We start from the raw sequence: 72,089 nt of genomic DNA, 5'->3' as shown, positions 1-72,089 counted from the left end.
AAGGCATATTCACTGGGACAGGGGTGTCGAAAATGTTAGGCACCTCGCTCCTTCTTTTTTAAGGAGATAGAACCAGCTATATTGATAGGCAGTATTTCTCAAGAACTACAAGGCATAGAAATCCAATTGTAACATATGTGCATTGTCTATAATTCCTTTATAAAGTCTGTACAGCTTCAACTTTTACTCAAGGTCTCCCCTTTACAGTAGAGTTAAATGGTAAAGTAAATAAGGAAAATGTCCAGATGCTCCTGTGCAAATAAAGGGCAGGGCCCCGTCTATTGCTGTCTAACATCTGGGACTCTTGTCACTAGTTATTCCAATTCCTCCACTTCTATCAACCAATGCATGGAAATGGTGATTCACAATGGTGATTCCTCCTCCTCTTCTGATTCTACTGTAAAACCTTGTGTCCAACAAACTCTAATCAGGCCATGGTGTGTCACAGCTCCCGTAGCTACAGCAATGTATGTAGAAAATGAAAATGAAATAAAAATAATAAATGAGAACTGCATATATGTGAACACGGAAAGAAAAATATAATTGGCTGATCGGAGAGAAAGCAGGACAGTCATAAATAAACTGCTCACTTAGCAATGATGTTCTGTGCTGAAATATGGGAGTAACGTGCATATAATGCACAAATTTAGCAAACGTTAATGTTGTCCTGCAAGGCTCACATTGATGTGCTATGGGAAGTGCTATCAGTGTCGGACTGGGTTAGCCGGGCTCAATGGAAAATCGGAGTAAAGGGCCCATCTCTAGTGCACCTCCCCACCACCTCCGTACAGGACAGCTGCCTGCCCAGTAATGCTGCTGTGCTCCAGTGGTTTCCATCTGCTGCAATACAAGTCCTCTCACACAACAGTTCCGGGTCCCACCGGGTTTTCTCCTGGTGTCCCTGCGGACCACTGAGTGCTATTGCCTTGTAATAGAATTTTCTTTCTGTACAAATGCATTCATGACCTTTGTAGAGTTGTGAGATTTGAGGGCCTGTTTGAGAAAGGGAGAAATAGAACTAAATTCCAGAATCTATGAAGTACTGTATAAGGGCAGTGGCAGATGGGGAGATTTGTCGCATGCGAATGTGGGTGACAAATCTCCTGATAATGCCCCTCCATTTGAAATAATTGAAATCGCTGATGCTATAATCTACATATCACTAGGTGCCGAAGTTTCCTCCAGAGGCAATTTTCGGGCGACTTAACGATATGTTGGTCAAAGCAACATCTTATTGGGAAAGGAATGCATGAACATGCCTGCCCGATAGGCATCTGACCTATATCTGTCCCTTTATATTGCCAGCAGTACTAGGAGACCCTCAGACTGGCGACTGGAAGGTAGTTAACCCTCTGTATTCCCCAGCAGCCCCCAATGAGACCTGCTATACCAGAATAGTGAAAATGTTACTGTATATGAAATACTAAATGGCTCAATGTTTAAAAAAATGTTTAAAAAGGGTTTAAGGGAAATGAAACACATGAAATGCCTATACATAATGTGATGCATTTTCCCATTGGAATCTGTATGTGTAAATGTGCCAGCAAGTTCCCAGGCTGGGCGGGTCACTGGTTTCACTGTTCATACAAAATTGTCTTTTGTTTCAGTTCCTGGACATCTGCAGACTGGTGAAAGATGATGCCTTGAAGGTTGCTTCTGCCTTTAACATCCCCCACAATATAATCCAAGCCACTATTGCTGGCATCAGAAACCCCAGAGCAAAATGGGCATACTACCCCCAGCAAGATGAAAACGGAGAGAGCAAGAGGGCAGCCAACATCAATGCCAAACTCTAAACCTGTTCTGGCTGCACATCAACCAAAGGAACCAGGGAGAAGAAATCCAGCTGAGTTTTAAAGGAGGAGAACATGAACCAACATTACAAATCAACTGACTCGTACAGTTCATACACTAGGGGGCACATTTACTATGGGTCGAATATCGAGGGTTAATTAACCCTTGATATTCGACCATCGAAGTTAAATCCTTCAACCTCGAATATCGAAGTCGAAGGATTTACCGCAATTCGTTCGATCGAACGATTGAAGGAAAAATCGTTTGATCGCACGATTAAATCCATAGATCGAACGATTTTCCGAATTGCTAGGAAAGCCTATGGGGACCTTCCCCATAGGCTAACATTGGTGCTCGGTAGGTTTTAGGTGGCGAAGTAGGTGGTCAAAGTTTTTTTTAAAGAGACAGTACTTCGACTATCGAATGGTCGAATAGTCGAACGATTTTTAGTTTGAATCGTTCGATTCGAAGTCGTAGTCGAAGGTCGAAGTAGCCAAAAAAATACTTCAAAATTCGAAATATTTTTCATTCTAATCCTTCACTCGAGCTAAGTAAATGTGCCCCTAGGTCCAACCACAAACATGTCTAAGAAATTTAGGCTGATTGTAAACGATATTTTTCTAATGTTGCATATAGTTATACATATTAGGTTACTGTATGTTTTTTAATATGCCAGTAATTCATGGGATCAAAAGCCTAACAAAGGACAACATGGTACAATATAGAAATCAGCAAACAATTTTCTGTAATTTTACTTTAACTTAGGTAATGAACTGCTCTAATAGTTCTTTTTACTAGCTTTAAATAGTGTGGGGGCATAAATGCAACAGAAAATTCATGTTATGAAAAAACTTAGGCAACACATGGCTAAGCTCTGTCACCCACACCAACCAATCAGATGTTTGTGTTAGTTGTTAGGACAATAGATCAGCAAAATCTTTCTGCTGATTGGTTGCTTTGGGGCTAGGATACACAATGCCCCTGTTTTTGAATAACCCTGACCAAAGTTGAAGGAGATACTGCATTATATTCATTAGGAGGAAACAATCCATATCTGCATATTATTTGTTTATATTTGTTTATACGTAATTTATATTTTTGCCCCATATAAATGATGGTTCTGATAAAACAAGTGAGTAAGAAGATGTTCAGGTTAAATTGTGTCTCATACAGGGTTGCATTCCATACAACCCCTTTATGTAATTGTCTGTCTCGTGTTCTCATTGGTTATGCTTCAAAAGCATGTGCCCTCCTGTGATTGTCATTATACCCTGTATGTGGCACACCTAAAAGATTTTGCATATCTTCACGATTTAAGGTGAGGCAAGAGGAGACATCTAAGAAGCAACTGTGCGTACTGTCTGCGGCCCAGTGGTTGGGGACCCCTGATCTACAGTTATACACTCAGAAATTATATGGAGAATATTGTACAGAAGTTAGAAGTCCCCAAGGAGTTCCATAACTGTATAAAGTACAAGGCCAAAGGCCAAGTGCTTTTATACAGGTTATTGAACGTCAAGGTTATTTTTATATAATATACACGTTTCAGTGAATCAAGTGACACAAATTACATTTCTAATAACTGATTATAATTGATAACTTCATTCTGCTCTGTTTATATAGTGAATAAAGTACCCCCCTGTTGTAAAATATAAGGATATCATAGTCACCGCTTTTATACAGGTCAGGGAACTCTGAGGTTACTTATAATATCCTTATATTTTCCAACAAGGGGTACTTTACTTATTATAATACACAAGTTTTAGTGAGTCATGTAACAAAAATGACATCACTACTCACCATTTATAAGTATATAATTTACAGGATATTCATGGCTTCTGTGTATTATAAGGCCATAATTTACAGGATACAGCACTTCCCCTTTAACAAACCCCCCATATTTTCAATGGCATCTTATTGTAAATAAGAGTTATAAAACATCCCACAATCATTATTTCTTAGCCTACCCTTTTACTGCTGAAGTGAGGGTTTTGCCAACAGTTGAGTCATCATAATGTTGGTATGTATACAAGTACAAGTGCTTCTACAAACTAAAAGATTGTGTATCGTGGAGTAGCAAAATCTTAAGACTGTCCAGCCAGGAGTTTAGCTCTTACGCCACTATGAAGAACTGGTTGTTGTCATCTGTAAGATAGAGCCATGCTGGGTTAAGATTCTTCCTTTATAATACTTTGCTATTTGTCACTGGACTAACGTGGAATAGTCTGTTTAAAAAGAGATTCTAGTATCTTTAGTACCCCATTGGGCCCTCTATGGTCTTGATGGTCTACCTGGTGGGTGTATTCTCTGAGACGTTTCTACAGAAAAATTGGATGTTTTTGTTTTGCTGACTCAAGAACTGTTATAATGTTGGTGTAAAGCAGGGGTGTAACTACAGAGGAAGTAGACCCTGTGGCTGCAGGGGGGCACAGGAGGTATAGGGGGCCCCATGAGGCCCTAATTAATGAGCAATTTAAGAATATATTGGTAAAATAGGACAATCTCTGGATATGTTGGGGGCCCTACAATTTAACTGTTGGGCCCAGTAACATCTAGTTATCACTATTGTAAACCTTTCAGTCTAGAAACCCCACAAAGTACATACTGATTTACAGCTGCTGCTTGTTGGCTTTTTTCTGACTTCTGATAAGATTTTATAGAGATCCTTACTATGTCAGATAGAGGGCAACTCCTACAGTTTCTGAACATCATGTTTATTGTCTTTATGGACACGTCAAGCTCAATTTCTTCATTCTCATCATGTGTTAATGAGATTGGTTCCACCCGGGCAAGGGCTATGAAGAACAGCAAAAGCTTAATTAAGTGAAGTATGAAGAGCAGGCCCAGAGTTATAAATAGGGCGCCCCTAAGCCAGGACCACTCATCTCTCCCCTATTCCCCCTTCCCACCATCCATCTTGAAATTCATGGGCATGCATGTGCAGGTCTTATTTCATGGGGTCCGGAGCACGAGGATTGGTGCACAGTAGATTTAAAGTCCTATCAAGTCTGTGCATATCCCCATTGCGTCTGAACCTATTGCGATGTGGCTGGGTAGCATGGCACCCCTGAAATTCTGCAATCAGAAAAAATTAATGAACGAACGATGATCAAACATTTTCACATTGTGAAGTGTTCAGAGCACCATGGAATAAATTTTGGAAAATCCCCGTTTGCAGCAGACAAGGTATTGGCGTTCATTTTTTTCTGATTGCATAATTTCTGGAGGGTGGCTAGGCCAGTGCCTTTACCTAATCCTCTTAATTGGACAGTTAACCCCTAAAATTCTGCCACCCTAGGCCCGGGCCTTTGTGGCCTTCCCACCAATCCGAGTCTGAGAAAGAGTTCCTGGTGCTTCTCTGCTCAGTTCTATCATTTCTGTCACATTGAGAGAGAACTAAAGTGTCATTGAATGATGCCATAAGCCTTATCCGCATGTTGCCCAGGACCCATGGATGGAGGAAGAAGCAGCATTGTCGAGTGCCTTAAAGCAAAGCAGCCTATGGGCATGCTACATAAATGGCAATGTTCGCAGCAAAAATCTTAAATAACCCTTACAAAGTGTATTTTTTATTTTTTAACTCTTTTCTCACTGTTATTATATTGAAGAGTTTGAAAGATTATTTTCTGTATTTCTCATTCAGGCAAAATCATGTGGCACTCCTGTGGTATTAGGTTTCACCTCTGAAGGCTTGAAACAAAGAGAAAATGCATTCGAATGAAAGTGAGCAGTATTAGAAAAACCACAAGAGCATATCTGTAAAGCTCAACAAATACTTTTGAAAGAGCTAACCAAAGGTAAAGGACAAGGAAAGCCCAAAATGTTGGAAGATTAAATTGCAGCGTCTTCCTTTTCCATCTTTCCCTAATAATTGTAATATAGTGATTAATATAGTGAGTAATATAGTGAGTAATATAGTGATTAATATAGTCAGTAACAAAGTCCTCCTGCTAATATACTGCTGCTCTTGCCAGAACTGGAAGATATTTGATTCTATGCTGGGGTTACATATCTATACCACTATTAAAATCAAAAGAATGTAGACCGCATCTCTATTAAAAACATATTCCTTTATTGTTGACTATTGGAAAAAATACAAAAGAACATGTAGACGCATCATTGCTTGACACATTTCGGACTCAATTAGTCCTTAGTCATAGGCTCGCCTATACCACTATTAACACTTCATTTTTCAATTAAAAAAAAACAATCAAATATTCAATATTCACTGAACACCAATTTTAAGTGATGACATACAGTAGTGAAAAAGAAAGTACATCCCATGTAGTTTTCATGTGATGTATCAATATGTGATCTTAATTTGAACAGTATATAAAGATAAAGGTGATGTATGAACAAAAACAAGTAAAATGCACATTACAATCATTTATTCAACAAAAAATGAACAGATATTGCATTTCCTTCTATGGAAAATTTAAGTACCCCCTTAGCTCTAATACCTAGTATTGACCTGTTTGTTAGAAACAACAACAACCAAAAGTAAGTGTTCCTTATAACTTTCTACCACTGACATTGGCTGGGAGAATTTTTTCCCACGCTTCCATGCAGCTCTGCAATGTTTGAAAGGGTCCTGGAAATTGAAAGTAAAGTGACATTCTATTTATGGTTCTTACGAGCACAATCAGAACAAATCAGCAGTCTACAGAGAAGCTGTATGTATATTGAGATGCTGGTTAGCTGAAAGTCTAACAAAGGCTGTTTCTAGGGGAAGTGAGTGGGTTGTTTATAAAAAGGCCTTCTCTGTAGATGGCTGGTTTGTTTTGACTCTGCTCCTAAGGACAGGAAGTATAATGTGACATCTAGAATACTAGAGAGTCACAATTCTAACAATATCAGGAAATATTAGCCAATGTTAAGCAGAGCAGAGACAGAACAACGCACCAGGCAATAAATATTCTTTCTAAGGGTTATAGGAAAAAAATCCAGTAGCACACTGTGATTAATAACTCTTCTCCGTTATTACAGTCACATGATGTTTTGGTTCCCTTATCTGCCCAGAACTCTTGCCTTGGTTCTCTCACTTTAAAGCAGACTTGTCACCTACACATAAAAAGCTGTATAATAAAAGTCCTTTGCAAATTAAACATGGGACCCATGCATTAAACATCCACACAAAGGTGTTTAAATATCTGAGCTGTCAATCAAATATGATCTGACCCGCCTCTATGCCTGAGGCAGTGAATTACTTTCACTTTCCATTTGGCAATTCCTACGTGTCACTGCACTTCTCACATTGCCCCTTCCCTCCTCAGGCTCTATAATTATGTTGGGCACTGCACATGGGCATTAGGTTCCCCATTCTGGTACATACTGTACATTTTGGGGTGATACACAATTTGTCTTAATAATTGTGTAATTCTAAAAGACTAAAGGAAATGAAATGTAAATAAATAGAGTGTAAGTAAATTTTTTTGATCAATTAACATGATAGAAAAGAATTTGGAATTATTTATTAAGATGACAGCTCCCCTTTAAGACCTGGTGGGTGAAGAGCTCCTCCTGACGAGAACGGCGGCTGCTTTAGGCAGAAACGTGAGCCGTGGCCAGAACCTTGGTATTTGTTTTGAGTTTTGGGATACCAATGTGACAGCACATTTTGTTGTTTGCACCTTCAACTTAGGTAACAAAATGCCCCAAGTTACATTCTTACATTTCTACCAGGGTTGAGACAGTCCCCTGTCAGGGCTGCCATCAGGGGGGCACAAGGGTGACTATCGTCCAGGCGGCCGGCAGATCTCTGGCTGTCAGGGTGCCTGGCCGTGCTGCTGAAGACGCTGCTATGGAAAAGAACGAAGAAGCAATCTCGGAAAAAAAGAATGAAGAAGCCGCGTCAGAAAAGAACGAAGAAGCCGCAATGGAAAAGAACGAAGAAGCCGCGACGGAAAAGAACGAAGAAGCCGCAATGGAAAAGAACGAAGAAGCCGCAATGGAAAAGAACAAAGAAGCCCGCTATGGAAATGAACAAAGAAGCCGCAATGGAAAAGAACGAAGAAGCCCGCTATAGAAAAGAACGAAGAAACCCGCTATGGAAAAGAATGAAGAAGAACAAATGCTTTTTTTTACTTGCAGGGGGCACTGGCACCAATGTTTTTTTAACTTGTCGGAGACCCTGGCACCAAATTTTTAGCCTGGCACCAATATTTTTTTTTAACGTTTAAGCCAAAATTAGCATATAATTAAATCATTGCAGTGAAAAAAGTTTTTGTCCATAAAGACCAATAGAAATTAGTCATATTCAGCCCATGGTCACATATCCCTTGTGATAAATTTGTGTAGTGAGGTAAATTTGAAATTTGAAACAAAGTACCTAAGGAAGAAAATAAAAAGAACAAAATACCAAAAAACAAATTGGCAACAAACATAACAATCTTAATAGATGAGTGGTAAAAAAGTATCAAGTACTTAGAGATATGATAACGTTTGGTACGTAGGGGCAGGTTTACTAAAGGGCGAAGTGACTAAAGTTAGCGAAAATTCACCAGCATGACGTCATTTCGTTACTTCGTCGATTTACTAACGGGGGGCAGGCGTAACTTCGCTAGCAAAGGAGATATACTCTAGCAGTAATTTGCTCCCTTATGCCTGGCGAAGTTGCGCTCTGGGAATGGTTGTAACTACGCAAATTCACTAGGATGCGGATTTTACTGAACGTTACCTCTTGCGCCAGACTTGCCTTCACCACCTCAGACCAGGCAGGCTTCAGGCGGGTGCGGGGCGAGAAAAATCTGACCCACAGATCACTACCATACACAGATCAGCTACTGAGATTAGTTTAGCAGAGATGCTTTCTTTAAGATGCTTTCTCTTGAGGCGACTTCGGAAAACAAAGCTAACCGACGGGAAGGCATTTCAGGGAAATTACCCTACCGAAGACAAGGAGATTTGTCGCTGCCTGACTAATCTCCCTGGAATGCTACGTGTGCCACCACCCTTATGTGTAGGGCAATCCCCAACCCAGTTGTTCAATGTATTGAAGTTTGCCAGGCTTGCAGGGGAAGCAGGGATCCTTGTCCCTTTGCCACCTGAAGCAGCTTGCTACTGACACCCCTCCCGCTCCCCCACTTTTTGCACCAGAGGGGGTTGGGCGGGGTTCCACGATGTCAGGGTCCAGTATGCATTTGCACTCTCTGCGCTAGAAAAGATTATGGATGTTTGTACCTCTTTAAAGAGGTAGTGACATGTTCAGATTTTAACAGGAACATGTCGCTATTTCTCTATAAACCAAGATATTGATAGCTTTTCCTAGTACAGGTGCCCCTCTGCTGCCCACAGCACTTTTGCTCAATAGTTCACTCTCCGACATGGAGCAGCTTCCTGAATGATAACAAGTCTGGTGCTTTGTTTTGATAGGGCACTGTTCTCTTTTGTTCTTCCAACTTTTATTATATTAACCTTACAGTATGGGGCCCATTTACTTAGCTCGAGTGAAGGAATAGAAGAAAAAAATACTTCGAATTTCGAATGGTCGAATATGGCTATTTCGACCATCGAATAGGCTACTTCGAATCGAACGATTCAACCTAAAAATCGTTCGACTATTCGACCATTCGATAGTCGAAGTACTGTCTCTTTAAAAAAAACTTCGACCACCTACTTCGCCACCTAAAACCTACCGAGCACCAATGTTAGCCTATCGGGAAGGTCCCCATAGGCTTTCCTAGCAATTTCTGATCGAAGTAAAATCGTTCGATCGATGGATTAAAATCCTTCGAATCGTTCGATCGAACGATTTTTCCTTCGATCGAACGAATTGCGGTAATTCCTTTGACTTCGATATTCGAAGTCGAACGATTTAACTTCGATGTTCGAATATCGAGGGTTAATTAACCATCGATATTCGACCCATAGTAAATGTGCCCCTATGTGTATATGCATGCAAGTGGGCTCTTTTGCTTTTTATGTCAGGCCCTGAATAGAGGGGATTTTCAGTTATATTTATGACCCCAGTTTGAAAGCAGGAAAGAATCTGAAGAAGGCAAATAATTTTAAAAAACTATAGAAAATAAATAATGAAGACCAATTGAAAAGTTGCTTAGTATTGGACATTCTACATCATAATAAAAGTCAACCACCCTTTTAAAGGAACACAGTCAAATAATTTCTCTCTGTCTCTGTATCATAAATCTTCTTCCTACCGCTACCAAAACCAATTATACTAATTAACGAATACGCCTGATACTACTACGATCACTATTCAGAGGTTAGTGACGGTAAGTAGACAAAGGTCTGAAAAATAATCCTCCGTACTCCATAATTCTCCCACCAAATGTTGAGCTAAATAATAATGAAGTTAAACCACCAAAAGTGAACCAAGACGCGTGTTTGACTATTATAACGAAGTGATTTATATAGATAAGTTCTCTAATTATCTCATTTTCCTATTTTGTTATACAATTAAATAAGCAATTGTATTCTTATAAGAGGGTAACTATGGCAAAAAAAGCAATATTTTACCTGCTTAGTTCGTTGCTTGGATGCGCGCACAGTCCATTTTAGAATAGAACGAATTATTCGCGTTCTTCTAACGTAAATAAAATCTTGTTTTAATCTTCGCTCGAGCAAACTTTCTTTTCACGCGATATTTCTTGCAACTGAGTAAGAGTAAATATATAGATGTAAATACAGTCTTACAAACAAACGTTCTAAATATACGAATAATGAATTTAACAGCAGAAAATAGACGTTTAAAAAGAAAAAAAAAGACACTGGGGAACGAATTAGTTGGCACACACAAAAAGAACATTTTTCTTCTAACGAAATCATTTAAATAGTCATTCCTAAGAAGGAATAAAAACTATGTATCCGGGCGCGCCCAGCTGAATTTGTTACAGACAACGAGATCTTTGTTCTTCAGTCACTTTACACCGAACAAGTCACTTATGAAACTTGCTTTCTTTCAAATGAGACGGTGGAATATTTATTATTTTAAAAAAAATTACACAGTAATACATCCTGTAGGGTGTACTGATATATTGTTCTGAAGTATTTGCAAATGCGCGCATTGATATGTGCAATCCAATCCAATCACTTTGGGTGATGTCTGCTGCCATGGATTCATTCCAAGGGCACCCTGGGTGCAGAGTAAGTAGCAATGTGGCTCTATTTATAAATAGTATCAGGGAAAGGACTAAAGTAGTGAGGTTCCTGAAGAGACTGAGTAGCTAATCACTGCCATCTGATAGACTCCTAGCAACCTAAAATTGAAGAGCTGCTGAAAAAAAATGTTGAAAAAAAAAAAATCTAAATTGCTCAAAAACCGCAAATAATAAAATATGAAAACCAATTGCAAATTGTCTCAGAATAGCACTCTCTCCCTAGTACTAAAAGTCAATGTAAAAGTGAGAATTCCCTGTGTGTTGATGTCCCACTACTGCACCTCCTGCCTGTACCTAAAAGGGATCTAAATCGTGTGGGTAAATGCTGAACTGAGACGGTTATTTTAGTAAGGGGCACATGTATCTTTATTCGACACTGAGATATACAGAAAGAGTTTAGGGAAATGCGGAGTTACTGGGTATAGTGAGAAAATAGATGTACAGTATAAATTCTCTATACTGAGGAGTGTACAATAGGAGGGAGGGAAATGTAGAACTAAGAGACAACGATTAATTGGCCTCATATATGTTTATTCTAGTCAATAAAAAATTTATATCAAAAGATATATGTCCCAAGGCTTTTCATTAGTTAAAACAAATTATTTATTTGAGTTGCATTAAAAATACGATACGTTTTGTCCCAAGGCTTTTCATTAGTTAAAACAAATTATTTATTTGAGTACGATACGTACTGAGCCCATATGGTCCACCTTACGCGTTTCGTACCCTCCGGCACTTAGTCATAGGTGTCTCCCATAGGATTCCCACCCAAATATTGATATTCTAGTGAATCTAGTCTATAGTCATGGACATAAAGATCGGGTTTAGATAAACACAGAACTGAAAAGCAGCTTTTTAGGCACGTGGCACAGCTGAAATGCCATTCACAATGATGTCAACTTAATCAAAGTTCTTTGAGTAAGTTGTTTACATAAACTACTTATATCAAGCGTTTGGCTCAAATGAGAATCAGCAACACTAGGGTTAATCTACAATAGTGGATGTGCATAGAAAGTGTACAGACAGTTAGGCTCAAAATGTTGGCACTCTGACCTTCAAAGAGAGCTGTTGAATTGAAAGCCTGATATTAGCAGCAGTCCAGAAATATAAGAAACTGCTAATATCAAACCACTTAAATTGCAAAAATGCTCAAAGTTTCACTCAAAAGTTTCAGTAATTCATTTTTGTGGGTTTGGATCCTTTTTAGATACAGGCAGGAGGTGCAGTATCAGCACACACACACACATCGAAGGGGTTGTTCACCTTTAAATTAGCTTTTAGTATGATATAGAGAGGGATATTCTGAGACAATCTGCAATTGGTTTTCATTTTTTACTATTTTTTTTTTACTAAATTTTTTACTATTTGTTTTTTTAGTTATTTAGCTTTTTATTCAGTAGCCTGTAGCAGTAGTTTGCGATTTTATCAATCTCGTTGCTAGGGTCTGAATTACTCTAGCAGACATTCATTGCTTTGAATAAGAGACTGGAGAATCTTGAACAGAAAGATGAGCAATAATAAGTAGCAATAACAATAAATCTGAAGCCTACAGAGCATTTGTTTTTAGAGGGGGTCAGTGACCCCTATTAGGAAGCTGGAAAGAGTCAGAGGAAGAAGGAAAATATTAATAACCTAAATAAAAGAAAAAGAATTAAGGCAAATTGAAATGTTGCTTAGAATTAGCCATTTCTGTCCGCTGTAATTACTGCATTAATACAACTGCAATTTAAAATGACCACAGCAAAGCATCTGTTTACTTCTTACATTGCAAACATATATATGAATTGCATATTTAATAATTTGCACATACATATATGTGTGTGAGTGAATATGTGCGCTTATTACTGCGTTACTTTAATTAATTTACATTAAATGTACTATAATCCGAATGCCTGGTCTGACCTACTGTTATTTAGCATATTAGCATTTAATATTAATGTCTTTAGATATAAATATTAATATTATCTTCAACTAGATGAATAAAATGCTAAAAACATGTTGGCAATAATGATGCATATTGCTGGTGTTATTAGCACAAGTGGTAATATCAATCAATATTTTTATCAAATACAGTTTTATTAGACTTAGTAAAACGTATCACTGTTTAGTGAATGTGGAGTAAATGAATTTCAGTTGGGTACTGAATATCTGGAGCAAGACCCTATATATGCTCAGGAAATATATCCTGGATCATCTGGATTCCATTGATTAAATGTTTAGTATGTAATAAAATGGTTAATTCTAAGCAACTTTTCCATTGGTTTTCATTATTTATTTTTTATAGTTTTAGAATTATTTGTCTTTTTCTTCTGACTCTTTCCAACTTTCAGATGGGCCCGCCGACTCCATCTAAAAGCAAATGCTCTGTAAAGCTACACACTTATTATCACTGCTACTTTTATTGCTCATCTTCCTAGTAAGTTCCTCTCCTATTCATATACCAGTCTCTTAATCAAATCAATGCATGGTTGCTAGAGTATTTGGGACCCTAGTTACTAGATTGTTTATAATGCAAATTGAAGAGCTGCTGAATAAAAAGATAAATAACTCAAAAACCTTAAATAATAAAAAAAGAAACCCAATTGCAAATTGTCTCAGAATATTACTCTACATCATACTAAACGTTAACTCAAAGGTAAACAACCCCTTTAACAGACAATATGCATTTGATAGGTAAATATGTAAGGTTAGTAAAATGCAAATAGTTCGTTCTCGAGGGAGAACGAGGTTTGGTGGCTTTGTGTACAGAATATATTGTATAATGTGATACAAGCAGTTCAAGGTTTAAAGAGGCGGATAATTACATGCCCAATAATAATAATAATAATAATAATAGTAATGTCAGTATATAGACTATTAGAAATAGAAACATATGCCTGAAACAGAAATGCAATATTGTTAAAGTATCATAACTGCTTTGTGATGTCATGAACCCAACAACCAAACAAATACAAGTTGAACATATTTGGATAATTAATTTAATTTGAGGACATTCATTGAATGGGGAGGAAGGCAGAATTAAATTAGAACTGACTAGTAGCCGGGAGATTATCCCATCTGGAACTACTGAGTCAATGTGCCTCACTCATAGGGCTCGTGGCAATGGAACAAATGTTACCAGCTCCCAGTACAAAGCTTCTGGCTCTGCTGACTCGTTTCATGCTCAGGTTTGTACAGAGAGAGCAAAGGGAAATGTAGAAGTGAGACAGCTATTTAGTAGGGGCACATCTTTATTCCATAGTGAGATATACACAAGCCGTCTACTGGGTATAGTGAGAATATCTATGTACAGTATATACAATGTATACTGGGGGATGTACAGAAGGGGGAGGGAAATGGAGAACTAAGAGAATTATTGATGGGGCTCATATATATATATGTGTGTTCTATATATAAGGAGGATCGGGTTGAGATAAAGGCAGAACGGAGAGAGAACTATTTGGGGCTCGTTTAGGTTTATTCTATGCTCAGGGATATAAGGATTGAATTCCGGGAAGCACAGAAGTGACAGACAATTATGGGTTGATGGGGATAAAGGGATTTCCCAGGGCTGCTTTCTGAGAATATATCCAGCCACTGCCACTCAAATCAGTCCGCCAAGTAAGCAAAAAAAAAAAAAAAATCCTGAAGCATTGAGTACAAAAGAAAATGGGGAGAACTCGTTTTCCGATTTTACAATTAAATGGCCGTGGAACCCATAGTTGGAAGTCGGGAGACTCGGTTCCCCACAAGCCACGCTCCGTTGGTTTCCAGCCGCCCCCCGCAGCAGTGGTACAGGCCAATATGACCCACCACCCACAATGGGCTCAAGCGTTCTGTAACCCCGAGGCACTTCAAGCCATCCAGCAATTGAATAACACTCTGAATGTGTCTGAGAGAAAGTGTGTGTGTGTGTGAGAGAGTGTGAGAAAGAGAGGGGGAAAGTGTGTGTGTGAGAGAGTGTGTGTGTATATATGTGTGTGAGAGAGAGAGAGAGAGAGAGACTGTGTGTGTGTATCTGTGTAAGAGAGAGAGGGGGAGAGGGAGTGTGTGTGTATGTGTGAGAGAGAGGGAGTGTGTGTGTATATATATTTGAGAGAGAGTATGTGTGTGATACAGAGGGTGTGTGTGTGTGTGTGTGTGTGTGTGTGTGAGAGAGAGAGGGGGGGTTGTGTGTGTCATAAACCACTGTATGTAAAGCTTTCCTGTCATTTCCTAGAAAACTGATTGCTTTGTGGGTAAGTGGTTAAATAGCGGCCACTGATGAACAGAGAAGAGACAAAAACAAGAACGCTATGGCTGGAGGGACAAACAAGCAGAGTGTAGAGTCTAATGTAGCGCTTTCATTTCCCCATCAACTTGTAGACGTGTTTAATGTACAACAAGAAAAGCGAAGTTTGCCTGTTTTAATTAGTTACACCGCGATTACATTCTGGCTCCCCCGCACCCCTGTGACTGGGCTCAGTTGTACCACTCACACTCACTCACTCACACTCACTCACACTCACTCACTCACACGCAAACACCAGGAGGAGGATTATAGACTTAGGCCAATTGGCTGAACACCTCGGTGAGGCTGTCCCGTACCTACTGTCCCACTAGTGACTGCACATGACGTCACACAAGGTCAAGTACATGATGCGCCAGTCAGGGGTGGAAGCGACAGACCGTGCTCGTCCCTCCCCGTCCTGATTTAGTGGATGAGCCGCCCGGAAAGCTACACCCCCACCCACCCATCCACGCCTCCGTCCACATTAATAGCAGGGACCTGCCCTCCTCCCTTTCATTTCTCGCAGCTGCAAATTGGTCTCCGGTCCAGCGAGTCCGTACAGTTTCTGTTCACTGCGCAGTGATTGTCGTTTATAGTGAGAAGAGAATGGCCATCATGTGGCGGGGTAAGTGCCTTCTCCCTCTGGGTCCCCCGGGCTACGCCATTACAGATGCTGCACATGGGCAAGTGAGAGCCATTTACCAGTACAGCAGACACACTATCTTGTCAAGGATGGGGTCGCGTGCGACAGTAGGGGGAATCGCGCAGGTGTGTGAGTCGGGCTGGGGGTGACATTTGCTTCCACTGCCAGTACGGAAGCTCCAATAGAAACTCGCTTATTGGCAGGAGAGAGACCTGGCAGTCATGGCAGCAAGTTATCTGCACGTCACGTGTCAGCGTAGCGGCCAGTTAAGCGCCCAGGCAACTGACACTTTGTGAGCGCACTACTCCCACCCCATCTCACGTGGGATTACAGGGGGTCACCATCTTGTACCTTTGTTAAATATCTTTGCAAGACTAAGACTGTGCACATGCTCAGTGTGGTCTGGGCTGCTTAGGGATCGTCATAAACAAAGCTGCTTCAGTTCTGTATGGTTGGGAAGTAAGGTGGGGGCTCCCCCTGCTGTTCATAAGAAAGATTGTTTCCCTGCTCAGCAGTTAGGGACCATCTGACAATTCCTATCCACAGCAGTAAATGAAGGGAGAATTTCACTGCATACAGTCAGGTTTCTTATAAAAACGGTACACATTTTTTAATTAAAGTATATTGGAGATGGGATTTTATTTTTTTGCCTTTACATGCCCTTTAATAACCTCCAGAATCATGTATCAAGGAATGTAGCACATTCTAATAGATTACTGAAACTGCTGTCCTGGTTTACTGAGCTGGTGCTGGGAACATGGAAAAGGAAAAGTAAACCGTTATACAGTATTTTAGAAAAAAAATAACATAACAGAAAGCAACAGAAAAACTAATTATTTGTGCTGTGCTATTTAAAAACATGAAGGTGAAATGCCCCTACTCCATTCTCCATACTATAGAAATTTTTATTCTGGTTGTTATATTGTGAGTTTAGTTCAGTGAGTGGTGACAAGACAACTACCACTTCTACTACCACACACAATTATCAGTTATCTGTGATTTCAAATTCCCTACATCTTATTGCATCTTTTGCATCCAAAATCAGTCTGTTCACAATGCTTTAGCAATAGTAATTTTACAATCATGCCATGTCATCGTGGGATTTAATACTTAAACAATTTTTTGAATTTACGAAAACACTTCCCACATGTTATTTACTGGGATATACATTTTTGCAAGGGTGCAATTTATCTTCATGGAGGAAAAGTGAGCTTTGCAAGTCTATGTGGAGACATTGCAAACTGGTTAAATGTTTTCACATTATTTCAATAGCTAAGTAATACTTGAAAAGATTTGTACATTCATTTTTGGTTTTGGGGGATTGTTTTTTTCACTCTTCATTAGTTACCACTCAAAAAAAAACAAAAAAAACAATCATTTGTAAATTTGCCCCAGTTTCATGACAGAATTTGAGTATTTTTACCACAAAATGAATTCTGAACAGCAGAATTGTTGTGAAGCTTCGAGTCAAGTCCAATTTATTGGCATCTCTTCTGCGTACAAAGCAATCATAATGAGAAGAAATTAAAATGTTCCCTTTCCCTTCCCTTCCCAGACCATACAATACACATTACACACACACACCCAAAGAAAAGCATGTACTGTAATGAAACATACTGCAATATGCCATTTTTTTACAGCAAAGAATAAATAGTATAATAAATAAATATAACCTTTTTTTACAGCAAAGTATACAGAAGAAAAAACAGCATTTTCCAAATTCCAGTTTTTCAGTGTGTTTGATAATTTTCTACCAGACCCTACTATTTGCACACCAAAGTCTTTTCTATTTGAGAAATATCTGCATTTTTACCAATTGCAATATATTCCACGGCAAAGTGATATTAAACAGTAGAACTGACCCTGCCATTTTTTTTTAACCATGTACCGCATCTGTAAATTGCTATGGAGCAAATGAGTTCAAATGAGATAGTGTCTCTGATAAATCTAGACTGTTTAAAACCAAAAGTGTTATGTTAAGCATTATATTAAAACTGGCATGCCAGGATCAAGAGGAATCTCTACTATTCATACCTATAAATGCATTATTAGCATTAAAAGTGCTTCACTTTTGATGAGAAGATAAGTATAGCTGTCAGCTGAAACTGAAGGGAGTGTTGTGGCTATCCAGTGTGTGATCAGTTGTCTATCTTATTGTAGAGGCACAGGGGCATCATGTCATCTGTTTCCCCTATTAGACATTTTGTGCAACAAATGTAAAAATAGACCAGTGTTTGAACTTGAGCTAAATGTTCCCAGAATGACTACACCGTGATTGTGACTACAGTATGTGGCTGCAGTCCAATAAAAACACACCGGAGAAACTAGAATAGATACTCACTAGCAAATAATCTAATTCCCCTGAGACCCAATTATATATCCCATTGTCTGGGTCAGGCGCTGTAGGGAATTTAAACTTTAAAAGGGCTTCTCAAATTTGCCAAGACACATAATTTTATAAATGCATCTGGATGAATTTAATTGCCAGCTCTCAGTTGTCGTGAGGCTGTAGGAGTTGCTTCTCCTTTGTAATATCAGCTGAAAGTACATGCCACACTCCTTATTCCTGCAGCAAAGTCCAGTAAGTAAGTTGGCAGCACAGAGCAGCTTGCTTGTTGCCAATGGGAAGTCCTTCAGTGTGCTCTTTAACTGTAGGAGCAAGATTTAGAATATAGCCTCTGAAGGCAAAAATGGGAAGCAGCTAGCTGTGAGTTTGTTGATCACATCACATCTCTCTCTCTGTTAGCTTCATCCCTTTGGAAGCAATGGAGTTGTTAGTCAACATGACTGTTTTCTTTTAATACCTGACCCTCAGTGAGTTATAACATCTTATAATTAAATGAGAAATATTTATATGTACAGTATGTACTGCAAAGCATTTCAGCTTTGAAAGAATCAAAATGAAATTAGTCCCATATAAGACACAAGGTCGCCCAATCCGGCTAGAAGAGGTTCCGCCTAAATATTTGGAAGGGGTTTTTTACAATGTGGAATTCTCTCCCTAAATCAGTTGTACAGCCTGATACATTAGATAGCTTTAAGAAGGGGTTGGATGGCTTTTTGGCAAGTGAGGGAATACAGGGTTATGGAAGATGGCTCATAGTACAAGTTGATCCAGGTCCGATTGCCATTTTGGAGTCAGGAAGGAATTTTTTCCCTCTCTGAGACAGATGAGAAGCTTCCGATGGGTTATTTTTTGCCTTCCTCTGGATCAACTGGCAGTTAGGCAGGTTAAAATTTTTTAAAAGGTTGAACTTGATGGACGTGTGTCATTTTTCAACCTAACTTACTATGTTACTATGACTTTCTTAGGTATTTGTCCACTACATATGTGCACTTGTAGACATTACTTGGAACGGCCACACTATTTAAATTGGCACAGGCATTTCCCATAAAAATCTACAGAATGAAAAATAATCCATGAAAAATAATGAGGGGGTTATAGTAATCGTTGGGACACACCAGTGTCCTATACCAAACAAAAGCAAAATGGTACACCGCCATACAAGCCATATGCATAGAAATTGTAATTTATATATCTGTTTTATTCTTTTGCTCTAAGGCAGCACTTTATATAAAAACACAATGCGTTCTTTGCCATAATTTCTATGCAGCCCACTGGGATTTTCATTCACATTGACAGGAAGAGTTGACTATCTAAGAGTGGTATTTATCTCTGAGGAAATTGTAATTTCCATGTTTGAGCGATGCTTATTTAATTGTAATATATATATATATATATATATATATATATATATATATATATATATATATATATATATATATATATATATATACACAGTTCAGGCTGTGGTGCACTCCAATCCAGCAGAGTTTTACTGCCTGGGTGCTGTCATATATAGTGCAGATAGTCGTGTTCCAAGGAATGACACACTCCAGGACTTCATAAAGCCTTTATTACCTCTGGGGGGTTGTGGGTGCTGGATGTTTGTTTGTTTTTGCTCCTGACGAAGATGCCTGTGGGGGATCTAAACGTTGAGGCTTAATAATAAAACATTTTTTGTTTTTCCACTAAAACCCTGTGAGTGCCGCAATCCTTTTTCACTATATATATATTTATATATATATTTCAGATGCAGACTGAACTGTTACAGTTTTCTGCATTAGTTGATACATTTCTCAGAAGCATCTGTGGAATATTAGCAAATATTTTATCAATTCTAACAGTTGCCTTTAACCCTTTCCCTGCCAGCCGTTTTGTCCTAGATGCGAACATCTACTGCCAAGCAGTTTTTAGATATTTTGCACTCTTTCACTTTAAGGGCCTTTCCTGGGGTGGTCTTTTAGTTAACCCAGGAAAACAATATATTGTTTTTTTCAGGACAACCTGAACTTTCACAATATGCAAGAATTTTGGTGTAATTCTACTTCTGTAAAAAAATATTGGATTCTAAGTGTCAAATAAAATGAAAAAAATCATGTTTCACGAAGAACAATCACATATATCAGAAACATCATTCATTTTATGTATGAGAACACAGCCGATTTAGAAAGGTCTATGTCTCCTGAACGTGACAATACCAAATATATATCGTTTTATGGAGATTTCTCACTTGTATAGCTCAAAATCTACAAGCAGTACACAACCAAATTTCCAAAGCAACGCTCCCCAAACGGCATACTTTTGATTTCAAGGCCAAACATTCCGCTAACAGTAGGTTTACCCTAGAAAACTACCCATTACTAGAAAGAACAGATTCTGGTGAATCAAAAATGGGTAGAAATATCTTTGTACTCCAAACTACCAAGTTGCAATTGTTTCCTAAAGTTATAATGTTTTATAGAAATTGGTGAATTTTTTGAAAAATGACCTCAAAGCTTCCACTCTACAGCAACATATCTCCCACACATCATTAGGTATCAATGTAAAACACCCCAAATATAAAATCCTGGGTCCACTGAACAGTTTGATGCCCAATATGAATAGATGTACCCAAGCACGTGGCATAGGGGGCCCCAAAAGGAAGACCCCCCGTTTGTTCTGTCATTTCAGATACTGCAAAATCAACACATTTACATAGTTTTGGGGGCGGCAAAGGTAGAAAAAAGTACGTTCACCCCAGAAAACCATATATTTTCGGAAAGTACACATTCCCCTGAATCCAAATTGGGTATGCATGTCTTTCTACCCCAAAGTACCAAGCAGCAAACCATTCCTAAATTTGGTGATTTTGGCGACATTTCCAAAAATCACCTAAAAATTTCTACCCTGCAGCATCGTATTACCCACATACTTTTAGGTATCAAGAGAAATCACCCCAAATATGAAAGCCTAGGGTCCTCTGAACAGTTTGATGCCCAATATGTATAGGTGTACCCAAGCAAGTGGCATATAGGGGCCTGAAAAGGAAGACCCCCCATATGGTCTGTCATTTCAGATACTTCAAAATCAACACATTTACATCGTTTTGAGGGGGGCAAATGTAGAAAAAAAGTAAGTTCACCCCAGAAAACCATATATTTTCGGAAAGTACACATTGCCACGAATCTAAATTGGGTATGCATGTCTTTGTACTCCAAAGTACCAAGCCGCAAATCATTCCTAAATCTGGTGATTTTGGTGACATTTCCAAAAATCACTTAAAAATGTCTACCCTGCAGCATCGTATTTCCCACATACTTTTAGGTATCAAGATAAATCACCCCAAATATGAAAGCCTAGGGTCCTCTGAACAGTTTGATGCCCAATATATATAGGTGTACCCAAGCACGTGGCATATAGGGGCCCCAAAAGGAAGACCCCCATATGGTCTGTCATTTCAGGTACTGCAAAATCAACACATTTACATCGTTTTTGGGGGCCGCAAAGATAGAAAAAGTACTTTCACCCCAGAAAACCATATATTTTTGGAAAGTACGCATTCCCCTGAATCCAAATTGGGTATGCATGTCTTTCTACGCCAAAGTACCAAGCCGCAAAATATTCCTAAATTTGGTGATTTTGGTGACATTTCCAAAAATCACCTCAAAATATCTACCCTGCAGCATCGTATTACCCACATACTTTTAGGTATCAAGAGAAATCACCCCAAATATGAAAGCCTAGGGTCCTCTGAACAGTTTGATACCCAATATGTATAGGTGTACCCAAGCACGTGGCATATAGGGGCCCCAAAAGGAAGACCCCCATATGGTCTGTCATTTCAGGTACTGCAAAATCAACACATTTACATTGTTTTTGGGGGGGCAAAGGTAGAAAAAAGTAAGTTCACCCCAGAAAACCATATATTTTCGGAAAGTACACATTCCCATGAATCTAAATTGGGTATGCATGTCTTTGTACTACAAAGTACCAAGCCGCAAATCATTCCTAAATTTGGTGATTTTGGGGACATTTCCAAAAATGACTTCAAAATTTCTACCCTGCAGCATCGTATTACCCACATACTTTTAGGTATCAAGAGAAATCCCCCCAAATATGAAAGCCTAGGGTCCTCTGAACAGTTTGATGCCCAATATGTATAGGTGTACCCAAGCACGTGGCATATAGGGGCCCCAAAAGGAAGACCCCCATATGGTCTGTCATTTCAGGTACTGCAAAATCAACACATATACATAGTTTTGGGGGGAGCAAAGGTAGAAAAAAGTACATTCACCCCAGAAAACCATATATTTTCGGAAAGTACACATTCCCGCGAATCCAAATTGGGTATGCATGTCCTTGTACTCCAAAGTACCAAGCCGCAAGCCTTTCCTAAATTTGGCGATAAAAGCAACAGTTTTTACATTTTTGAAAATTGCCTAAAAATGTTGCAATTGGCCGCATTTATCTCACCCAATTTCTTACATACAATTCTAAAACACCATAAATACTGATGCCAAGGGTCAACTGAACCGTTTGATGCCCAATATGCATTGATATACCAAGGCAGCTGGCATGTGCGGACCCCAAATGAAAATAGTGCATATGATTTTTCTCCGCTGCCAATTCGCCTTCTGTGAACATAGACCCTTGACTTCATATTATGTGCCTCAAGACCCTCCTAACAGCAAAGACCCCCCAAAACCATATATTTTTGGAAAGTACACATTCTGACGAATCCAAAAAAGATAAAGACGTCTTTCTACACCAAACTGCAAAGCTTTTCTAAACGCAGAGGTTTTTACATTTCTGAAAATCGCCTAAAATTGTTGCAGTTTGCCGCATTTATCGCACACAATGTTTTACGTATAAAGAAAAATCACCCTAAATATGGACGTCAGAGGTCTACTAAATAGTTTGATGCCCAATATGCATAGATTTACCAAAGTATGTGGCATGTACGGACCCCAAATGAAAAACATGCCTATGAATTTTCACGCTAGCCAACTAAGCTGCAGAAAAGAGAGCCCCAACTGTGTGTTATGTGCCATAAGACCCCAAAACTGTAAAAAGACCCCCAAAAACCCATATATTTTTGGAAAGCATATATTCTGGCGAATCAAACTAAGTAAAATAAATCTTTCTATACCAAAGCACCAAACAGAAAAACTATACTAAAGATACATAAGGAACAATAATGCATGGATAAAATTGCAATAAAACCACAAAAATAACGTAAATCAATGAAATAACAAAATAATTGATCCGACAGCGTAATTAGTGGCCGAAATCGATTATCCAATAGTCACGCTGTCAAAATAACATGCTTTTAGGCAAAACAAACAGTACAATGACTAAGTAAAAAAAAAAAAAACACCTGTGAGTTTTTGTGTATACATATTTGTGCACTAATAAAAGTTGTCTGAGTGTGCAAATACATGTAATTAAGTGTAAATAAGTGTACAAAATCGACCAAGTGTGCTAAAATAAAAAATACAAATTTTTACTAAAATGTTTATGTAAGTGTATAAATGTACTGTAGGTATGTGTAAGTGCAGGTAAGTGTGTAAAAAAACGTGCACTTACCGTTTTTGTAGCAGGAGGATCGCTGGAACCGAAGGAGGACTCCTGGCAGCGTGTCTGCAGAGTTACTGCGCAGCAGGAAGTGAGTGGGCGGGTGGTGCGACGAGGAGGAGGTAAGCCAGCAGCAGCAGCGCTTACATTGCGCTTCTGCTACTTTGAAGTCGGATCTGCGACAATCGCGTCGCAGATCCGACTTGACAGCCCCCCAGCCACGTTGCCCAGGGGGCTGTCTACCCTCCTGACTCTCTGCAGAGGCGGCAAAAGCCGCCGATGCAGAGAGAAGGGCTCAGCTGCAATAGAATGTACGAGGTACGTTCTTGGCAGCCTGAGCCCTGAACCGCCAGCACGTATGCTGTACGTGCTTGGCGGTTAAAGGGTTAAAGGGGTTGTTCACCTTTAAATGAATTTTTAGTATGATGCAGAGAATGATATTCTGAAAGAATTTTCAACTGGTTTTCATTTTGTATTTTTCAATAAAAAAAAGAAAAAATTAAGTCCATGGGACATAACTGTTCAGTGAGTTTACAATTGATCCTTAGCATGCAGCTCAGGTTCAAAAGCAAACAGTTATGACCCATGCGGCCCCCCTCAAGTCACTGATTTGCTACTGCCTGGTAACCAATCAGTGGAAACCAAGAGTGTTACAAAGCAGGAAGTCGTGTTCTGGCTATTATGTTTGACATCCAGTCACTCCAGCCTTTATCCATTACATTTTTGGCTAACTAACTATATTGAATTTTTTTTTTTTTGCACAGTCTATCTGTTTACCCAGTCAATTCCTCTAAAGGTGACCAATCCCTTTAATAAAACAGTGGGATGAATCTACATTAAAATTTACGTATAGCTCATATTGATCGTTTTTCACAGATAGGTCTGCTTTTGTAAGTAATTGTTACTTGAAGTTACTTGAAGTTGACGTTTTTGCCAACCTGCCTGTCAGTTTAAATTTCTAATGCTAACTGACTATTGCAGCTCAAATATGGCAGCCCCCATATTGAGGAACATGGGGGATCAGATGGGTAATGTAAAAGCATCTGCAAATACTTTTAAGGCAAAATTATAGATAGTACGCAAAGGCAATATTATGATGTAAAAAAGTTTAATTTCTGGTGTCAGTATCTCTTTAATGCAATGGTTCTATAGGATAATAAGGTAAATATGGTATGTTTTACTTTTAAGAGATCAAGAAACTATTTATGTGACTAAATGAAAAATAGAATGTAGTGAGTTGGCTGCCAGGTTTACCTTTATCAAAATGGTATGGAACCAACCCCACTAAACTTTACAGTATATGTATTACATTGATATGGTACAGTCACAGTTTAGAGTACATATACCCATGTACAGTATGTGATGCATTAGTGTTATTGTCTATTGTATTACTCATAACTATTGGGTTGATTTTTAATCCTAAAATATGTACTTTACATTGCTCATGGGAGGCAGTAAGCATATTGCTTCTCATATTTACTGATGAGATGTATCTTTTTATATTATATATCACCAACACATTCTGCAGATATTAGACATTTAAAGGGGGCTTTAAAGATTTAGGGTGTGTGTTAGTGCCCAAAACAACAATTGTGTATATAATTACCCCTCAAAGATGTGGGTATATCAGTTCTGTAGTTCCACATGTGTGCTCTACAAGTATTAGACGTTCCTATGTTAAGCTTAAAGGGGTGGTTCTAAGCAACTTTTCAATTGGTCTTCATTATTTATTTTTTGTTTTTTTAATTATTTGCCTTTTTTCTAACCCGTCATGCCTTTCAAATGGGCGTCACTAACCTTATCTAATAAACAAATGTTCTGTAAGGCTTCACATTTATTGTTATTGGTACTTTATATTTTTCATCTTTCTATTCAGGCCTCTCCTACTCATATTTCAGTCTCTTATGCAAATCAATGCATGGTTGCTAGGGTAATTTGGACCCTAGCAATCATATTACTGAAATTACAAACTGGAGAGCTCCTGAATAAAAAGCTAAATAACTCAAAAATCACAAATAATAAAAAATGAAAACCAATTGCAAATTGTTTGAGAATATCACTCTCTACATCACTCTCTACCCAAAAGGTATATCGGGATCTACCAGTAGACCTTTAGTTGGTGATCAGTAGATCTCAAGACACTGTCAACAAACAGCTCTACTAAATTACCCTTCTGTTTTATTCTTTTCATTCAGATATTTATTCTGGTTACATATGAAATAGTTGTTTTTATATTATTTTTTATTTTAGATAATATTTTCCATGGAACAGAATGCTAACAGTGATATTATGGATGTAGCTCATAGTGGGACAACATCACTAAAAGCAGACCCTGTATTAGTAAAGTATGGGCACTCCTGCTCTACATCATACAAAAGTTAACTCAAAGGTGCACAACCCCTTTAAAGGGACACAACCCCCAACTGTCCAGCCAACCCCCTAGTTCTTAATTGCACATAAAAACCAATTCACCAATGAGAATTTTATTGACCAAAAACTTTATTATAGATGCAAGAGTATTCACCAGTGAAAATGCTGATTACCATCACTATGTTAGGCATCTTGCTATTATATTACATTTGGAGATTATGATGTCAGTTTTGACATGAGAACATGTCTACCTGACCCATCAGGTTTCAGCATTTCAAATTCAACAAAATGTTCAAGCCAGGACCCTCTTATCTGGGAGGAGATCAGACTATTTTTTGTTGGGGGAAAAAAAACAGTCATCTCCTGGGTGCTTAATATTAGGATGTTAATTTTTTTACATTATATGTGCATTGTTGTACTTTGGTTTGCATGTATGTTGATATGATTTGTATTATGACAGACTACAAAGTATCATCAAGATATGACATTCACATATGCACATTATTATTTATGCCCCTTGAAACAATTTCCTTTTTTTCTTTACTCATCCTATATTGTATGTTTATGGTTATAGATTTATTGAGTGATCATTTGGTGGCTTAAAGTTTGAAAGAGATGCTTTATATGATAGAGGCTATGGGGCATTTAAATCTTTAAAGGGCACCTGTTTGCAAAATATATTATGCCCAACTAAAGGTGTGAGCTAACAGTAGTTTTTTTCATCTTTTTAATTGCCCCCCGCCAGTGCTTGGACACTTGCATCAGGAGGGAGCTCCTGGTGTGAGCGGCCATGTCAGTCATAGCGCAAGCTAATAACGTGCTTCTGATATCACATGCATGTGCATAATGGGCAAGTTGCGGCAATTGCTCATTATGAGCATGTGTGTGCCCTAATATGGCTGCTCTAATCGAATAATATATTTTGCCAACAGGTGCCCTTTAATGTTAATTGGAAACTAAGGGCAATAAATACAAATTTTTTATAATGAATTAAAATATTGTATGTAGTGCAAGGTGCAGAGTTCAGCTTTAAGTGGTGCAAGAACTCACATCAAATACAGGAGTTCAGGTGTTCTTTGTACCTGAGGTGCTTCTCCTTGCAAATTCTGCATGATCTGGGCTTGGCTGAATGAGGGACTGGGCACCAATGCCCTAAATTTTCTAATTGGAGTACAGGTCAGCTCGGTTCTGCATTTTTTGCCTCTGGTTGAAGCAGAATCATGTGATTTTGAGTGATTTCCTGAATGCCAGATCTTTTCATGGGTCGCACTGAATATGTTTGACAACTAATGATCTGTGCAAGTTTTAAATTAAATAAATAGGTTGATCAGTTACATTTTGTATGTGTTTAAAGGAGACATATAGGATAAATGAAAAACCCATAATTGTGTAGGCAATTATAAGTTATATATGGTGTTGCTTTTACATGGTGCTAAAAATGAATATTATCTTTAAAAATAGCCCCTTTATTAGAGCTCCCTATAGATGTTCACTGGTCCCTGTCCGTGTTTCAAAAGAGGGGTGGGCGTATGCTAATGGTCCTTGCCAGAAGCACAGTACAAGGGTGACAGCCAATCACAGCCCTGCAGTCACACAAGCACAGACAGGCTTCAGTTCCCTATCAGGTCCTGCTAGCTGTTGATTGGTTCCTGTACTACCGTACAGTGAGCTGAGAGACAATGGCTTCCCTGCACAGACGAAAGAATGCGATGTGGCTGATGGCGGAATTCAGGGAGCAGGAAGTGGAAGAAAATGGAGGGATTATTAGGGTTTTTGCAGAAATATTCAATAAATCAGCCTGAAACACTACTTTTTTAAGTACAATTCTTCTATATCTAAATGAGTATCACGCACTGGTGCATTCTTATTTTTTACACAAAATGTCTCCATTAAGCTTAACTGCAACAAAAGCAAAGACTGCAAAGTGTAGAGGTGGGGTTAGGGTATAACTGGGGAGTTTATGAGCATTTTCAGGCAAATCCTATTTAGCAAGCTATTTAGATTTTTTTAACGAACCCTATACTGCTTAGTTGCCATGGGGTCACTTTTTTTTGGTGCAAAAAATACCCTCTATACAGCAACCTTTCTCCATCTCTGCAGTTATACATGGAATTGGATGTATATTAGCAGCAGGCAGTGCAGGAGTACTTCCCAGAAGTGAGTTGACAATATGTAATGTGGCAGCATGAATAGCGCCCCCTGTGGGATGTTTGCCTAGTACCATTAGTTTGCCATCAGTGCAAGTCAGTGGCACCCTCCATTTGTTAGCAATTTGTCCGGGACCTTCCACACACATGGGTAATCTTTGGTGGTGCCGTTGACCCGGGAGACTGTACTGCCCAGTGTAACTTGGTGGTGGGACACGACAGTGCATTAGTTAATAGCTTTATTGTACTGAAATAAGAAACTTTGTAAATAAACAATTAAATATTCTACATCGTTTCTGAAATAATCAAGTTTATATTCACTATTCCTCTCTCAGCATGTTTCTCTTTATTCTGTCTTTATGCAGCAGGTGAGTGGCAGATATTCATTGACAGTTAGATCCAATATATCTTATGAGGGGGGCAATGTATCAGAACTCACATTAAATAACTGATTCCAGTACAAACTAAAAATATAACAAAATAACTGCCTTTTGCACAAATCCTGCATGTAGAGAGACATGCTGTCTGGTGATTTTAATAGAGTGAGCTCTAATACATCTTCTAGGCCAGGGGTGTCCAAACTTTTTGCAACAAGGGCCAGATTTGGTGAGGTGAAAATGTGTGGGGGCCGACCATATAGGCCGACATTCTTTGAACCATTAACACCATTTAACTAATTTAAACAAGGAAACACGTAGCCATGATATTTAGGAACATTAGTGAAATGATCTGCCACTTGGTCTATACTGCTGCCTGTGTGCTGAAGGTGTTAGTAATAGACACGTACTGGCACAGAGTGACGCCCGCTCTCGCATACTTCTTTAGCGCTGAAGGTGCAATAGACATATTCACGTGCCAGTACAGTAAAGAAGTATGTGAGAGCATCGCATCACTACGTGCCAATACGTGTCTATTACTAACACCTTCAGCACACAGGCAGCAGTATAGACCAAGTGGCAGATCATTTCACTAATGTGCCCAAATATTACTGCTACATCTACGTGATTTCTGGTCGCACTGTGCTGGCGGGCCGCATTATTATTAATTTCATGATGGAGACTCAGGCTAGGGTTGTCACCTTTTAAAAAAATCTCTAACGGCGACAATTAAAGGACCAGTAACATCAAAAATGTATTTTACAGAATTCATTACAATAACACGAAAAAAAAACACCAAGACAAAAAAAAAATTAAAATAGCAAAGCCTTTATTAAGAAATAACTTTCAGAAACTCCACTTCCTGTCCTCTACAGAAACGGCGACCATCCATACTGCGGCGTTTGATTTCTCCTCCCTGGCTATTCTAGTGACACTGTGTTCTCTGCCCCCATCTCCTTCTCCACCTCTGTGCAAATACCTCTTCCTGTGCTGCCAGTGCCTGTGCTATCCGTCCTTCGCTACAGATAGTTGTCGGTGCCTGTTCTACTCCTGTTCTATATCCAGATGGGCACAGTACAGCACGGAGTACTTCGCAATTACCAAATCCCCGAGGTCCCAGAATGTCAGCGCTTCTCATCCCAGGCAGCAGTAAACACAATCCCGGCTGAACTGCGAAGTGGCAGTATAGTAGCAGTCAGCGGAAGCGAGTTCCAGTGCTAGGACAGCCCAAAGTAGCGTCAGCTGCACGTGCCATTGCCCCAGTCCGAATTGCTTGCCCCTCTCTAGCAGTGCCTATGGAAAAGCAGAGGGTACTCACTGTGCCCATGATTCTTCGCCCGGCAGTCAGTGTTTGGCTACAGACAACAGCTCTCAGGCACTTGTTTGCCGGTTGGATCGCTCATTCCGGCAGAGTGAAGGCTGCAGCGCTTATCCCATACACTTCTAGAGTAAGTGGCCGGTGCCGGCATTTTCTTTGCCAAACACCGAATGGAGTGCTCAGTGCAGAGACTAACGATTTGCTCAGACAGCAGCGGTGCACTAGTGCCTGAGAGCTGTTGTCTGTAGTCTTCAGTCCGGCGCCGGGAGAGCCCAGGGGAAGGCAGGCGTTACACGCTCCTATGAAACCAGCAAGTGAGAAGCGCCTTTCTGTTCTGCCTGGTTATTAATCACGACACGCCGCATCTCTGCTCAGGGGAGGAGGGAAGACAGAGAGAAAGGTGGAGAGCGGAGGAGGGAAGCCGATGCACGGGGAAGGAAAGACACTGCTGCTGCTGGACGTCGTGAGGAGAATGCCTTTCAGTGAATTTCCAGGGAGGAGAAATCGATTGCTGCAGTGTGGATGGTCGCCTTTTCGCCGTTTCTGAAGAGGACAGGAAGTGGATTTTCTGTAAGTTATTTCTTAATAAAGGCTTTGCTTTTTAAAAGTTTTATTTGTCTTGGTGTTTATTTTTTGTTGTGCACTAACGAATTTTTAAACATTTTTTTTGATGTTACTGGTCCTTTAAGGGGGTGGATCCATGGCGCGTGATTGGCTGGGTCGTCGTGACGTCAAAAGGGGTGGGGCCACAGCCAGCGTTTGGATTCAAGCCAGCAGCAAAAAGGATAGTTTTTACTAGGCTGGGTGCAGGCCACGGGCATTTGCTTGATGTATAACAAATTTAACGGCAGCTACATTGCCGGTAAATTTGTAATACCGGCCCCGGCTGGTGTTTTACCGGCTAGGGCAGTAAAATACCAGCCAGGTGGCAACACTAGCTGAGGCCTGATGGCCAGTGTGATGGAGGCCCTCGGGCTGCACTTTGGACATGAAGAGAAGCAGATGCAGAGAGGAATAGTGAATATAAACTTGATTATTTCAGAAACAGTACAGAATTTTTAATTGATTGTATTTAGAAAGTTTCTTGTTTCAGTATGCTGAAGCTCATATTAAATTCCCATTTTCGCTATAGTTCCCCTTTAAGCTAAGTTTGGGGGAGGAACTGAGGAGTTACAATAAGCTCTCGGCTGCACCGGACAGCAGGTTATACGGGTGTACGGACGGTGTTTTATGTTTAGTTCTGTGGAAGTAGTAGTGCGCCCGCTATATGCCTGTAGGGGGAGCGCTAGTGCTGGCTCAGAATATCTATCGGGTTCGGGCAGCAATTACAAACAAGGTATTCTGTGCCCCCCTCCTTTAGGTCACGCAGCAGACACCGTGACGTCAGTCTAACAGGGGTCAGTTTCTGGGTACAGATCAGCAGAGGATCCAAATCTTTCCTGCTCCCAGTCCATGAACTGGTTGGAAGTCCTGTGAGGCTCCGGTCTGCCTTGTGCCCTCCAGCCTAGTTAGGCGCGCCCCTGCACGTGACCTCGCATAAGGACTGGCGCGAGCCTTCCCTGCCGCCGGGCGGGAGATAAAAAAAAACATGTAAACAATGTACTCGCGCTGTCTGTGTGTTGGGGGAGGGGATGGACGCTGGGCGGTGATTATAGCGGCCAATTAGAAGCTACAGGGCGTGGTCTTGTAACACGACGCTTGCTTTCAGCTAGCTTGTCTTTTAGCCCGGTTAGTCTTCCATAAGCTGGCGGAGGTATAGGTTGTGCGCTGCACGCCGGGATTGCTCTTTGTGTAAAGTCCCTGTTGACGTTTGGCCGGTCACGTCGCTTGCTCCAGTGCTTGGCGCTGTACTACGTTATTTCCCAATTGTGGATGTTGATCTCTGATTTGCGAGGAGCAGCGGCGATGAAGAATTCCAAGCTGTGAATGTAAGTGCCGGTGCTTTTGTGTCAGGCGCGCAGTTACTCAACTTTGTAGTGTCAGGAACTTCGGCCAGTGTCCCGGGGAATACTGGGAGTTGTAGTCTGGCAGTCCGTTCCTTCTTGTTGTCACACAGAGGCAGCATTTATACAACTCCTTTCTGTGGTAAAGACTCCTCAGTTCAGCTGTTTGCCATAGAAACTTACTACTTGTGTGTCTGTATTACTGACAGCTTTACTCTTTGCCAACCTTACTCTCCCCACATCTCCCAGCATCCTCCAGTCTGGGGGTGGGGGGGGGTGTAGTCAACAACAAACTGCCCATTTGTGTATTCTTCAGGAAGTGGCACTTTAATAACATGGGGAATATTCTCTTTAACACATTGAGGGAAAAGCCACCATCTGATAGACAGTAATTAGAGTGCAAGCAAAGCAGCAGCAGGGGTGTTCAGTCTGTACTGGGGAGCTCAGCAAGGGATATTTAGGATTTTGATGCCTTAAAACTAAAGGAATCCCTGTGTGAGTACATGTGTCAGCACAAGCATTTGTTTGCAAACAAGCCTGGAGTGACCGTCACTAGAGGGACCCATCATGCCTTCTCTTTATCTATCTCTGCTCGTTATATATATTCATTGCTTCTCTGCATGGGAAAGCTTACTCCTGAATGGAGCCATAAGAAAAAAGGACAACACAAGCCTAAATAGTTTTGTTGCACATTCAAGAATCCACATAAAGGCTTTGCCTTATAATACAGAAGCTAGATATGTGCACCGCTTCATTTAAGTACTTCATCATGGGGAAGAAACCCCAATTATATATATATATATATATATATATATATATATATATATATGTGTGTGTGTAGACACAGAAGGAACCGAAATGCGTTGATGTGGGGGAAGATGTGAGGATTGAACAAATTCACTTAAAATTATCTCCGTGAGTGCCTCCAGTGCGTTTAACTATCCTGATTCATGGCAGTAGCACCCGGGATTTGCTTGAAATGTGGTGAGTGCCGATTTTGGAAGTGACACTATATATATATATATATATATATATATATATATATATATATATATATATATATATATATATATATATATATATATATATATATATATATATATATATATATATATAATCTATCTCTCTCTATCTCAAAAATCCGGCACACCCATGTAAAAAACTTCACCTCTTTACTTTATCATATCAAAGTCCAATGTTTTGGTCCTCATTAGGAGAGATATATATATATATATATATATATATATATATATATATATATATATATATATATATATATATATATATATATATATATATATATATATATATATATATATATATATATATATAAACATATATAAACAGAAATAAAACCGCACTCCAAGGTCTTGATATGATGAAAAAAGTGATAAAGTTTAATTAAAATTAAATTTTATCACCTTTTTCATCATATCAAGACCTTGGAGTGCGGTTTTATTTCTGTTTATTATGCTATGCTATAACCAGCACCCAGGCGGTTGTATATATTGCGAGTGCTCCACTACAGACTATATATATATATATATATATATAGATAGATAGATAGATAGATATGAATGTATATATGTATATCTGAGGTCAAATATAGGCTTTCAATTACGTTTAATATGTAGTTTACATATGGGTATAAAATTAAAATCAAATTTATCTTAGAATAACAAAGAGCCTTACTTTGGGCAATGTTTTTATACTGGTGCTCAAATGAAACGGCCCTAGTTATGGTTGTCACTGCTCCCTTTACAGTCTGTGCCCTGTAGTAGGAGACCGAGACTGTGTTTTTGCGTCCCTGCATCAGTGAACTTGACTGTAAAAATCTCGCGACTGTATTTTGGACCGTTCTAACAGGATATAATTCTCAATCTGTAAACCACAGATACGTTTTTCTAACTCCAAATTATGCATTCTGGTTTAGACTGACCACCAATAAATTATGCAACAAAATAGTTTATTATGCGTGGAATAGTCTGCACTTTTCTTCCAGAGGCCACTCTATGCCCCTCCTGCTCTAAAAGCTTTGAAAAAAAATGCTTCCTTCCCCTCCCCCCATAAAGAGGGAAACAGCTTCTCTGCACTACTATAAGCCTATTGTGACGCACTTACAACTTTGTGGCCTTTGCCAAACCTCTCCCCAGACTTGCTACGCTCAGCATTTTCCAAAGAGAACAATAGGACTGGAACAGGGAGCCTCGCCAGAGAATCAGTGCAGTCACTACAAGCAGGACTCCCTCCCAGCCCCTCTCCTGTAATGACCTGGAAAATGAGCCTGTAAAATACTTCATGACAGCTGATAGGACTTTTTACGGGGAGAGGCAGACACCAACTTGGGAATTTTCAGGGGGAGTGGAACTGGCAAACACAACATAACATTCATTACAGGGGCGCTAAGATAAAAATGATGGATTTTACTGGGGCAGGATTATGCCTTTAAGCTAAATGTCTGGCTTCCTCTAAGTAAGATGCTATTGTGATGTCTGCTGTACATAATGTTGCTTGTCAAGAAATGATATACAGTAGCACATTGAGCGTACCACTGGAGTAATTTAATATCTGAGTGTGTCCTTGTGTAGTTCTCACTACCTCATTATACCCATACAAACTACTCTGCCACCAGACATGGCCAGACATGTTAACAAGAAAGAGCATTTGGGGATATCATACAAACAGATCTTCTTTCCCTCTCTCAGTTTTCCTTTAAGTTTTGGCAATACCAGTTATCATTTCATTAGATACCCCTGCTGTTGTTTAGATTGGCTTGCCAAAAAAAAATAAAATCCCATGTTAGTTCTGTGATGTGACTGTACAAGTGTTACAATTATGGCTTTGTTAGTTCTAGATAATCATACACTGCTGCAAAGTTACTAGTGCGAGAGCCTTGGGGGCATGTGATGCAGTGATAGTAAGCCTTTAAAAGTTTTTGTTATACACGTGGCTACAGGTACCCTTATTAATCTTATTGTAATTATTGCTGCTGTCATTTTGGTTACCACACAGAAATATATGGAGGCTTCTTTTGTGCCTTTCATATATACAGGTATGAAAAAAATACATAAAAAATAAATAAATACACATATACACATATATAAACACACACACACAGGTGTGGGATCCGTTATCCAGAAACCCAGTATCCAGAAAGCTCTGAATTACGGAAAGACCACGTGCCATAGACAACATTTTATCCAAATAGTTAAAAGTTAAAAAAAAAAAAATTATTTCCTATTTCTCTGTAATAATAAAACAGTACCTTGTACTTGAAGCAGACTATGCTATAATTAATCCTTATTGGAAGCAGAACCAGTCTTTTGGGTTTATTTAAGATTTACATGATTTTCTAGTAGACTTAAGGTATGAAGATCCAAATTAAGGAAAGATCCGTTATCCGGAAAACCCCAGGTCCCGAGCATTCTGGATAACAGGTCTTATACCTGTATCCTGAGGTCAGGGTTTGTAAGGAGCGAATGAATATCTGTATGTTGGGTTATTAAATGCTTCTGAAACTTGTAAACGGTTTTATAATGCCACTTATCAATGCACCACAATATAAGGGTCAGTTTCAGAGATTTGAGATCTTTTTTTAGTTTCTCGCTGTGAAATCCAGATAAGTTGGGTGCTTAACCCTTATGAGGGTTGTTGTCACCTCTGCAAAGGCTTTCACTAGTAGCAATATGATGATGATATTACACTTTGTGGCTTTCAGATGACTAAAACTGATTTTATAAATGTGCAGTCAGTGTTTCGGGTGTGTTATCTTGTCCACCGCAAATATATATTCTGTTCCAAAGGTGAAGTCCCTGGCCTGCAAGAAAATTACAAAAAATTGAATATTTACATGTTAACCATTTTGTTATATAATTTTTAATACATTTTAACAAGTAAGAACAGTCTCCTAGCCAATTCTAGGCCTTTGAAACCCCCTCTAATACCAATACTGCTTTTACTTGGAAGGTCCTTGAGAAAACGCTTTTTAGCAGTAAAATTCAGTGCAGAACCTCTTTGCTGATGAAAGCTACCCTGGATTGTGGATACAGCTAACTCTCCCGGTCACCCTAGCTTACTAGACTGCCCTATTACAAGTATGGGACTTATTATCCATAATGCTCTGGGGCTTTCCGGATAATGGATCTTTCCGTAATTTGGATCTTCATACCTTAAGACTACTAGAAAACCATTTAAACATTAAATAAACCCAATAGGCAGGTTTTGCTTCCAGTCCTGATTAGTTATATCTTAGTTTTGGTGAAGTACAATGTACTGTTTTTTTTTATTACAGAGAAAAAGGAAATCATTTTAAAATTTTTTTGATTATAATGGAGTCTATGGGAGATGGATACTGGGTTTCCGGATAACGGATCCCATATTTGTATTGCAAAGCTTTTCAAAAAAGTGCAGTAGTGATGTTACAATTGTCTTTTGTTGTGGTCAGGGACTGTGTAGCTGAACATGCCCTTTTGTTTAATTACAGAGATAAAAATCCCAAATGGCCAAACAAGCATCGGTCTTGTGTCCGGAGTGTAATAGTGGTGAAGGTGGCCAGTTACAATCAACAAGCAGACGGCATTCTCATCGCCCTCTCAGAAGAGGGGCCCCCACCTCTCTTAGCAGCCCTTTTCAAGGTAATCAATCAGATGAGGTTGGGAGCTCCTCAGCCAGCACACCTTGGGGTCCTACTATATCGCCTTATAGCCCCAGTTCCTTTGTCAACAGATCACCCCATTGCATGCTGGTAAGAGGATCATCACTTGTCTCCAAAACCTCAAGTGGCTATTTTTCATTCGAAGTGAGTCCTGGGCCTGTGAGCTGTGATAAATCAACTCAAACACCAAGCCCTCCTTGTCAGGCATTTAATCATCTCCTTTCTGCAATGGGTAAGCAGTATTTGCTTTCCGGTATTTTTTTTTTTTTTTTTCTCAGTAACTATAAATTGTTACAAACACAATTTCACATCTGGCTTTTGATCTGTTTTGGAAGCCTGGTTAATTTACTATGATATGGGTAACTGGACTGGTACAGCACAGCACCTAGCAACCAATCAGACATTTAACTCTTAGCAGTCAAAAAAACTGCTAAGCATACTGTAAACTTTGTAAAATTAAAAAAAATATATAAAATAAAAAGCAAAATGCTGTTCAGTTGCTATTGGCATAGCATACAGTATGGGTTATTTATCAACACTGGGCAAAGGAAAACTATAACCCCCCGAACAATGTAGGTCTCTATAAAAATATATTGCATAAAACAGCTCAGATGTAAACCCCCGCTACATGTAAATAAACCATTTTCATAACAATATACTTTTTTAGTAGTACGTGCCATTGGGTAATCATAAAACAAGGGCCGCCCCTGGGATCCTACGATTCACGGTGCACACAAACAAACCATGCATGTTAGGTCACATGAGCCAATTAAAAGACAGTTCTGTCTTTTGCTTCCACACATCTTCCTGTTAGAGTTGTAGTATTTCTGGTCAGGTGATCTCTGAGGCAGCACAGAGACCATCACGAAATGGTGGGTTAAGGGAAAAGATATAAAGGGAAATAATTACTTAAAAATTTATACCGGTTTGGTAAAATTCTTTAATATGACACTTAATTTGATATAAACTCTGTTGCTTAAATGTTCATTTTGGAAATAGGATGTTGTGGCAACCCAGAAAAAAATGGAGTTTCTGCTGTCTTAAGCTGGCGATAGACGCAAAGATCCGATCGAACGAATGATCGGACTTCCCCATCTCCCGACCTGCCACTAACCATTCAGATCAAATAAAGTACAAAAGAACAGATCAGCCGATGTTCTGCCCCTGACAGCAATCGTACGAAAGTTATGTCCGACAAAAATCTAGTGACAGTCTCCCACTGAAAATCGTACGATCGGCAATACATGCAGAGATATTATCGGCAGCCGGCAGAAATTTTTTAACCTGTCCGATCCACCAAACGACCGATCTCCACCGGATGTCTGGACTCTCCACACACGGTCCAAAAATCGTACAAATCCTCGATTCGTACAATCAGATCTTTGCGTCTATAGCTAGCTTAAGTTGGGATAATATGGATGGTTTCTCCCCATATTATGTAGTTTTAGCTACTTCTTAAAGTTGGAGCTGGGGCATGCTGTTACATGATGTTGTTCTGCCAGTGCAAGGGACAATGGAAGTAAAAAAAAAATAAAAAAAAAAAAAATTATTTGTGTTTTTATAGGGTCATGAAACTACTCAGGGGGGGGTACTTTATTCTATCTATCTATCTATCTCTATCTATCTATCTATCTATCTATCTATCTATCTATCTATCTATCTATAAATGTGCTACTGATGTGTGTATGTCAATATTCACAACTGCCACAAACTCTGTGTATAAATTGTAGAATGATACAAATGGGTTGCAGGCAAGTTTGGCATACAGTATTAAATCTTCCTGTTGGAGAACTGTTTTGTAGCTGAATGCAGTGTTAAGTTGCCTGTGATGTAACAGCCTGTGCAATGTAAACAGTAATTGAAACTGTCTACCGTTCATGACCTGTCAGTGTTGTTTTCTTTCTACGGAGTTGAATACTATTCCCTGTTTGAACTCTTTAAAGGTAAATGTACTTAATTTAGAATCGGGTACATTTTCCCCCTGACTATTTTTATAAATGCATAGAGCCTTAGCTATGTTCTGTAATGAAGCTGTGCCCCCCAGTAACCAACTATTTTGGTGTTATATGACTAAAGGAATGGTTTGCAATGTGCACAGAAAATCCCTCGTTTACCTGCAATAAAATATTTATTTGTAATGCATTCTTGACCTCTGTCCATAATGGTTGAGCAACCATTTATGAGATATAGCCTATTTACTATGCATTTGTTTTTATCTTTCCATTTCCCCTTTTAGCAAATACAACTTGAGGGGGGGGGGGTTATTATGAATGAATTTGCTGAAATAAAAGTACAAGTATGGGATCCGTTATCTGGAAACCCATTATTCAGAAAGCTCCAAATTACTGAAAGGCTCCATTATAATCAAATAATCTAAATTTGTAAAAAAAAATTAAAAATTTCCTTTTTCTCTGTAATAATAGAACAATATCTTGTACTTGATCCAAACTAAAATATAATTAATCCTTATTGGAAGCAAAGCCAGCCTATTGGGTTTATTTAACATTGACATGATTCTAGAAGATATAAGGTATGAAGATCCAAATTACGGAAAGATCCATTACCCGAAAAAAACCCAGGTCCCGATCATTCGGGATAAAATCCCATACCTGTACACAGACTTAAAATGAACAGTTCAGTGTGAAAATAAAAACTGTGTAAATAGGCTGTGCAAAATAAATTTTTTTTCCAATATAGTTAGTTAACTGAAAATGTAATGTATAAAGGCTGGAGTTACTTGATGTCTAACATAATAGCCAGAACACTAATTCCTGCTTTTCAGCTCTCTAACTCTGAGTTAGTCATCGACTTGAAGGGGGGGTCACATGGTACATATCTGGTCAGTGAGATTGCAATTGATCCTTAGAATTCAGCTCAGATTCAAAAGCAACAGATATGACCCATGTGCCCCACCTAAAAGTCTCTGATTAGTTTCTGCCAGGGCCGTTCCTGCCATGAGGCAATGTGGGGCGGCAGCAGCCCACGGATCGCCATTGGTTACTGCCTGGTAACCGCGGTAACCAGTCAGTATAAACCAAGAGCACTGAAAAGCAGGAAGTCGTGTTCTGGCTATTATGTTAGACATCCAGTCACTCCAGCCTTTATACATTACATTACATTTTTGGCTATATAAAGGCTGGAGTGAACAGATGTCTAATAAACAGCCAGAACACTACTTCCTGCTTTTCAGCTCTATAACTCTGAGCTAGTCAGCGACTGAGTGAGTTTGTAATTGATCCTCAGCATTCAGCTCAGATTCAAAAGCAACAGGTATGAACCATGTGGCCCCCCCTCAAGTCTCTGATTGGTTACTGCCTGGTAGCCAGGGTAACCAGTCAGTGTAAACCAAGAGAGCTGAAAAGCAGGAAGTAGTGTTCAGACTGACATGTTATACATCAAATCACTCCAGCCTTTCTACATTACATTTTTGCCTAACTAACTATATTAGAAACATTTTTTATTTTGCACAGCCTATCTATTTACCCAGTTTTTATTTTTACACTGAACAATTCTTTTAAGGTTTGAGGAAAATACCTACTTGCTTTACTAGATGCCCTTGAAAGCCCTGAATAATGGTCATTTAGGAAAGACATTGTTGGTTGTTCACCTTCCAAACACTTTTTCAATTCAGTTGTTTTTAGATTGTTCCCCAGAAATAAAGACTTTTTTCAATTACTTTCCATTATTTATTTTTTTACGTTTTTTCCAAAATCTAAGTTTAAAGGCGAATTCGTGTCTCTGGTGTTTGAGTCTGGCAGCTCAGTAATTCAGGCACAGACTCTAAACTGCTAGAATTTTGCAACATTTAGTTGATACATTTCTCGGCAGCATCTCTGGAGTATTAGCAACTATTGTATCAATTCTAACAGCTGCCTGTAATGAAACCCAGCAGGGACAAAGATAAGAAATGTATCAACTAAATGTATCTATTTAGAACAGTTTACAGGATTGGCGACCCTGCCCCTCCCAGAGCTGCTTCAGAAGGCGAGAAATTACACTTTACACTTCAATATTAGAAAAACCGTCACTCATAGAAAATAGAAAGTCATTGGAAAAAGTCGTTATTTCTGGTGATCTATCTGAAACCAACTAGTTGTTTGAAGGTGAACCACCTTTCAGCCACTGCTTCAAGTTTGAATCTGCTTGAATCTGCTTTGGGTATAGATAATATCTGGAAATCTACAAAACTGCTTGTACAGTGATTGTTTTTTTTTCTTCTTAAAGGGGGAAGTAAAGTCTAAAATAGAATAAGGCTAGAAATGCTGTATTTTGTATACTAAACATAAACATGAATTTACTGCGCCACAAGGCTAATCAAAGAAATGATTTATGCTTTCAAAGTTGGCCACAGGGGGTCACCATCTTGTAACCTTGTTAAACATCTTTGCAAGACCAAGACTGTGCACATGCTTAGTGTGGTCTGGGCTGTTTAGGGATTGTCATAGATTATCAAATCAGCACAAGACAAATAATATCTGACAGAAGCCGATACAGCAAGATTAATAATCAGAATATGCAGATTGCACAGTGTCCTGTGTTGTCATGTAATCTAATGTGGATTTTATAGTTTTTGTATTATTTTATACAAACTTTCTCTAACTTTGCAGAACCAGTGGATGCAGCAAAAGAATCATCCAAATAGAATCCCAGTTTATCTGTTTAAATCTGGCTCCATGATCTTTGTCCTTGCAGCTGGAGTTGGAAACGGTAAAGGGGATGTAAATGCAAAAATAAAATCCAATACATATCTCTGCACAGTTGCTGACTGCTCTACAGGGTAACAAACATCGCTACTTGAGTTGTTCATGTCTGGGAAGTAAGGCAGGGCTCCCCCTGCTGTTCATAAGTACGATTGTTTCCCTACAGTGCAGTTAGGGACAGTCTGACGATTCCTATCCACAGCAGTAAATGAAGGGAGAATTTCACTGCATACAGTCTGGTTTCTTATAAAAACGGTACACATTTTTTAATTAAAGTATATTGGAGATAGTAAAAATGGGATTTAATTTTTTTGCCTTTACATGCCCTTTAATAAGCCAACAAAACACAAAGACTTTATAAAGTTGTGCATGCATTCCTAAAAGAGGACCAAGGCACTCAGAATTGCACCAACCATTCCCCCCATTATTTATTTTATGCCACCTGGGGTAGAGGGCTTGCATGTATGTGTAATTATTTAGATTGATGGAGATTTATATCTGTATCCATAAAGATTTGGCCTTGTGACCTCCATTCCTTATAAAAGCTTTCTTTATTACTAACATGTAGGGAGTTAAAATGTGCAACAGTAGGTAGGTTCTGCAGGTTTCAGATCCCTATTTTGGGAAGTCAAACCTGCAGAGATCTAACTGCATTATACATGCAGTTTCTGGCACTGAATACTATAAATGAATTTCACTTGGTTTAAAGGTATTCTGTCATGATGTCATTTTTATTTCTAAATTACACTGCACTGCAAATAATTCACTCTACAATATAAAATAGCATTCCTAAACCAGCAAATCTATTTTTTTTTTAGTTGTAATATTGGTGTGTAGGCAGCCATCTCAGGTCATTTTGCCTGGTCATGTGCTTTCAGATAGAGCCAGCACTTTAGGATGGAACTGCATTCTGGCTGTTGTTTCTCCTACTCAATGTAACTGAATGTGTCGCAGAGGGACCTAGATTTTACTATTGAGTGCTGTTCTTAGATCTACCAGGGAGCTGATATCTTGTGTTAGGGAATTTTATTAAAAGTAAAAACATTACAGAATATTATATAAACATTTCAGAAACAGAAAACATTATTAACCAATGAAACATTAATTAAATGAAAGCAAGTTCCCTTATCATTAAATCCTGTTTAATTTGTGCTTGGCACTATCACTTTCCTCACCCCCTTCTTTTTCACCTTGTATTCAGGGGTACTCTCCTTAACCTCCAGGTCAATCTCAATATCCTCCTCTAGGGTCTCCCATTCCCCCTCCTGACACAAAACCTCCTCCTGCCCCTGTTTACTCTTTCTGTTCCCTTTTTCCAAGGCCCCAGCCTTCCACTATTCTCTTTTTTCTTCATCCCTTAACCTCTCCTCCTCTTCCTCAGCCCGATCTCCCCAGCTTTTACCTTCTGACAGAACAAACCTATTGCCTGTTAACACCATTTTTGTCTTTCTTTCCCACCACTCTCCACTCCTCCCTCCCCTTGGCTGACTGGCCTGCTGCTCACCCTTCTCCTTTCCCTTGGTTAACTTCTCTGCTGCCCTACCCACCACCTTACTGCATGGGGCACTGGATTCCAGCTGTAGAACCTCCCTCTCTGATCCCACCACTTAAGTTGTTGGGGCACCCTCCTCCACAATCTCCATTCCCTGGCCAATTTCCTCCTTTAAATTAGGACAATCCCTAACAATGTTGTGCCAGGCATCAGGGCAAGAATGTTGGGCATGTCCTAACTTCAGACACAAATTGCAGAATATTTCCTGGCATTCTTTACTGAGGTGCCCAGTTTCACCACAAAGGGTGCACTTCACCACTGGCCTTTTAGCTGCAAAGTGCCTGTTTGAGCTACACCTAAAACACACCTGTGTTGGCAGGATAGAAGCAAACCCCTCTGTCCTTATCAATAAAGAAGGCATTAGGAAGGTGTTTGGGGACATGGAAATTCATGTGCAGTTTGACCTGTACCTTCCACCCTCCAATCCAGAAACCCTCCTCATCATACAGGGGGGGTAAGGGGGGACAGGACAGTGCATTGCCTCTTCAGCCAGACCTTTCTTGGGGGGGTGATATTACTCCAACTTGCAGTAAAGAGTGACTGAAGTTTATCAGAGCACAAGTCACGTGACTGGGGTTAGCTGGGAAACTGACAATATGTCTGGCCCCATGTCAGACTTCAAATTTAAAATATAAAACAATCTGTTTGCTCCTTTGAGAAATGGATTTCAGTGCAGAATTCTGCTGGAGCAGCACTATTAACTGATGTGTTTTCAAAAAAAAAAAAAAATTCCCATCACCATATCCCTTTAATATATGAGAATGTTGGCAGTTCAGGCAGCTTGCACAGTGTATCTCTTAAATGATAAGACAACACTGATTTACAACCTTTTGTAGCACCCCTGACAAGCTGGTATCCTCATCCCTAGATGGGACCTGTGGTTACAGCTGTGCATTGTTGAGTGAAATGTGCCCCTGAAACATAACTGCTTGTAGGACATAGTAATCGTACTCTCCAGTCTCTTGCGCAACTCCTTTATATGTTTACTTTGCTCTTTCAGTTTCTAGTACCTTAGGGAAGCTAATGATTGAATCAGCCTGATTTGGCCTAGCATGTAGGTGGCCAAATTCCCCTTTTGGTGACCTCCCCAAATAAGTGGTATGGCCATCTTTGGGAGCAGTGTTTTTCCCCAGAGCCTGCAATCTTTGATTGCCTTGCATTTGCATTGCCTACTTGTGCCTTTTACTTTGATTGATGTTGCAGATAGCACTAAAAGATGTTCTGTGTCACATTAAGGGGCAAATCAAATTTGTGTGAGGGTTTTGCTACCTCGGATCAACTCAAATTTCGAATGTTTGCTTATTTATCGAAAAATCCGAATGTCGGAAACTCTGATGAAAAACTCTTGATTTCTGTGTAAAGGTTTTTTTTTATTTATTTTTTGAAATTTCAGTAAACTGGCAACACAGTCAATCTACATGCGCTTGTATCTATTGTGCTTGTTAAACTTTGCCTTTTTGCCAGATATAGAGTAAAGGAGAAGGCTGCATCAAGTCTGTGATGCTAGAGATGATAACTGAATTAGAGACCTGTGCACAAGCATTATTAAAACAAAAAAAGTTGCATGCAATAAAATACATTTGTATTAATTACATTGCAGTGTGACTTTTTATACTGTTGGATCACACCAGCTGGCAAGTGTTTGAACAACACCACTATAATGTTTAAACTCTGTGTAGGAAAAGTCATTCAGAAAGGAGACACAAGTAAAGCTGGCTGTAGATGTAAACATGTTTAAAGGACCTTTTCTTTATCGTGAGACCACGATTATCTCAAAACGATCGTTTAAATGTACAATGTGTCCATTAATTAAAAAATCACTGCTATAAAATCACATGGTGTTCAAACCGTAATGCTATAAAGGGGTTAGTAGTACCAGAAGTACTGCTTTCTTACTATTTCATCTCCTGCACTGACTCAAGAAAAAGATCCAAAGTTTCTGAAACTTCATTTAAATCAAAGCCTTTTTTTGCAGAGAGCCCAGAACAGCCAGCAGCTACAGTTGGATACTTTTGTAACAATGTAAGATAAAGAAACAATTGTAACTATTTAAGAGATTCCCCCTTAGTGTGGAACTGAAGGACAAACAGTAAATCTTGTTTGTTCTTCAGTTGCATTCTATAGACTTTCTGCACTACATTTTATGTTACCTCTGACTATAAAATACATAGAGTAGCCCAGACCTATTGAAGATGCTCAGAACCTGGGGCTTTCGGCATAACTGATCTTTCTAAAATTTGGATCTTTATACCTTAAAGGGGTTGTCCACCTTTGAGTTAACATTTAATATAATGTAGAAAGAGATATTCTGAGATAATCTGCAATTGGTGTTCATGTTTTTTATTATCTGGGGTTTTTGAGCTATTTAGCTTTTTTTATTTAGCAGCTCTCCAGTTTGCAATTTTAGCAGTCTAGGATCCAAATTACCCTAGCAACTGCACCCTGACTTGAATAAGAGACAGGAATATGAACAGAATGACTAGTAATAAAAAGTAGCAATAACAATACATTTGTAGCCTTGCAGAGCATTTGTTTTTTACATGGGGTCAGTGACCCCCATTTGAAAGCTGGAAATAATTCAACTATGGGAGACAGCCTTTCCATAATTCAGAGCTTTCTGGGTAACGGGTTTCCAGATAACCGATCCCATACCTCTACCATCTTTTGTTGCCTGTTACAGCATATGGTGTAGTAATATAACAGGTAATAGGTAACCTTTGCCTGCCTGCTGTTTGACACATTTGATTGGTAGCTGTGGGTTACTAGACCTGAAACAAACTTTGCACCTGTTATAACATTATCCCCCCTTGTAATGATGATAAAGTACTAATAGATGTTTGGGTTCCTAGAAGAGTTCATGGTGAATGCATAGCACTACACTTGTTCACAATTGGGAGCAGACTGTGAAGGGAATTACAGCTGCTGGCAGCTCTTCATGAAGATTTATGACTTGTGGTGGTGCTTTTCCAGCAGCTGTTTTTAAGCAAGTTCTCTGAATTTATAGAACTGCCTGGACTTGTCACGCACACGTGCAGCAAGAAAAGAAACCCTTCTGAGCTCTTGTTACCCACGCATGCCAAGGAAATGTATTTAGATTTAACTTAAATTTCCTTGCTAACTCTGAAATTGACTGTGAGCGGAGGATGCTCAGACTGAAGAGACTCTAGAGCCCTTTAACTGCCACAGATCCCTGTCGTTCATGAGCTGGTTAAAACGAACAGTATGCAAAGACTGTATTTGTCTGGCACCAAGAAATATACATATGTAAACGGTGCTCAGGTGGGATTTAATTTCACTATCTTGCACTGTTCCAACACTTGGGGAAAAAAGCCTCATTAAAGGGTCACAACCACATCATTGGCTTGCTTCGTTTTCCAGAGCTGACTGTGGGCTGCCCATGATGTCTCCCTATCACCCACTAGAAATAACAGGTCTGAATTGCGGGATATCTATTAAAAGAAAGCTATACAAACAAACAATGTAGGTCTCTATTAAAATATATTGCATAACACCGCTGCTATGTAAAAACCCTGCTTCATGTAAATAAACCATTTTCACAATATACTTTTAGTATTATGTACTGTACCATTGGGTAATCCTAATTAGAAAAGTACCATTTTAAGAATTAAACCAAGCAAACCATAAATGTTAGGTCACGTGAGCCAATTAATGGCTGTCTTTTGCTTCCACACTTATACTTTTTTAGCAGTAGGTGTCATTGGGTAATCACAAACCAAAAACAAGGGCCGCCCCCTGTGATCCTACGATTCACAGTGCACACAAACAAACCATGCATTTTAGGTCACATGAGCCAATTAAAAGACAGAGTTCTGTCTTTTGCTTCCACACATCTTCCTGTTACAGTTAGAGTTGCAGTATTTCTGTCAGGTGATCTCGGAGGCAACACAAAGACCATAACAAAATGGTGGTTCAAGGCAAGAGATGTAAAAGGGTAATATTTACTTAAATATATATTCCAGTTTGGTAAGATTCTTTAAAATGCCACTTAATATGATATAAACTGTCTGTAGCTTAAAGGAGTTGTTCACTTTTAAATTAACTTTTAGTATGATGTAGATATTGGGTCGTCGCTGACCCCTTCTAAAAAACAGATGCTCTGTAAGGCTACAAATGTATTGTTATTGCTAATTTTTATTACTCATCTTTCTAATAAGGCCTCTCCTATTCATATTCCAGTCTCTTATTCATATCAATGCATGGTTGCTAGGGTAATTTGGACCCTAGCTACCAGATTGTTTAAAATGCAAATTGAAGAGCTGCTGAATAAAAATCTAAATAACTCAAAAACCACAAATAAAAATATCACTCTCTACATCATACTAAAAGCTATCTCAAAGGTGAACAACAAGACTTTAGCAATATTGTTTATAAAGTAACAAGCAGGTGTTAAGCAAATGCTGCTTTTAATAGCAAACCTTTTTACAAATAACTTTAAAAGCACTGAAAATTTTTAATGCATATTGGAAAGTTGCTTAGAATGATGTTTTCTTTTGTTAGGCAAATTTTCATTTGGGGGTTAATTTGCCCTTTTAATATAGAGCCTAATGGAGTACACCCATGAGTACTTTGTTCAGTATTAGCCAGGCCACTGTTTCTGATTTCCTCTGACTTCCACTCATCTGGTACAAATGAATTGCAGGAAAGCCCGTGTAATTTCAGTATTTGAAAAAAAGATTTTAATATCAGACTGGCAATAATAGGCCTGTAAGTTTAGCATTTGCTGTAGGGTAGTTATTTAAAGGTTACTAAATACAACTTTATGTGCTGGAAGATAAGCAATAAGTAGAATGGTTTTATGAAGGACAGATCAGATTGGACATATGTACTTGCTTTTTATGTTGTAGGACATTAGATCACATATGCTGCAACGCCAATGTCCATTGGATTTTGCCAAGGCCACATAAAAGTTTGCTTCCTAAAGCAAGGAACTATTAAGGTATACAAAATACTTTGCAAGGATTTGTAAGGCCACATCTAAAACATAAGGTACTTTTTGGTCTCTAGTCCCTCTTCTCTGGACTTTTTCCTTAGGAGCAGGGCCGGAACTAGGGGTAGGCAGAAGAGGCACTTGCCTTGGGCGCAAAGTTTGAGGGGAGCCAGGCATGGTACCTCTTCTGAAGCTTTCCCCTAGTTCTGACCCTTGTGTCCCCACACCTGTGCCAGCAAATACGGTTTTCTGGACAAACATGTTCGGTAATGTATGTGCGCACAACACATCTTCGGCGATTGCGCTCATTTGCGCATGCGTACGCTCGTTTTTGTGCGCACAGGAGAAGGGGACGACGTGGTCAGCCAGGTCGACTAGGGCGCCCGGCTGACTTGGCCCAGCGCTGCTTAGGAGTACTGATCTAATTAAGGGAATAGGAGATCAGTGTTAAGAAGAAAGGGTAGCCAAGCTGGGGTTGCTCACACTGAAGATTTGTATAGCTAAATGCATGCAATGTTCTTTCATGTCTTGGTGGTTTTGTAGTACAGGTATAGGATCAGTTATTTGGAAACCCATTATCCACAAAGCTCCGAATTATGAAAAGGCTGTCTCCCATAGACTCCATTTTATCCAAATAATCCAAACAGTACCTTGTACTTGATCCATACTAAGATATAATTTATCTTTATTGGAAGCAAAACCAGCCTGTTGGGTTTATTTACTGTTTACATGATTTTCTAGTAGACTTAAGGTATGAAGATCCAAAACACAAAGATCTGTTATCCGGAAAGACCCAGGTCCTGAGCATTCTGGATAGCAGGTCCTATACCTGTATAAGTTGTATGTATTTTGGCTCATGGCAACACTTGCTCGGCTTTCTACTTTCTATTTTTTAATTATAGTTTCCTTGTATGACTTGAACTCTGATTACCCCATGTGTGCAGTGGAAACTTGTCACTTTGCTGAGTACTTTTCACATAACTAAAGGATCAAAATAAAGTCTTTAAAAACTCATTCATCCTTTGCCTTCCCTGCCTTCACACCCGACTGTTCTTTAGATCTTTCTCTTCTTTATTTTGCCTTTGCACATGCAGTTCGTTCCACAGAAAGTCATTTCTGAAAGCCTCAGATTGATTTTCACTATCAACCACTTTAACCACGACATTAATTTTCTGAATTACTGCGCTTTAATGATACAGAGTTGAGTATTTGCAACAGCGGGGAGCTTGCCAGCCAGAGCTCGGGATATGATCGATGGCTTTTGACATTAGGTCTGCAAAATGATGTTTTGATGGGTTTTTGGCACCTAAAAGTTAAAAGCACAAGTGTAAATTTTGGGGTCGGGAAGGGAGAGTGTTTCCTCGCTCTGTTGAACACAACAGTTTTTTTTTTTTTTCCTTCCCTAAATCGGAATTGCTCTCAGCTTTCAAAATATTTCCATTTCCATACTAGATGCTTTGCTGAATGAATATCCTCTGCCAATAAACACATGACACCAACCCCTGGAGTAACCCCTTAGCCTGGTCACATCAGGTCCTTCAGTACATTGTCCAAACAAGCTCCAGCCAACAGTTTGTGACCTGTGGCTCCATCTTGGCTCTAAGGAAAAAATCAGATCCATGCATGTTAGGACATTCCCTTTGCAAAATTATTCAATTTGTCCCTTCTCTACCTCCATCACAACTATTCAGCTGGTGCATGTGCACTGCCCAGCACAGTAGGATTTCCATTGATTGGATTTATGTTGTGTTTTCTGAAACAGTGCGTCTGCCTTGATCAAATGATACTTTATCTGGTGCCCATCTTGCTGTCTTGATTCACTGGTAAAAGTGACCTTTTTTTGTATCATATCAAAGCTTTCTGTTTTGTATTCATGCTGCTTGCATGCATTTCTGTGATATCCTCTGCTATAGTATAGTATTTTCTGTGTTATGGGGAGTTTTACCCAGCTGCTTGGGTGATTTAAAGAAGATGGAAAGCTTCAGAGGCAGATATTATTGCCAATAGATATTGCCAAATATTACTACAATAGCGCAAGCTAGAAACACTTTGTTCTGTAAAATGCTATACCATATGTTTAGGATAGCAGCTGCCATATTAGCTTGATGTGACATCACTTCCTGCTTGTCTCTTCCTGCTCACTCATAGCTCTGGGCTCCGATTACAGCAGGGAGGGGGGAGGAAGGGGGAGAGTGGAGCAAACTGAGCATGCTCATGCCGTGCCCTGGAGGTTTAAACTGAAAGAAGGAAGTCTGATACAGAAGCCCATGTGTACACAATAGAAGAAATGTGGTGTTTCTTTTGACAGAGGACTTAGTGCATATTAATTTGAGGATTTACTGGTGTATTTATATAGACCTTTCTGATGGAGCTTAGTTTTAACATTTCCTTATCCTTTTAAATACTGTTTCCAGAAATGTTAACTTTCAGCATTACATTGAGGACAAATGAGTCTGTGAACTTGTGAGGTGGGCACACACTAAATATACCCTGACGTTGCTGGATAACAGTTTGCATATGCAAATTAGGGGTGAGAGGGGGGATAACATTTTTTCCTTCTTGTTTTGTGACAAAAACTCATGTGATTTCCCTCTCCGCCCCTAATTTGCATCTGGGCAGAAGAATTTGACCGAATCCTGCTGAAGAAGGCCGAATCCCAAAACAAATCCTGGATTCGATGCATCCCTAGTTTAAATGTTTTGTAATGGAGAATATATAAAACAGTTTGATAAGTATCCTTCCTGTATTTACCCCTGTGCTCTATGGAATTTTTAACACTATGGTAGAATATATATTCATCCTTGTGTTTCCATTAATCCGTGATAAGACACTACAGGTATGGGATCTGTTGTTGTCATTTTTCTCTGTAATGTAAAACAGTAGCTTGTACTTGATTAAAACTAAGATTTAATTAATCCTTATTGGAAGCAGAACCAGCCTATTGGGTTTATTTAATGTTTACATTAATTTCTAGTGGTCTTAAGGTATGAAGATCCTAATTACGGAAAGATACATTATCAGGAAAATAACGGGTCCCATACCTGTACTACACTTTTGCTAGTTATGTCTCAATGTGTCTAGCCAGCACTCTTAAACTGACTTAAAGGTGGTTTTCACCTTTAAATAAACTTTTAGTATGATGTAGAGAGTGATATCATGAGACAACTTGCCATTGGTTTTTGATTTCTTATTAGCTGTGTTTTTTGAGTTATTTAGCCTTTTATTCGGCAGCTCTCCAGTTTGAATTGCCCTAGCAACCAACCATGCAATGATTTGAATAAGAGACTGGAATAGGAGAAGCCTGAATGAATAGAAAGGAGTAATAAAAAAAGTAGCAATAACATGCATATGAAGCCTTACAGAGCTATTTGTTTTTACACAGGGCCAGTGACCTCCATTTGAAAGCTAAAACAAGTCAGAGGTTGAAGGCAAATAGCTCAAAAACTATTAAATAGAAATTTAATTTACAGTATTTGGTCAGCTTTGTGTAGATTGATAGATATGTAGAAGAAATGGGTGTCGGTGCCTAGATATATTCAACGTATTGTAACTTCTGTATAGAAGTTTTAGTTTTTCAATGTCCTTACATTTGTTCATGTTCCCTACAGCTGCCAGAAATCTTGTGGATCAGATGACTCCAGAACTGTGGATAGCACAGGAACTCCGACGGATCGGGGATGACTTTAACGCATCGTTTGCTCCAAGAAGGGTAAGAGATACTGAGGTTGTTTTGTGGATGGATTGGTACATACATCATGACATTGTTTGGCTCCTAGAAAGGAAATGCTTAGAAAATGCAGAGCGTTCCAATTGCATTTTTCATGCCAGTAAGATTGTATTTCCTCCCTTGAGACATATTGAAGACAACTATATTTAGGGTTTTTCCCTGTGTCTGTATCGACTGGAAACTTGGTAGGATTAATTCAGTAAAAACTTGATGGGCATCAACTACTATGTAACAGAATTATGTTGGCAGCTGAAGTTAATTAATACAGTTAAAGAGAATACTGGTAGTTTTTATGGTTCTAATTGTATCAAGAACTGATCTTTTTTTTATTATCAACACAATATCCATCAAGGGTTTACTTGGCATAGAACAGCTAGAAATGCAGCTGATGTGTGTCAGTCCTGGGATTCAGTGCTTGGCTAGTTCAATGTGCTGTGCATAATTTCTGGGAAGTCACTGGGAGAAATAAGCCACAACAAGGTGTAGCTGAGCCACTTCCTCTTAAACAAGTCCAATTTAAAACTAGGGATGCACCGAATACACTATTTCGGGTTCAGCCGAACCCTCGAATCGCGAATACCGAAATGAATCCGAATTTGCATATGCAAAATTAAGGGTGGGAAGGGGAAAACATTTTTTACTTCCTTGTTTTGTGACAAAAAGTCACACAATTTAACTCCCTGTCCCTAATATGCAAATTAGGATTCGGATTCGATTCAGCCGTGCAGAAGGATTCGCCTGAATCCGAATCCTGCTGAAAAAGGCTGAATCGGTGCATCCCTATTTAAAATCCATGGGTTTATGTCTCCCATGCACATGCATGTGTTAAAAGGCCTTGTGTTTACAAGAACTTGTAGCAGTATAATTTATGGAGTCTTTAGTCAGTTTTCTGATTGGAAAATATATGATTATTGGCATTACTATTAATAGGAGCCTGATATGAGGTCATCCAAACACATGTAAGTGTGTAAGGGACTGTATTTAGACATAGCCAGTTGATGGATATAAACCCAGACTGGCAGCTCAAACCAAATGCTCATGACAAAACAACGGCCTGATCCTGACACACTGGGGAACGCATGGGGAGTTCTGCAGAGTAGGACTAAGTTTGTAGTCCGCTAAAGACTGCCTATCCTAAGCATGCCATGAATCCACTGTTGCTTTCTGTTGGAGGTGTTGGCATTGCTGTAAGTGGATGGTTTGATTTAAAAGTTATAAAATATACTATTACAAAACAAGGACTTTTATGCCAGAATTTTCAGCTGCTAAAAAGATTTTATTGGCTATACCACATGATCCGAATCAGGGAAAGCTTGAGAAATCTGGCAATCTAAACACATGCTCCATGCTGAAGCCAATAAAGATGTTTTAGCAAAAGTATACTGCTGGAGAAAGCATCCTTAATCTTTAGTAGTCTCTGATGATACACTGGTGTGTGTGTGTGTGTGAGAGCTCACTATTTAACCCTTTCCAATATAGCCGTTGGCTCTTTCAGCTGCTGTTGATTGTAGCACAGTGCGGACCATAAACACAATCTATGGCTCCCACATAACTAGATCATAGTGTTGGTGTAGATGATAAATTGTGTGACACTGAAGGCACACTAGAGTGTGTGAGTTCTAGAAGTTCTAGGCTCTTTATAGTGCATTCAGGTATAGATAATATGCCTCAGATACTGCCATACTTAGCTATACTTGGTGATGGATGCCTTTTACTTTGGTGTATTGAATCCACTCATGGCTAAATAATTAAAATAATATATATTTTTTTATTATTATTTGGCCCTACTAATGTCTTGACTTGTGTTTGCCAGCAAACTCACATGTGTTAAATAGAGACCATTGTGACTTGTGGCTTCTCTAACCAGCTCTTGCTGTCATCTGTCAATACTGTGGTTGAGACTTGGAACTTCATCTGAGGTCACTATTGTACAGCCAAACATTTATTTGCCTGTACTTGTTCTTAAAGTGCTGTAGTGCCCCCAATATGCATGGCTTTTCCTGTGCAACGAATGGCCCATCTTTACACTGCTTTGGGGGAATCCCATTACTGCATAATTCAGTCATGTGACTTGTGCTCTGATCAACTTCAATCACTCTTTACTGCTGTACTGCAAGTTAGAGTGATATCACCCCCCCCCCCAGCAGCCAAACAAAAGAACAATGGGAAGGTAAACATAGTTAGTTAAATCCAGGTCCCACTGCGACACATTCAGTTACATTGAGTAGGAGAAACAACAGCCTGCCAGAAAGCAGTTCCATCCTAAGGTGCTGGCTCTTTCTGAAAGCACATGACCAGGCAAAATGACCTGAGATGCCGCCTACTCATCCACTATACAAGAACAAAAAATACACTTGCTAGTTCAGAAATTACATTTTATATTGATGACTGAATTATTTGCAATGTAAACTGTGTAATTTAGAAAAAAAAAAAAAAACCATAAAAATCATGACAGAATCTCTCTAAGTAGATTTAGAGTACTTTGTCTAAGGTAGTAGTTTTCGATCTCTTTCAGTCTTACTAACTACAAGTCTGCACAATTCTGCCCCACACTATACCTTTAGACCAGGGCTGTCCAACTGGCAGCCCGCTGGCCGAATGCGGCCCGCGACCCCCCCCCCCTCATGTGGCCCTCCACATCAAAATCTACCTGCTGTGTCTTTTTACCATATGTAAGATTTAAAAGGTATCACTACAGAGATTAACTGGCCGCTGCATTGTCTAATCCTCAAATTCAGACTAATCTGTTTTTTTGGTGTGCTATTAATGTGGACATGGTCTTGCGGTAACATGGGTGTGGTTTAAAGTGGGTGTGGTCTAAAAACAGGGAGTGGCTAACACTGGCTTCTGTTATCGGCCCTCCACCATGTAGATTGGAAAAATTCACTGGTTTAGACAAATCATTTGATGGTCTCTGGCAAGCAAGCTTCATGTTTAAGCAGACTGTTGCTGTAATTAAAACACTTGCTACTTCTGCAAATTATGATTATGTCCAGGCTTAGAAAAAAGTATGCCTAGATAGATATTATTGTTATTTTAATTCTCAAAGGGAGCATAAGATCTTATGGTGCCAAGAAACATATACAAACATTGGATGGGTATGTGTTTTAATGTGGACTGTTTTGTGGTTTGTGCTTTCCTGCAGTCCCTGGCACCAAAACAGTAATAGGTGCTGTGCCACTCCCAGTACAGCTGTTGCCATTGGAAGCCGCTTCTTGCTAAAACTCATACTCCCAGTTTGAGCAGGAAGGTAAATATCCTATTTTTAACTAATGCTAAATTTGAGCCAAACTGAACAGTTTAAATTAAATGCATATTAAACAGACATTAAAAAAAATAATGCTAATACTCTTCCACATTTTGCTGCTATATTGAGCTTTTGGCTAATATCTCAACATGTGTTTTCTGTGCTGCTGGGCACCCCATTTGAGTAGTAGTGGACCCTATTTGGGTAGATTAACAGGCATGAATGACATGCCTAATCACTTACCACATTAGGGTCGATTTTGGCCAGAAAATCCAAATCTGCATTGTCTATCTGAAATGTACAGTTTGGGCCCTTATATTGAATATTTGGATCAGTGGGCTCATTTTTAAACACTGGACATATTTACACCTGACAGTAACCTATAGAAACCAATCAGTGTTTAGCTTTTTTTCAGCCAGATGCAAGTTGAAAACTGAAAGCAATCATCTGGTTGCCATGGGTTACAGCCCAGGTGCAAATTTGCCCCACTATGTTTAAGAAGTTGGGTAGCACTGGTCTAATTAAAGCTAGCCAAACAAGCTAGTCTTTGCCTGATTTGGCCACCCGAGTGTTAGGATAGCTGATGCTGACCCGATTGTCTGATCCTAAATGTTAAAAAAAAAATACCTAGAACCTATGCAGACCAGCATCATCAAGGATTGCATTAGCAATGTGATTCCTTATCCAACAAGATTTTTAAACCTGCTTGATCTAACCCATCTGATGGTGGAAATTCATGGGAAATCAAGCTGCCAAAAGGAAACCAGGATATATGGATGGCTGACCTTGCTACATTACAAGCCACATACTTTTGCACTATAGGTGGTGTGTTGTACACATTATTATTCTGTTATTTGAAGTTTGTATGGTGCAAACAAACCTCAATTTACAATTGAGTAGAGCAGGATACCTCTATATCAATACTGTTCATACATAAAGTATCGAAACACATAGCAAGAATGCATAATAGAAGCTCTTGCATGAATAACTTAAGTTTCCACAATTTATTTTGGGTCCTTTAAACTAGCCTGGCCTCACCTACAATCTGCCTAACTCTGTCTTCTCTGTTTCTTGGTATTTTGGGCCTCATGATTTGACAAGGCCTGTGACAGAAGGTATAACATAACAAATTGATGCACTGAAAGTAAAATCCTCTTGTAGTGTTTAATCTTAAAGCCAATGACATACAAAGCAATTTTGAATGGTTTGGCACCCACTGTGTAGGTGCAACTAAATGTTCAAAACAAAATGTTTAAGGCCATGGCTTTTCAGAAATGTGTTGCTATTAAGGTGGCATTCCATGTCACTAAATCCATAAGATCCAAATGTTCATGGGATGAGGAGATGGCAACAGTGAAGCATATAAATCAAGCCAATAAAATAGCTAAATGTGCAAATATAGAAACTATATAATGTAGACACACTTGTGATGAACAATGGCCCTGGCAACTTGCGCTCTTGTTCACTGTAGTCATAAAGCTCACGCCTGCCTGTAATATGTATGTAATATTGCTGCTCGAGCCTAAAAAAGGGGAGAACTGTACAGACCGTGTGTCCAGTCTAACCGACCACCGAGCCAGGTCACATCTATTGGGTCCGCCCGATATCCATTTGCCTCAGATCCTCTATTCCTCTGTTTGTTATGCACGCCTCAGGTCTTCTAAGAGGGCCCTGTCTCCTAAATACAACACCACGCCTCGACAGCCATTTCGCTACCAACCGTAGCTTTGTCAAGATTCAATATTCATATTTTGTTTATACAAATTCTGGGTGTGAGCTAAAACTTAGCTCCTGCTAAAAGAGAGCCAAGTCATCTCAGGTACATATTTGTACTGCTGATTGTCTGCTATTCTATGTTTGTTGGCAGAATGGAACTCTTTTTCATTGATTCCTTGGGTAAATAGTGATAAAATTAAGCCATCTATCCAGTGGGCACATTAACAATGTTTGTGATGCTTGTTTGGGTTTGTTAAAATTGTGATGTGAATTGCAGTCCTATGCTTTCCAGTGCATGGCAACTTGCGTGATACTTGGTTAGGCCTGTACTCAAAGGGCTGTTGAACAAAGCTGAACACAAAACAAACCAATCCCAGTCTCCATCACTGTAGACCCACACAGGAGACCTAAAGCAGTTAATGCATGTATTGCCATGGGCTGGAATGCACAGTGCAACGTGGCCCTTAAAGAAGAACTAACATTTAACTAAAGTATCTGGAAATTTTCTACATTATGTTTTGGGCTTCTGTACCAGCCCAACCCTTTAGCAGTAAAGATCTGTGTCTCCAAAGATGCCCCAGTAGCTCCTCATCTTCTTTTCTGCTGATTCACTGCACATGCTCTTTGCTGCTGTCACTTACTGAGCTTAGGGACCCACTCACAATATACATTACACATAAAATAGAAATGTCACAATATAAGGCTGATTAGTAATTAATACAGATCATTACTACATGGCAGCTCAGAAACCAGTGCAACTAGTATCAGAATTTAATAATCGGCCCTGTAGCATCAGCTTATATTACAGAACAACCTCATTTTCTGCTTGATCATTTGCGACGACCCCTAAGCTTCTCAACAGCTGCTCAGACTGAGCATGTGAGTGTCACAGACACTTTCCAAGTTGGTGACCCCCTGTGACAAGTTTGAAGTCCTGGATCATTTATGCTATTGAGAGGCTGGAACTTTAGGCTGGTGCAATAAGTTCTTTCTATAAAATGTCATTTTTTAGCCATATTCACTTTTAGGGATTAGTTCTCCTTTAACTGAACACACTTCTTGTTTTACACTGCCCTTAATACTGAACCTCTGTATGGCAACATACAGTACAGTGGTAATGTTAATTGTGCCTCTCTCTTTCCAGGGCATTTTCAACAATCCTCCACGACCCTTGGACAATGACCAAGTAATAATTCTGCGTGTTGTACGTTTCTTTATCCGCTTCATCCTGAGATTATGACTGACCCGGACAAGTATTGGCCTATGAAGGATAATCGCTCAAGGGCTCTCAGTTTCTTGTTTTTCTCTGAGGCTTCCATCAAAGTATTTTTATATTTCATCAGCACATACTCTGCTATGCAATTAACTTATCCCTCGAGCCGTCCTCCTCTGGATTTATGGGAAATCTTACTTTCTGAACAATATTGGAAACTTCCAGGAAGAGATAAATTTAAGAAACGCTGATGCCATGACAAACTTTTTAAATTTCTTTTAAAGATGGCTTTTTGTAGAAAGGAGATGAATTTATATATAACTGATATATATATATTAAATGTTTTAGTCTTCTACTGAGTTACACGTCCATCTCCGACAACCTGTGGACTTTTTGCCGAGGGAACTGAGCTAGGTGATCCATGCAGATACCTTACTATGCACCTGAAAAGGGAGAGAAGATCACGTGACTTTCAAAGGGAGAATATTTTAATTCATCATTGCTGGAACACACTTTCCCTTCAGCTTTCCTATGGTAATTCGCACAATGGTTTTATAAAGACAAGCTCCCAATTCTTTCAATCCGTCTGTTCTCTGTGAGGATTTTTATAGCTGAATATATTAAGAATCTAGAAATGTTTGCAACTTGAATAATCTGTTACTGGAGCCATCAGCACTTGTCCGTCTTCCATGCAAATCGGTAAAGCGGAAGCCTTCCTCGCTCACTCCCAGATGCTTATTGTTATTTAGGTGTAATGAACAACCATAACACATCTTCTGCCTGTGTTTACAACTTCTCATTTGCTAATAAGCAATGTAATGTAAGAGCTTCTTATACTTTGTTGCATTTAATAGCTTTATGCATCCCTGACCTTCAGGTACGTCTTCCAAATCATCCACGTTTTAGGGCAGTTAAGGGACCAACTTTGTAATGTATGTATATATGTGTGTATGTATATGTATATATATATATATATATATATATATATATATATATATATATATATATATATATATATATATATATATATATATATATATATATATATATATATATATTCTTGATATTCATGGACTGCATAATATCGTTTTCAGCAGCGACAGGGTTTACAAAAATACATGTTCCCTTTCTTATTTATGGATGTAAGGGGATATGAGACACATTCCTTCATCTGCCCTTAGGGTAAGGGCACACGGGGGAGATGGGGTGTATAAAGGTAAGGGCACACGCCCCAGCGTCAAATCGCCTCTTCTTCGGGGCGACAATCTCCCAGAACTGCCTTCCCTTACCTTCCTGCCGGCTATAATGAAAAATCGCCAGCGGTATGGCATTCGCTGCGCAAGTGCCATACCGCTGGCGATTTTTCATTCTAGCCAGTGGGAAGGCAGTTCGGGGAGATTGTCACCCCGAAGAAGAGGCGATTTGACGTCGGGGCGTGTGCCCTTACCTTTATACACCCCATACCCAAAGCTACAGACTGAAACAGTGGTTCCTATTGTAGGTGATTATCTGATAAATTCCCCATGCACTTTCTGATGCATTAGGGCACTTTTCAACCAGAAATACTGGGACTTATCGTTGTATTTGCCCTTGACTCCATTAATCAGTATTTTTAAATCTCTAAAGGGTATTTGAATGCAGAAAAGGGATTTGCTAAGGAAAGATTTGCTTAGATTATGTTTGATCTACCTTTATATGTCCCAGAATATGCCATGTGTATACAAAATTTCTAGTCCAATGGCCTTTTTAATTACAAGTATGTTGTAAGCAAGAGCATGCAATTAATGAATTGTTGTGAATGTATATAAATGAACATACATCAATCTTAAAATGCTTTCAAGGAGAATATACCACATCTGGCTTCCAGGTAATTGCAGGCCATGCTCTGGTCCCATATCATATTGAGGGGGGGGGGGGTCTGGCTAGCAAGGGACGTTGGTAGAAAGGCTATGGCACCTTTGCTTTGATAAAGGGGAGCGGTGACAAAATATCCTCTTACAATTCATTTTCAAATGTGATTTTTGAAATTGTGCCAATATATGAACCACTTAAAGTCCTCCTTTCATGGTACCCTGTGATATCCGTAAGGTGCCTGGAGTGTGTTTCCCCTGGAAGAAAGCCACATGGGAAGCTAAACAGTACATGTTCTGCTAATCTTTTTAAAACTCATGTCCCTCTTTAATAAATCTATTTTACAAGTAATAAAGTAGATCTACAGTGAACACTAGTTTCTTCTGTACATACAGCATTAATAGTGCAAAGATATTTGGTAAGTAAGATAGAAATGTAGTACGGTACTCTTATTTCTGGTTGGGGAAATCCTTTTTTCTTTTTTTCTTTTTTTTTTTTTTAATTTTTTCTCTTCAGGCTTCCTAGAAGCCTATTTTGCCCAAGACAAATGATCGAACACAAAGTTTGCCCATGAGCAGTAACACTTTTGGTGACCAATAAATAGTACCCAATAGAAAACTTAATGGGGCTCATTAATAAACACTGAGCAAATTTGCTCCTGGGCAGTAACCCATAACAACCAATCAGTGATTAGCCTTTTTCAGTCAGCTACAGGTTGAACACTGAAAGCAATAATCTTATTGGTTGCCATGGGTTACTGCCCAGGAGTAAATTTACCCAGTATTTATAAATTAGCAGTGTGCTATCCCTGCAAATTGTATGAGATACATATTCAGTTGGCAGTTGTTTTCTCAAACCAATGCACTGTACTCCTCATAGATGTTGCTGGGAGACCACTCTAAGTAGTTTGACAGCAACTTGTATCTGAGAGGTAGTGTGACGCCTGTCGCCATATCTCCTATACACAGGTATGGGACCTGTGATCCAGAATGCTCGGTACCTGGGGTTTTCCGGATAACGGGTCTTTCTGTAATTTAGATCTTCATACCTTAAGTCTGCTAGAAAAGCACGTAAACCTGAAATAAACCCAATAGGCTGGTTCTGCTTCCACTAAGGATCAATTATATCTTAATTTGGATCAAGTACACGCTACCATTTTAATTATTACAGAGCAAAAGTAAATAATTTTTAAAAATTTGGATAAAATGGAGTCTATGGAAGACGTCCTTTACGTAATTCGGAGCTTTCTGGATAACGGATCTCATATCTGTATATTGGTGGGTCATTTGTGAGTTTTGGTTTATCTGTAAAAAAAAAAAAAATCCCTGCTCCCTTTTGCTAAATACCAAAGGATGACCTTAAATTTCTCTGTAAATATGATAATCACCTCAACCCATCTCTTACAGTCAGAAACCTCATGTAAATATAAATGTACCATGAAAGCAGTTTTTGTGCCCTATGCTCATTTCAGCATAAGATGTTTTAACATTTTGTTTTTAAGAATAGAAGAAAATACACCTTTAAAGCCATCCGTTCCTTCTATCTATACTGTAGTCCATTTTTATTTATCGTAGAACTAGGTAAGACAGGGAAATCAAGATTTCTGATTTTAACCACATTTATTGACTGTCTTGACTTTATTTCATAGCATATATATATAAATATTTAGAGATGCCAGTTTGTAAAGCCTGAATAGAATTCACTTCTTATGGCCAATACTGAATTTGGGTGCCATATTTCTACCTATACGAGGCCTTAACGTGCACATAGTTGTGAGATCTACTTAAAAAGATACATTTATCTTAACACTGATTTTACTCTAGAGATGATGGATATTTTATTTGCCGTATTGATCCAACAAAGTATTTATCCTATCATTCAATTAGCATCTGGAAAGTAGTGTTTCCTTTGTGCTTTCACATTAAACTGACAATATAGTGGTGATATGTTTGCCACATGTAACACTGTAAGATAATCTTTATGATAGGGCTGTCCTTTTAAAAGGGTGGTTCAAAAAAGTTAACTTTTAGTATGTTATAGAATTGCCAATTCTAAGTAACTTTTTAATTGGTCTTCATCACTCATCTTTATATTCAGGCCTCTCCTATTCATATTCCAGTCTTATTCAAATCAGTGCATGGATGCTAGGGTGCTTTGGTCCCTAGCAACCAGATTGCTGAACTCGCAAAATGGAGAGCTCCTGAATAAAAAGCTAAATAACTCCAAAACCACAAATAATAAAAAATTAAACCCCAATTGCTAATTGTCTCAGAATAGCACTCTCTACATCATACTAAAAGTTAATTTAAAGGTGAACAGTCCCTTTAAAGGAAAGAATTACCCAGTGACCTCCATTCATTCAGTTGGGCTTATATGCACGATAAATTTATAGGATTTATTTTTATTTTTGTACATCGATGTACCTGATTTCTCAGATTAAGAGGAATCCGTGGTAGTGTGCCTCTGACTTATATAGACCATTTCCCCCCACTGGTTAGGCTTGCAGTGTCATTCAACCCCTTCCTCACATTGTTCCATGTTTCCTCTGCTGTCCAACAAATTTATACATTGCCCACCATGAAAAGCACAGCTGAGATACGTTTATGCACTATTTACATTAACCCAACTGAATGAGATTCTGTCAAAAAAAAAAATTTGAATTCTTTCTCTTTATAAACACTTCAGCCTTGTGGCAGCAGTTGCTAGGGTGGGTGATGTATTGTCACTCTAGAGCTCATATGAAAAGAAGGATGTTAAAGAAAAAGGAAAGCTACTGAAGTAGTTTATAACAGATTAGCCACAATAGTGCAAGCTAGAATGCTATATTTATGCTGTAGAATGCTATACCATACCTGAGTAAACAGCTCTAGAAGTTATATCAGTTTGTGTAGTATAGCAGCTGCCATATTAGCTTGGTGTGACATCACTTCTTGTCTCGAGTCTCTCCCTGCTCACATAAATCTGGGCTCAGATTACATCAGGGGGGGGAGGAGGGAGTGGCAGAGGAGCAAACTGAGCATGCTCAAGCCCTAGCCCTGGAGAACAATCTTGGGGAGCTGCCATTGGCTTACCCTACTGTATTACTGTAGACACAAGTGACTATTTATTTGCTGTTGTTTGAACTGAGCCATAAACCCTTTCTATCCGTGTCTGCGTTGCTGTAGCAATTTATATACATATCTGTATACAGGTATGGGACCTGTTATACAGAATGCTCAGGACCTGGTGTTTTCCAGATAACAGATCTTTCTGTCATTTGGATCTTCATACCTTAGGTCTACTAGAAAATCATGTAAACAATAATTAAACCCAATACGCTGGTTTTGCCTCCAATAAGGATTAATTATATCTTAGTTTGGATGAAGTACAATGTCCTGTTTTATTATCACAGAGAAAAAGGATATCGTTTTTTAAAAATGGGATTATTTGATTATAATGGAGTCTATGGGAGACAACCTTTCCGTAATTCTAATATTTCTGGATAATTGATCCCATACCTGTAAATGCAACCTCATTGGTGCCACCTGGTCTAAAGGGGAAGTCATTTGGAAATAGCTGGAGAGAGTGAGAATATTCTGGATCACTGGAGGTCTCCATCCTAGAGGAACGGTTGCAGGAGAAAGTGTCTTAATTTTGTCGACAGGATGTATATTATGCCTTACGTTTTTAATTGAATGTCCTTGTATTGGTTTCTATATTATGTAAAGGACTTTAGTGGTTTCCAACAAGCAGTCCCCACAAATAGGGATGGGTGAATTTAACCCGTTTTGCTTCAACAAAAATTCACCGAAATTAAAGTTTATTGGTGGCAATTTTTTTTTTTTTGATGCTCAACATTTTTTTTTCTCCCATCGAAGTCTATGGCGTCATTTCCGTGGCAAAATATGGTAAAAAACATTTGCTCATCCCTACCCACAAATGTTCCATATCTCCACTAATCTCCACGGTATCCCCAGCCAGCTGTATGCCACAAAGTATTCTGAAATCAAAATTGAGTATAATGCAGCCCCCGAAACCTGTATAGCAAGGTATATTAAGTATGTGTTGTGCAAGCAGGGTCGGACTGGGGGGCCCATCGGGGCTAATGCCCCAGGGCCCCCCTGCCATGTCGGGGTGTGCGTCGTGTGTCTGCATATGCGTGCGTCACCGTTTTTGTACGCATGCGACGGCGCCTTGGTTATGCTCACGCACACAATTTTTTTTTTTTTTTGCCGCAACCTCCGATAAAGGGGGTCGTGGCATTAAGAGGCAGCTATGGGTATGGAGCTGGGCCGGCGGGCCCACAAGAGCCGGGGGCCCAGCGGGTTTTTTCCCCGGTGTCCTGCCATCCCAGTCCGACACTGTGTGCAAGTAATGTTATAGAGTATAAAGTTGTGGTACTACCAGGCAATGTTGATTCTACTATAGATAAGGTGTGACCAGGAGCTACAGAGCATAGTATGTATTTGACAGGAATGCCCAAATAAACTGCATTTAGCTATTGGACTGATCTTCCCCCAGCCATGGCAAATGGCGTATAAATGAGTATTTGTGCCATTTATTTGCTGTTCACTCTTGAATGAAGTTGCTACTATAATCCACTAATGGAATAATCATTTGTACTACTGATTGCATCATGTCATTGTTAATCCATACCCATCCCTTGTGCATTGTATGTGGGGTAGTTTTCTCTTCCATGTATTCCAAGATCAAGTACAATGTGTGTGAGCCAGAGATTGGCCTGTCCTTAGAGGTTAATTGGGATCTTTTCAGGTTAGTAACAGTGTTAACACAAACATCTCACCAAAAATGGAGGTTCACCATTAAATTGGCCTTTAATAAATTATAGATTGGTCTATTAGCAATTTTAGACTGGTCTTCATTTGCTAATGTTCTGGGGTTTTTAACCACTTGCCTTCTTAGAATGCCTTTTTCCAGCTTTTTGACTACACACCACCTTTGCATTGACAAGTGTGGAAATATTTCACATTTACAAATAATATACAACGCTTTGTTTTTGGTGGCCGCCAATAACTTCTGGTTTCCCAGTCATGGGGTTTCACACTTATTAATGATGCAGCTTGGGAGCAGGCCAAAGGGCCAATGGTGGTAAATGAATAGAAAAACCTCAGAAAAATCCTCAAAAAAAACCATTAACCTATAAGTATGCAAATACTATTGTGTGGTGCATTATACTAAAGTTACGTCAACTACTTTAGGTTTCATTGCTTTGTGTGGACTGATCCAAATTGTGTTGTGAGATGCCATAGGTTTGAGGAACATTGGATTCTCCATTATCTGAGTGTTAAACACGGAGTACAGTTGCATTGGATAATGATTGCCAGGGTGCAGGACATTAGCTGCAATGTATTGCAGATTCACCACAATGATATTGTTTTACTGCAGAGTAGTCTGGTGGTGGTGTGACTGCCATAGAATACTCTATAAGGCCATCTGCTACCTTGTGTATTTTGGAGATCACTTATTTTGGAGATATTAGCAGTTTTATAATGCTAGTACCAGACTTTCTGCTCAACAGCTGTTGCAGGGTGAGTGTCCAAGACCACAACTACTACACACCACCAGAATAGTCCATTAACTCTAGGGTTAGCAGTAATGCTGACACCTTTACTCTGAAAGAGAGCTGTAAAGGCAAAAGCCTGGTATTAGCAGTCTAAAACTACTAATATCTTAGAAAGCACAAAATATAGAAATTCCTGTGTTTTTAGCTGTATTTGTACTAATGCAAAACCCATCTTTTTACACACATTGTCCCATACCAAAGCTACTGGTTGGCCCATACGTGTTGTTAATCCCTCCTGGAACAATGAAAGGCAAAAGTGAGCCTTCTCTTTGCACTATTATTATGAAAGCAATACCCGCTTGTGTTCTGTAGCTCAGTATCTCTTCTAAAGCTTCCCTCCCTTTCCCTAACAAAACCTTTTATTTTGTGATGAGTCAGGTAGATCCAGGCCAAACTGACTACTTAGAATAATTGCACTTTTTTATGTATATATGAAATATTTGTTATTTTCTAGGCAATTACCAATGTATAACTGAATCATGTTCCCTTGTGGGTATGATTGCTGCATTGACTTGGATCATGATCATGAAAACACTTTGTCGGTTGGAGGATTTGGCCATTTTCTTGCTGGAAAAATCCTGCGACTGACAGAGAGGGGTGCCATGATCCCAGGTTAAAGCACAGAAGCACTCTTACTCAGCAAGGGTTTAGGTGACCGAGATAGCCAAAGATAATGCTGAGCTGGTGCTAGAAACAGAGCCTTCCAAGCTTTAACTGGAGCATATGTCTAATAATGGTGTTCTGGTTTGCTCAGATAAATATATGTGATAATATATATGTGTGAGTATACACAGAGCAGTATATACGTATGTATCTGATCTCTTCTCTAAAGCACTGTTACGGCACAAACCTGCTGAGTAAGGAAGGAAGCTCCATATTTCAATGCAGCACTATATATTAAACCAATGCAATAAATACCATTCTGCATCCTTCCATGTGAAATGGAAAAATCTTATTTCCCTAAAAGCTTTATCTTTGCCATTCTGTGTCCAACGAGACCACGTCTGTTTTCCTGCTACTGTTTCTCTCCTAAAACCTCTGTCCAGCCTTGAAACGAAATAGACCTTGTATGCAAATAGCTCTTTCTAGCACATTCTAGCTCTCCTGTATTTGGAATATTGTATATAGTGTCCATTCAGTGCCTTGTGCACCTTGTTTCTATCACTAATGTTTGTTCATAGGACCCAGCATATGTAGCATTTTAATGGCTTCCTTGTGTTTTTTGCACTGATCATTTTTTTACAGGGTAATTGCCACTTTACTTGTGCAATATTGCTGTATATAATGTAGATTTTTAAGGCCTGTTTTTTTTCCTGATGATTTTTATATAAATAAAATGTTTTGAATTATAAAATGAATTCTTATTGTTTCGTGTGAAGTAATACACCAGAGTATTCTAATAGGTAATAATAAGTAATATGTATTATTATGCCTAAATATGAGCTATATGGGCCCCTGAGCAAATGTTGGACTTTGGGGGCGGGGCTTAAGATGAGACTGTATGGCAAGCACTACATCTAGTAGTCACACCAAATCCACTATTTTGGGATTTGGGTAAATCTGACATGAAGGATTTAGCCACATCCTGAACTTGATCCAAACTTGGAGGGTTAAAAAAAGCTGCATGATTTTAAGGATTAACATTTGGTTAAAGGAATTGTTCAGTGTAAAAATAAAAACTGGGTAAATAGATAGGCTGTGCAAAATAAAAAATGTTTCTAATATAGTTAGTTAGCCAAAAATGTAATGTATAAAGGCTGGAGTGATTTAAAGTATAACAAGTCAGTCAGGACTCTACTTCCTGCTTTTCAGCTCTCTTGGTTTACACTGACTGGTTACCCTGGCTACCAGGCAGTAACCAATCAGAGACTTGAGGGGGGGCCACATGGGTCATATCTGTTGCTTTTGAATCTGAGCTGAATGCTGAGGATCAATTACAAACTCACTGAACAGAAATGTACCATGTGGCCCCCCTTCAAGTCGCTGACTAACTCAGAGTTATAGAGCTGAAAAGCAGGAAGTTGGATTCTGCCTGTTTTATTAGACATTCAGTCACTCCAGCCTTTATACATTACATTTTTGCCTAACTAACTATATTAGAAACATTTTTTATTTTGCACAGCCTATCTATTTACACAGTTTTTATTTTCACACTGAACTGTTCCTTTAAGCCAGGCGGCTGGATTTAGCCAAATCCTGTGGAAAGAGGCGGAATCCTAAACCAAGTTCCAGATTGGTTTCAGGGAAGGTTTTCACAATGTTTAAAATGATTGCAGAGAAGCCAGCATTCTAGCAATATGCCAGTCATCTTAATGTTAAATGGAATATGAAGGACGGAGAGCGAGCTGGGACTCCTAAGACGAAGAGTTCCTAATAGAAATATTGTGACTGTGTTGTACCTAGAACAGATCCATGCTTTCACTTCATGTCATCAAAATAACGACACACTGACATGCTCAATGGAGGAGCTATAAAGGGATCCCTTACTAACCCATTTACAAATTTACAAATTGCAAAAACATATACACTATATTTTTTTTTCCTTTAGAACTCAAAAGGTTCTCATCAGAAACTTGCATGTGTAGGTGCAACACACATAGGGAGCCCTGGAAGTAACATCTCCCTGTACTTTGAACCTTATTCTGAGCCTTTGGTACCGAGAGCAGTTACACAGCAGAGTGCACAGTCTGAACTAAATCCATACAATTTTGCCACTTGTACTTGAATTACTAAATGAGCCAGAAAAATCAGTTTTCCATGCTGAATCCACCACAGTATTGAAATGGGTCTCTGATACATTTGGTACGTCAGATCCTTTGATGATGAACAAGAAATTCAAAAGGTGGGGATGCTCTTCGTTTGACGTGCCAGGATCTGTAGTGTTTTGAAGCTGGGTGGGATTCCTGTAGATCTGACTGAGTTCTCATTATTTGTGCTGCCCATTGGGCTTATGTAGTTCTTTACATATACCATTGATGGCCCAGTCTTCTATATTCTGTTTAGTTTATGTAGGGAGTTAGTGAAAAACATTGCATTTCCCTGCAAGAGATAAAGCCCAGAGCCTGTGTCTGTGTGCTGTAAGCTGTTACCTAGCAACCAGCTGTTCAGTGATCTCAATGCAGCAGGAAGTGACACAGCAGCTAGTGAGTGGCTGGAAGGAAGAGGAAGTCACAGAGGCTGGCAGAAGAGTAAAGCCTGGCAGAAAGAACCACATGGTGAACAGAGAAAGAGACCAAAGAGCTGCCGGTGGGCCCAGAGAGCTGAGAGGCTCCACCAAAAGCAGACATTTGGATCAGGCTGGCACAGAGAAGCCAGACACTGTGCCTAGAGGGACAGAGAGTCTAAAAGGAATACAGACTTTAAGAGCAACCAGCAGGAGCTTCCTATCTGAACATCCAAAGGGGCTGGTAGTCGCACTGTATGTCTGAATGTGCTGGACTCGCCTGAAGAGACACTGTAAAGCATCGGAAGAGCATTTGGAGTGAGTATCCTGTTTAAAGGGACAGTACCCAAAAGAAGCGCTTGAAGATACAGAGACTGTTTGGGGAAAGGACATTAAAGGAAGCAAGCAAATTAGTGAGGCCCTATTGCCACTGGTTAGGAGTGCTGCATATATTAGGTGCCCATTTTTTTTTTTTTTTAGATAAAACGTTATTCAGTTTAACCAATAATATGTGTGTGTTATTACTGTATTCCTAGTGGAGCCACCCGTAGGTGCATTCCCGGATCACACTAGGTGGAGGCAATGCGCTAGTAAGTACCAGGTACCCAGTCTCTCCCAATACCATTGCGGAGTGGCTCAGGTTTGTGCCATCAGGTAAGCGCCACGCGTGGAGTGTCGAAAGGGTTGCACTTAGTTTACTTAATTCAGAGTTTTAACTTGCTAGCTTCATCCAACTCATGTCACTCATTCAAGTGAGTCATGTGATCATAGTGTGGGCAGCCGTTACTTCCCTTCAGAGTGGCAGCCAATTTCTACCATGTTCAGCCTACGGTGTGAAGCTATTCTGTTTTGAACTTAAACATCTCTTGGATTACAATTTCTTGGATCAATTCTTTAATAAAGGTCAAGGAATTAAAGCTCATCTAAAGACTCTGTTCTTTTTGAGTAAGCTAATGCTAAATGTAAATTCAATCCAATTTCTACCAAGACTTACTGGAGGCAGAATATTATTGATTCCCTTGTTCATATTGGTGCAGGATTTGCTACAGATTTGATTTACACTGACCGACCCAACTTGCCAACATCTGCATGTGATGCAACAGTGATCCAATTTTTTGATCCTGTGGTGAAACGGGTTGGGCCTCAGTCTTATCATAATCCCCAAAACCCACCGCCGACTTCAGGCCAGAGGTCCCACTGAAGCTTCTGGGCCCTATTGGCACCACTGTAGATAGCTGCACCCCTGATCCAGTTCTAATCAATGTGGCTGTGCTGTGTTGGTCGATGTCAGACAGTGCGTGATGATACTACAATGATAGCCGTCTCTCCAGCCTGCCAGCAGTTTCCAGTGGCTGTTTTGGAAGCCGTGACACCAGGTTTGGGTTAGGGATTTTGTGCTGCTATAATTTGTGGGTCAGCTCTCAGACAGCAAGAACCACAGTTAATGCTTTATTTTAAACCTTCCATTCTGCCCCCCACAGCTATCTTTATACCACTCAGGAAAAGACTATATTATTAAAAAAAGTGTTTAACCCTAAATGTTTTTTTTCCTGCCACTATAGTCAATTGGTATATACTCAGTGCTGCCTTGATCTGAATGATTCTTAAATATTCGCTGTTCCTTGTCCTATGTGCTACTCCAGCTAAAGCAATTGCCTGGGCTTCAGAATTAAGAGTCTGCTGCCTGCTGGGGCTCATGGCAAATACTCTGCATGGGACATAATCAAACCATATGGCCTGGGGTGGTCACCCCTTACGACTGCTCTGCTTTTGATGGCCCAGACTGGTTTAATTATGATTTTAAAGTTCCTAGTTCCATACAATGAGCTAAGCTAACCCTCTGTCGTCCAAACCAAGGTTTTGATATGCTGTATTTTATTCCTGGGACCCCTGAATAATCTTTTTTTGTGGATCAACCTCCAATGCAGTAGTTAAAGGGGGTGTATAACAAAGGGAACTGGGCATTAGGACATGAGCACAGTTGAAAAACCTCAGACGGCAACACTGAACAAGCGATGGTGTGCATGGAGCCCGCTGGAAAGAGTTACACAAGTTAACCTCAGACACCCAGCATTTGAAACATTAAGCTGACATTTAAATCTTTTGTGTGCTGGCATGGACTTTCCAGATGTTGGCATGTCAGTGAGAGGCCTGCTCCATTTCCACTGCACAAGAAAGGAAGAAAAAAAGCTACACACAGCTGATAATATTTCATGCTACCCCAACCTGCTGATTCAGCTCTCTGCTGGGAGAGGGGCAGAATTCCACCATTAACTCAGTGTGCAGCTTAGGTTCCCAAATAATGGAAACTGACAAGAGACCTTGTCCACGTAAATGCAAGCACTGTGCTCTTATGTTAATGAAAGGTGGAATATATATATATATAATGTACATTTGCTGTGCTGCCCAGTGAGTGAGCATCAAATTCCACTGTTAGCGAGCAGAGGTCCCCTCTATTCAGTAATACAGGGGAGGGATCTGTTATCCAGAATGCTCGGAACCTGGGGTTCTTTCAAGAGTGATATTCTGAGACAATTTGCAGTTGGTTTTCATGTTTTATAATTTGAGGTTTTTCAGTTATTTAGCTTTTTATGCATCAGCTCTCCAGTTTGCTCTTTTTGCAATATGGTTGCTAGGGTCCAAATTTTCCTAACAACCATTCGTCGATTTGAATGAAAGACTGGAATATGAATAGGAAAGGGCCTGAATAGAAAGATGAGCAATTAAAATGAGCAATTACAATACATTTGTAGCATTACAGAGCATTTGCTTTTTATATAGGGTCAATGACCCCTATTTGAAAGTTGGAAAGGGTTGCTTAGAATTGGCCTAAAACATTCTAAAAGTTAACTTAAAGGTAAACCACCTCTTTGAACAATAATTAAACACAACAGGCTTGTTCTGCATCCAATAGGATTAATTATATCTCAGTTGGGCTCAAGTACAAGACACTGTTTTATTATGACAGAGAAAAGGGCCATCATTTTTCAAATTTTAATTATTTGATTACAATGGGGACTATGGGAGATGGCTTTAATGGAATTCAGAGATTTCTGGATAATGGGTTTCTGGATAAGTGATCCCATACCTGTAACTACCTCTATTCTCAGAATCTCTGTTATATCTTCTTCAGGAAAGAGCCATTATATGCTTTTGGGTTCTATCTTGGAGACCAGAACCATACAGAAGGATGCTGAGCAACGACTGGGCCCTTACCATTAGTAACTCAGGTGGAAAAAACACACACACCTCCATTGAGTTTAGCTTTTTGGTTTGAATGAATCCTCACTAGCTGCTAACTGATCTGGAGGAAGGCAACCAAAAAAAAAACTCAACTAAAGCCTCTTCACTTTGCCCCAAGGGGTGGGGTTGTGGGAAATCCATTCCCACCTTCAAGAGGGCAATCAGACCAGTCCCTGGGTCCTAATCACACCCACTCTGCATTCATTCAGTTACTTGTACAATATTTGCTCTGCCTTGCCAAAGACATTATCCCGATGGAAAACCAGTATTGATAAGGCTTTACGTTACTTTGTTGAAAAGATTGGGCTTTGGTCAGTATAGCTTTAAGCAAAGTGGAAATGTACTGGAGTCTCACAGTGTGTCAATTATAAAGGACAGGGCTACAACTAAGGGTAGAAAGTAGAGGCACAGTAAATACCCACAGAGCAATAGTGCGGAGGGTGTTAGCGCCCCATATCTCACAAAACTCAGGCCTGTCTCTCAGGATCAGAGGTGGTGAGAGTTAGTAAACAGAGGGGATAGAAAGGTAAGACTGGACGTTTGCACTATGTGTTGGGCTGACAAAGGATCCTCCACTGGAAAATGAAATATCAGCTAAACACCTCTATCCATACTGGGGAGTGAGTAAAATCCTCTACCATCTCAGTACATTCCTGCA

The 72,089-nt window shown here is 39.4% G+C and overlaps 1 protein-coding gene across 1 annotated transcript; it reads left to right on the top strand.

Annotated features, from left to right (window-relative positions):
- The first annotated feature begins 31,005 nt into the window (after nt 1-31,005).
- On the top strand, nt 31,006-58,396 carry bcl2l11.S (BCL2 like 11 S homeolog). The gene is made up of 4 exons (XM_018265134.2): nt 31,006-31,839; nt 36,338-36,740; nt 51,317-51,417; nt 57,543-58,396. Exons 2-4 carry the CDS (start codon nt 36,353-36,355, stop codon nt 57,636-57,638), a joined length of 585 nt encoding a protein of 194 aa, XP_018120623.1. The 5' UTR covers nt 31,006-31,839; nt 36,338-36,352; the 3' UTR covers nt 57,639-58,396.
- The last annotated feature ends 13,693 nt before the right edge of the window (nt 58,397-72,089 follow it).

This window comes from Xenopus laevis, chromosome 5S (genome assembly GCF_017654675.1).
Source record: "Xenopus laevis strain J_2021 chromosome 5S, Xenopus_laevis_v10.1, whole genome shotgun sequence".
NCBI classification, from domain to species: Eukaryota; Metazoa; Chordata; class Amphibia; order Anura; family Pipidae; genus Xenopus; species Xenopus laevis.
The sequence above is the reverse complement of the archived record's forward strand: the minus strand, read 5'-3'. Positions and strand labels throughout refer to the sequence as shown.

Excerpts from the sequence above, each read along its gene's own strand:
- bcl2l11.S (XM_018265134.2), top strand. The coding sequence starts at position 36,353 with ATGGCCAAACAAGCATCGGTCTTGTGTCCGGAGTGTAATAGTGGTGAA. Across the intron at positions 36,741-51,316 it reads TCATCTCCTTTCTGCAATGG|CTGCCAGAAATCTTGTGGAT; the intron begins GTAAGCAGTATT and ends TGTTCCCTACAG. Across the intron at positions 51,418-57,542 it reads CATCGTTTGCTCCAAGAAGG|GGCATTTTCAACAATCCTCC; the intron begins GTAAGAGATACT and ends CTCTCTTTCCAG.